Source organism: Saccostrea cucullata, unplaced genomic scaffold (genome assembly GCF_032062105.1).
Source record: "Saccostrea cucullata isolate Sc308-1 unplaced genomic scaffold, CSIRO_AGI_Scuc_v1 ctg2022, whole genome shotgun sequence".
Lineage (NCBI taxonomy): Eukaryota > Metazoa > Mollusca > Bivalvia > Ostreida > Ostreidae > Saccostrea > Saccostrea cuccullata.
In genome coordinates, this window is record NW_026937125.1 from 610 (window position 1) to 72698 (window position 72089).

General features: G+C 31.6%; 3 protein-coding genes across 4 annotated transcripts in view; all 3 read left to right on the forward strand.

Moving 5' to 3' along the window:
- The first annotated feature begins 1831 nt into the window (after positions 1–1831).
- LOC134247400 (uncharacterized) lies at positions 1832–31093 on the forward strand. The gene is made up of 7 exons (XM_062729774.1): positions 1832–2114; positions 3682–3963; positions 4622–4796; positions 6784–6917; positions 11428–11598; positions 14140–14280; positions 27459–31093. The coding sequence occupies exons 1-7, from the start codon at positions 2048–2050 to the stop codon at positions 27959–27961; spliced, it is 1473 nt and encodes a 490-aa protein (XP_062585758.1). The 5' UTR covers positions 1832–2047; the 3' UTR covers positions 27962–31093.
- A 15914-nt stretch (positions 31094–47007) lies between these two features.
- Positions 47008–51860, forward strand: LOC134247401 (uncharacterized). 2 transcript variants are annotated; one of them, XM_062729776.1, is made up of 7 exons: positions 47008–47199; positions 48745–49022; positions 49395–49569; positions 49803–49936; positions 50209–50367; positions 50527–50634; positions 50959–51860. In XM_062729776.1, the coding sequence occupies exons 1-7, from the start codon at positions 47153–47155 to the stop codon at positions 50961–50963; spliced, it is 906 nt and encodes a 301-aa protein (XP_062585760.1). In that variant the 5' UTR covers positions 47008–47152; the 3' UTR covers positions 50964–51860. The 2 variants fall into 2 exon arrangements, with proteins under 2 accessions (XP_062585760.1, XP_062585759.1); XM_062729775.1 differs by having other exon boundaries at positions 47053–47195; positions 48738–49022.
- Positions 51861–68168: 16308 nt separating this feature from the next.
- The window catches only part of LOC134247403 (asparagine-rich protein-like), a 7832-nt gene continuing 3911 nt past the window's right edge, over positions 68169–72089 (forward strand). The window contains exons 1-2 of the mRNA XM_062729777.1: positions 68169–68315; positions 71318–71602. Of these exons, the coding sequence (XP_062585761.1) occupies positions 68255–68315; positions 71318–71602 (346 nt within the window). The 5' untranslated portion in view covers positions 68169–68254. The remainder of the gene's footprint in view (positions 68316–71317; positions 71603–72089) is intronic.

Below are 72089 nucleotides of genomic sequence, written 5' to 3' on the forward strand. Positions count from 1 at the left end.
TTTCAACAGTGAAATACCATGCGGAGATCTAGAGGGGGGTTGGGTTGAAGAGGGGGGGGGGGGGGTCTGTACCCCCTGGAATTTGCGGAGTTACTAAATTTTTATACTAAACCAAGTAAAAAGTGACCTTGGACCCCCCTAGAAAACACAGACCCCTCCTTCTTAGATATGGTTTAAGTTGATATGAAAAGTCATTGGTATGAATAGGTAAGAAGAAGATTTGGAAGTCAACTTTAATTTACTTATTAATTAAGACTTAGTCCACCTATAAATAACTTTGGGTAGGGATCTCAAGATTTTCTTTTTTTATTATAACTGCAGAGGGTAGCAGGCAAGAATAATGTAAGGCCCCAAAAAATAATCTTGATTCCTGCTACCAGCCTGAAAAATAGGGTAGCAAGTTAGGTAGGAAAATTATTTTATTTTATTATTTAATTTTATTTTTTCCAACGGTACTTTTTTGGATATGAACTTATATAAAACCAAATAAAACATGTCTTAGGTTAAATTTATCTATAAAATTAAATTTCATGTCTTTTGATGCATGACTCAAGTGGTATTTTATTAAAATATACTATTTCATGAAATACAGCTTAAATTTGTATATAATTTTTTTTTTCATTTCTGGAACATGAAATTCCTCAAATTCCCAATTTTTTTCCCCCAAAACTAAAAAAAAACCTTTAGGATCGGGTGCAAAGAAATACGGTAGGTCGGGAAGCAGGAAACAAGACTAATATTATTTTGGCCTAAAGATATCAGTTACCGGTAATTAATTTAATTTTTAATTTAAATTTTCTATCGCATGACCATATCGTAAGTTATTGGCCTAGCAGTTATCAATATTTTAGAATTTGTGACTAGTTACTTTAAATGAGACATCGGGAATTAAGTTTTGGAAGATCCTCCTCCTTGCAATCACAAAAATCAGAAGATATGCTCTGGAGTTGGACCATTTGAAAACGATGGATTTGAAAACTATATTTTCATTGGTTAATATATATATATAATATTTACCCATTATATCGTGTGTAACCACAAGCCTGACTTTATAAGTAGCGACTTGTGTCAAGGGTTTGTGCTAGGAGTTTCTAAATCATAAAACTTTGACATTGTGAGGATGAGTCATACAAATCATTGAATACCCTCTTATGTATCAATCCATCAAATTAAACTACACATTGTCTGTATCAATCTGTATGTTTAGTTATATTGTTAATCATCAAATTCAAATTAAACTAGCAAAATTGATACTCAGTGAAAACAACATTGAAATAAAAATCATGCATATATATTTGACTTACTTGCTTAAATTTCATTGATATATAATATAAAAAGAACAAGCACGTGTTGTTGAATCGTATTATTGTAACCCTATTATAACATGGATGTATTACATAACAACTGGAACTAGTTAGTAACTATTAACTAGTACATAAAATGCGAATTGTTAATCATCAAATTATAAATTAATTGTTTGAAATTTACTTTAATTTACTTTAATTGTAGAAATATACCTGTGATGTACATGTATGAACTTCATGTCGTACTAATTAATACTTTAAGAGATTTAAATCTTACAACTTACAATACGCAAAATTAATTTTTATTGTGTCCAGGAAATAATAATTATAATTTTCTGATTATTTGTTTTAAGTTCAATGCTTATAGATCTTTAAATATTGTAAATAATTATTTTACTTTATAAAATTCATTTATATGATCAAAATATTCGATCAATTTTGAGAACTCAGACATATGATATAATATCTACATGTATATTTAAATCTCTTGCTCAACTTAGTGATATTAATTTGCTTTAACTTACAAGAGTTACATTTTTATTTATATCTTTGACCTAGCTTTACCAGTCTGTTTCCTGCATGCTGTGATGGTGTAAAGCTGCACTGTGTAATGTGTACATATGACTCAAGAAACAGGAAGTTCAAAATTGAGTAGATCAGTGATAGAAATATACTACTGAGAAGAAAATAAATAAATATTTTGAAGATGATTTTAATGACTAGCTGTTGGAATTGAACCACTTATGAGAACGTCTGCACTAAAGTTATGGATAATTCTCTTCTGTGTAATAAAACCTACAGAATTATCAGGTATTTATTTATCATGTGTTTACTGTTACAGAAAATGATTGCAACGACTATCGGTACAAGGAATTAATTATAAAATGTACTTCCCAGTCCTTTTCCATGAAAATATAGAAATAAACAAATGTCTAATTTAATAATTTAGTCACTTAAATCCTGATATTCTCTTTTTCATTTCAATCTTTTTTCTCACTTGGCCAGAAAAATGTCCCTTTATGAGTTATGCCCCTTGGAAAGATTTTGAATTTAGGGATCTCGATGTAAGTTCTAATGTTTTAAACTTTTATTTACAGGTAAAATTCTGGGTTTCCATTTTTTTTTTAAAAAGTGTCTTAATACCCCGTTAAGTCACTGAAAATTTCCTGATTACACATAAAGTAACATTTAAAGAACTACAAACTCTAACTCTTGATTCCCGCCTACATTTTGCACCCATTAAATTCAATTTTAATGGCAATTTAGCCATTAAATCTTTGTTTAATACAAAGATCAGGTCTATGGTAATTGATTAATCATTTTTTTCTAGCGCTAGATAGTAAATTATCATTAATTCCAGCTCTTGAAAAAAAGGGGGGTAGGTGATATTTTATGGTGAAATCGAACTTTCAAGCATCACCATATTTTGAAATAGTTTTAAATATCATAAAATGTATCTCATATCTTTTCTTATATTTTACGTAAATAAATAAAACATATATAAATAAATAAAATACAATTATTTAGTTGTTAATAGCTTTAAAAATTGTGAAAAATCAGCATTTTTTGCGTTTTTTGTCTACAAACATATGTTCCCCCGTGAAACACAAAAAGCTTTGGCATAAATTTGTTAAATGACAGTCCATATTACCTGTGAAAAGGAATTTTTGTTTAAGGGGGGGGGGAGATGTTTTAAAAATATTTTCCGTTTTCCGTTGATTTCTATAGTGAAAAACACAAGTTTAACCAAAATTATAGAGTTATCTCTCTTTGGTATCCCAAATAAGAAACGTTTTATGAAAATTCATATAAATATCTATAAAAATTTCGAAAATCATTCAAATATGTTAACTTTTGAAAATTGACTAAGAGGTAGGCGGGAGAACAATACTATCGCTCGTGGTTCTTACATGTACAGTAAAACTTGTTTATTATGAACACGAATATTGTGAATTAATTTACAGATAAGTTATCTTGGATCCCCAAGCTATGGCTATATATAGCTATGTAAATTTAAAGAATTCCTTATACACTTGAGATATAACAAATTACAGATATAGTGAAGTAATTTCATCTTTAGCTGTCAGAAATATTTTTTGTTTTCAACATTTATCTAAAAATTCCCGGGGAGGGTGGGGGTTGCTCCTGGACTCCCATGAAATAACTCTCCAACACACTCAATGTCAAAAATTCTCATTTTGACCCAGGCGTATTACATGAAAAGGGAATTAAGTCAAATGAAATAGCTTAAGGTGAATCCCTTAAATTTTTATAATAAGTTTTATTGTAGACTGAAATATTCACAAGCTAAAATGATTTTGATCATGACTGCTTGAAATGGAATAATACTGCATATTCTTATAAATTTTTTTTTCAGACGTTGATACCAAAATTACTTATGCTGAATTCGGTACGGGATTGAATCTGAGCTGCAACTGTCTTTCTATTAATGCCAGGAATCAAAAGAAGAGATGGTATGATGACAATGGGTTAATTGAAGATGCGGATGATGACTGGGGTCCAAAATTATTTAATGGACGTGAAATACTTAAAGTGCAAAGTGTCAGAAACCTGAATAAGAATATAACATACGAGTGCAGAGCTGTTGGACAAAACGGATCCAAAGAAGTCTGTCAAAAATATATTGTACAAGCTTTTAGTAAGTATGAGAGTTGCTTAAGATTGTTCAAGGGTAGGCAACCTTCTACTCAATTTTCTGTAATTTAAGATGAGTTGAAGATGAACTGAAATGAAATCCAAGCAAAATTAATATTCAATAACTCTCAGACTGATTGAAATCAAACCTTCTTTACTCTCTTTTATTTTGATTATCGCTTCACTGCATGAATATTGGACGAAAATCTAAGATGAATAATTTTTTGCTCACCTGAGATGAAAGCTCAAGTGAGCTTTTCTGATCACCCATTGTCCATCATCCACCTGTCCCTCTATCACAATTTCAACTTCTTCTCAACTTCTCCCCTTTCAAGGGGATATAATTAAGAAAAGAGGAAAATAGGGTAGGGTCATTAAAAAATCTTGGGAAGGGGTAGGATTGGTTCTTGATAGGGGAAAATCTGGTAAAGAACGGCATGGCCAAAGTTAGGTGAGTGATTTGGCCCATGGGCCTTTTATCTAGGTTTTTAATATTGATACATGTATTCCAGCAATAGAAGTTTACTTAAGACTTCCTGAATGCTTTACCAAAATCAAGCATTACCTTTATCATGTTTATGAACAGTGTAATATCTTAATTCACTTTGTATACCGGTAACATATTTACATGTATCTATAATAGCTCTTTTTTATAATCAAAGAATGCAGACCAAACAAAGAATCAATTGAACCTGAAAACAGGACAAACCTGGAGATTGGCAACTCAGCTTGGTTCACCTGTAAACAGTACTTTGCTTGTGACAGAGTGAATGAGTTTAAATCAGTCTCCATGAGAACTGAAGCAAAGAACAGCAAAGTAATACCATGTTCTGTCAGGTATGCAACAAAACAGGTTTGCTAATTGCTATGTTCCTCATGAACATAATACATTTATTGCATGATAGTGAGGGAGACATGAAGATTTCTTTGTCCATGAAAAAATCATATTTTTTTTTATATTTCCGCATTTCAACATTCAAATAACAGTATATGTATATACATGTATATAAACATTGCATAACTTTTTATTTAGACTTTCATATTTGGTATTCATACTCCACTAATAGACTCCATTCCAATGACATCAAGGTATGACCTTATATATGTGAATATACAAAAAAATGCTTTTTCCACTGTTTACATAACTATTTGAACCATGTATAATAGGTATTCATATTTGTTTACTGCACTATATCCAAAAAAAAATATATAAGTAAAAGGTACAATGATCTTGTGACCTTGACTGTGATATATAAAAATAGCTTTTTACACTTTTTGCCATAACTTTTGAACCATAGGAGATAGGGACTTCATATTTGGTATGCGTACTCCACTGATTAAGTTCTTTCAATGACACTATGGTCAATGACCTTGTGATTTTGACTGTGACCTATATGTAACACATACAGGTTGCATGGTTATAACGCTTCAAAAAAAAAAAAAATGTATAATGATTTACAGCCAGAATCATCCTGAAAGGATATTCCAATATGTTCTACATTTAAAGCTGATGTTGCTACACCTCGACGAAGTGTTTAATGCCCCGGCGTCGGCGTTGCCATTTTTATCACCTCGACGCACTGTTTGTCATAACTTTTGAACCATAGGAGATAGGGACTTCATATTTGGTGTACTTACTCCACCAGTCCTTTCAGACGACAACAAGGTCAATGATCTTGTGACCTTTACTGTGACCTATATGCTAAAAATATATCTTTACACTTTTTGCCATAACTTTTGAACCGTAGGAGATAGGGACTTCATATTTAGTATGCATACTCCACCAATTAAGTTCTTTCAAATGACACCATGGTCAATGACCTTGTGACCTTGACTGTGATCAATATGCTAAAAATAGATTTTTTGAACTTTGTTGCTGCCGGGCGCATAGTGTTTCACAAACACATCTTGTTTTTTTATATTTCCGCATTTCAACATTCAAATAACAGTATATGTATATACATGTATATAAACATTGCAGATTTTTATTTAGCTTTCATTTACTGATTCTTTCACCTCACTCATTCCAATTCAGTATCACCTATATATGTAATAGCTTCAAAATGGAAAGTCTAAGCCCTTCATAATTACATGTAGTAACTAGTACAAAAAAATGTTTATTCCATAATATACAATTATAATATGCATGTATAATTGTATACATATTACAATGTTTACTGTCACTATATTAAAAAAAAATATATAAGTAAAAATTACAATGTTTCTTTATGAATGATATATACAGCTGATTATTTTTCAAAAAGATTGTCTAAAAATAGCCATCTTCTTTGATCTGCGGGTCTTCCATATTTAATGCAAACAAGTATTTTTCAAAACTATAGTATTTACATATAATAATTTTAACTTCATTGAATCTCAAAGGTTTACAATTTATAGATTTTTGGTATACATATACTGTTTTACAAGCAAGATAATGACATTTAAAGCTGTGTTTCTTTGCCAGATATACCTCATAAACAGAAATTGGTCTAAGTTAATATTTTTTCTAGTTTTTTGTAAAATCCATTCTTCTAAACAATCCCATATTCCCTTAACAGGAAAACCGTAAAAAAAAGGCTTCAAAGTTTCCTGCTCAGGATAACAGACAGAGCACAGTGGATTATCTTTAATTTTAGATAAGAACAATAATTTAATAGTTCCAGGAATTCTATGTATGATCTTATAATTGACCCATTTGAGATTTGAATCTTTAGTTAACGGCCTCAGGCAGACAGTTTGGTTCTTGGGTCCGACAAAATGCATGTTGCCCTCGAACTCGGTCAATAAATGTATAATATTAAATGTATCTAGTTTTTCTTTGTAGTGACCATGGATTGACCCATGAATGCAAATTGCAGGTTCTGAATATAACAGAAGAAGATTTTGATAAAGCTGTTCAGTGTGTGGTGAATGACAGTGGAATCATCTCTGTATATGAAGCATATCTATTTAAAAAGGGTGAGAAAATATTGTATATAACAGAATTATATTTTATAATTGATGAGGTACTTTTTCATATTAAAATTGAATGAATTTTATGGATGAAGGAATTTTCAGTACAAATAACTCCATCAAAAATTAAAAAAAAAATTGTTGTAAAAGACATATTGCAGTAGCTTATGGGATTGACTAAAATTTATTTGATAAAAGATGAATTTTGATATTTTTGAAATTTTTTTTTCCATTCTTTTTTTTGCATTCAGACTGTAGATAATTTTTCTTTATGAGCTTCAATAGATTTATAAAGTTAAAGGAGACTTACCTGGAAGGTGAAGTTTGACTGTAATTTTTCCTCCATTGAGAGACGTAGGGATCAAATGGGAAAATTTGGTATTTTATTGATTCTTAAATAAGTGTCAGTCTTAATAATTACATTATTTTTTAATGTAATGTGGCCCATAACTTTTGAATTCCAAAATTTTTTCATCACATACATGTATACTGTTCAAGTGGAAATTTTAGTGAGACACAAATTTAGCCATTTGTCCTTAAAATTGATTTTCTAAAACATCGGAATATATATACAGTACATGACATTCCATTTCAAAATCAAAATGGAATTGGAAACAAATTCCCATTGGCCCAAACTTAACAAGTCTGTCTCCCTAATTATGTAAATGACAGAATCTTACTAGGTACATGTATGATAGTACATTTTATTATACCTCTACTGTAATTACTTTATATAGAATTAATACCATAAAACTGTCTATTTCCCCGAGAAGAGACTATTTCGCTCATCTGAAAACTACTCCCTGGAAAATCAGAGCTACTCCCTGGGACTACTCCCTCATGAATATTTATTAGTAATTCTAACCAATCAAAGTGTTCAGTGGACGGAGCGGAGCGTTCAAGGAATCTCGAGTCTTTGACGTCATGTTATTAGCAGTGTAACTATGACGTCAAAACATTTCGACATGCGATATCAAAATCATACTAGCAAAATGAAGACAACGATAATTCTTCAAAAAATATTATTGAAAATACTTTTTGAAAATAATTTAATTAGGGCCCCGCAAGGATTTGCGGGTGCCCTATAGTAATCACTCTGTCCGTCCGTCTGTCCGTCTGTCTGTCTGTCTGTCTGTCTGTCTGTCTGTCCGTCTGTCACTCTTCCATCCACAAATTTTCTGTTTTTTTCTAATAACTTTTTTTATGGTTGCCCAATCAAGTTCAAATTTGGTATGGTAGTTCAGTAGGCAGAAATAAATATTTTGATGCTAAGTTTGGTTCTCTATGTCCCCTGGTTTGGAGCTGGGGTGGTGGGGTAGATTCCTTAACTTTATATAAGAAAGCATTGGCAAAGAGAGATAACTGCTGAAGATGTTCCCATTGTAAACTGAATGCTGCTATGAGTCCCTTGGGATTAATTAGCTTTCCTCCTGAAGAAAATCAGACCATTATCTTTATCTGTCAAATTGAGATGAATTACCACCTCTGTCTGCAGATGAAGTTTGTTTTGAAGTTAAGTCAATTTGGAATGCTATGAAAACTCGGAAATGTGGATTTAAATATAAATTTTTATAATTTTTTTTGTTTAATAGTTATGATTTCATTGAATTCTAATAACAAGAAATAGATTAAAGAAGATTTTTTGATTTACTTTTTTCACTTTATGTTAATTCAAGAATATTATTAATTTTTAGGATAGTTGTATAAAAACCCCATTCTATCATTATACTGAAAAAGTTCTTAGTGTAACTTTTGAAGAAAATGATGAGAGAGGTACAATTAATCCCTTGGGATTAATTATCTAGCCTGCTGCAGAAAATTTAGTAGACTTTTCTTTATCTGTCACTTTTAAGATTAATGAAAACCTTTGTCTGCAACTGCTGTTTGTTTGAAGTTAAGGTCAAGCCTTCATGATATTTGCATTCATTGAAGGCTGGCATTTTATATAACACAAGCTTCATTATTGTTTAAATATACATTCAATGTTAAGTTGTTCTTTACTGCCTACCGAAATACAAGGATATTATTTTCAGGTTTTTGAATATTCAGGAATTATCTTGAAATTTTAAGAATACAGTTGCTGTTGCTTATTCTTCGTACATTTTTTAATCATTCCGTAAGCTGCACCCTATTAATTCTACCCCATGGTGGGGCCCTTGCTGACTGGTCAGTTTTCTAGTTGGTTTTACAACACGATGCATTACTTATCATAGAATGTGTTAAACCGCATGCATTTGTGATGCCTCTACAGTGTTTTTTTTTTTTTAAATGTCGGAATATCTGGTAAAAAAAATTAAATCGCCTATGATTGGTCGGTATAATAAAACAATTATGGAATGGGAACTCGGGAAATAGCAAATTTATGGTTCCCCTTGGCAGGAAACTATTTCCCTCGGTGGCTTCGCCGCCTCCGGAATTAGTTTCCTCCCTTGGGGAACCATAAATTTGCTATTTCCCTTGTACCCATTCCATAACTGTATATACATACCGGGTAGTACTGAATTTGAATGAAACATCAAGTGGATAAATATATTTTAACCCTATTGTGAATTCAATTTTAGTGTCACAAGATATACAATCAGTTTGATAATAATTTTCTATTCAATCAAAGAACACTCATTAAGGTCTTCTGTCTTCACGGAAGACCTTATAGTTATTCTATTGTTTCTTATTATTATTCTTTTTTTTTAGACAAAATTTTGTGCAGGCGATTTCTCGTAAACTATTCAGTGGATTTCAATGAAAGTTTCAGGAATTATAGGTCATTATATGAATTTTATATAAAATTCCGTTTGTTGGAAAATTCGCTACCAGTGCCAAGTTATGGGCAATTTCCTGATTTTAAAATGCAATTTTGTCTTCGAATGTTCTCGACAACGGCTCAAGATATTAACTGGAGACTTGTTAGAGATGATAGACCATGAGTTATAGATGTGCAATTTTACTTCGTTTGCTAAAGTACTTCCGGTCGCAACAGGAAATGAATTCAAAATGTGCACTTTTTCAACTTTTTTTGTTTTTCAATATTTTTCTTTGATATAATTAATGGTAATTAGGATCCTACTGGAAAGGCCAAATATATAATTTATTTAAGAATTGATCAATCCACACACTAGATATTCGCATTTAAAAATCTGAAGCGTGTCCAAGATGGCGGCGGTCTCCGTAAACTCCGCCATTAAGCAAGTCGGGTTCTAGAAGGTCAAAGCGTTTAGATGAACGAAACTTCTACCAAAAAGATTTATGAAATGTAAAAGATTCTTTAGATTGCTACATCGCAATTACGTTGCATTGAGTATAGTTTTTATATGAGGTTTCCTCAAACTTCTATTGAAATTGCTTTTGTCTGCATCTCATAGTAGAATACAACATGACTACAAGTGGAAATACGATGAATACAGTCTTTTGTTTTGCACCAGGGAAAACTTATCCTAAACCATGGTTATATATAGCTTTTCAAGAAACTTGCCTGACTTAATATTCACTATGTTTCTGAAGTATTACTTGACTTCTGTTTATTTTACCTCGCAGTCTTATGACATATTAAATGAATAGAAAAGACAAAAATAAGAAAAACATTTTTTTTAAAAGATTGTCTATTAAAGGTAATATAAATATTCTTGTAATAAATGCAAGTTATTGAACATGAAGAATATCAGATTCCTTGACCGTCGGAGGGCGAGTGAATTTTTTTTTCAGTGAAACATTCCAGTCTTTTCATGAACATGTAACTCATCTCCACTTTGGGGGTAAACAGGATACAAAATTCGTGGAAAATCTCACCGAATTCACAGCTTTAGTGTTACTTGGCCGTATACGATATTATATTTGTACCATGTGATAAATATACTTTCAAAACGCTCGAAATTCCGGTATATAAGAACATACATTTCTAATTTTCATTGAAGCTATCAGATCCATTAAAAAGATCAAACATTTCAAAGGAATAGCGTGAAGAACTACTTGTGACGTTTGGCACGAAATAATGTATCATGGCCGACTTCAGTTGTAGACAAATGTGCAGAAATATATAACATTGCCATGCCTGTATATGGTTTTGCATGGAATAAAAAGTTGAATACATATCGAATAAAGGAAAGAAAACAGTATCATCTGTTCATCACTAATAGATTATCTATCCTAAAAATTACTGTTAAAACTCAAGTAACAAGTTCCGATGTGATCATCTTGAGCAAGTTTGGCGCGAAGATTTACTCGTGGCGTTTAACGCAAAATTATGAATAGTGACCGCCTTTCATTATTCTAAGACAGATGAATTGTTTCAGAAGTAATATACAAGTAGATTTAGAGATGGTCCCAATAGCGTAACAGTAAGCGCTTTATATTTCCATGCTGGCGACCCGGGTTCAATCTCCTTTGTTTCCATAAAAATTTTTATCACTTTTTCAGCTCGATTTTGCGAGGGGGGGGGGGCAGAATCGGAGTTTGAAGATTTTCGTTGCTCGCAACGAGTTTCTTTTCTAGTTATTAATATATTCATTACTTTTTTTTGCAGAGAAGATTTGTATCAATTCTTGGGAGCAACCTAAGATAATCATACCAGCCTCATTAGGTGTACTCTTGTGTGTATTAATACCGGTAGCCCTCCTCTGGAAGTGTTTTTTCCTCAATCAAAAATACAAAAGCAAATACAAATTCTTATCTCCTCTGGATTGCTTTAATTCAGGTAAATATTTACATACCGGTACTTTAAATGATGACTAACAAATTTTTTTTCTTCAAAATCTAGAGTGAAAATGACCTTCATTATGTACACTTTTTAAAACATATTTTAAACACTGGAATTTTTATGTTGCATTCTGTAGATAATGCTTTATATTTCATATTTATAGAGAAATGGGATTTTGAAAAAATGAAATTCATTTAAATCACCAAAATTTTGTGACATCTTATTTTTGTGAGATAGTTATATTAGAATGATAAGCGATACAGAAGTTAACATTTTTAAAATTACAATTATATCTAAGAACTTTATTTTTTTGAGTACACTACTTTGCATAACTGATAATTGTATCAAACTCTCATTATGAATAAAATTTAATTTACACATTATTAACTGGTATATATAAGGCTTGTTCAAAAAGTTTGTGGTCAATGGCAATCCTTGTTATATTACTTTAAATTTGAAATAAGTACAATATTATGTGTAAAAATATTTGTTTTGTTCATGTGTGACGTTTCATTCCATTCGATTTAAAAGAGATCAATATACTTTATTTTAATTCAATATGTTTTATAACTATGGAGCATACTCAACAGCAATGTAATGTCAAAAACAGCATCAAGAATTTTTCAAAAAAATTATCTCTATATATACATTTCACCACAGTATTTCTAACGTATTCATTTTTGGCATTTTCAATGAGTTCTACTTGTCTTCTCAAATTGATTTCTTTTCAGCGAAGCTAGATATCAAGCCATAATTTGGAATATGAATCAATGTAACAGTTCTTTATATAAATGTTTAAAAAAAATTTTTCGTTTTGATCCATTTTGTAGAGAATTTGATTACAGACTTTATTTAGTTTGTAAATTACTAAATTTCCCTGAGAAGAGACTATTTCGCTCATCTGAAAACTACTCTCTGGAAAATCAGAGCTACTCCCTGGGACTACTCCCTCATGAATATTTATTAGAAATTCTAACTATTCTAACTCTAATTTCTAAGAGATCAATATACTTTATTTTAAATCAATATGTTTTATAACTATGGAGCATACTCAACAGCAATGTAATGTCAAAAACACACATCAAGAATTTTTCAAAAAAATTATCTCTATATATACATTTCACCACAGTATTTTCTAACGTATTCATTTTTGGCATTTTCAATGAGTTCTGCTTGTCTTCTCAAATTGATTTCTTTTCAGCGAAGCTAGATATCAAGCCATAATTTGGAATATAAATCAATGTAACAGTTCTTTATATAAATGTTTAAAAATTTTTTTTTGTTTTGATCCATTTTGTAGAGAATTTGATTACAGACTTAATTTAGTTTGTAAATTACTAAATTTTGACCTGCTCCATGATCGCATTTTTCCATTTTTTTAATTGTGGATAAGTTTAAAATAAATCATGATTTTTTGAAATTTGTTTAATTCATTCATTTGAATTTTTTGTTAAAATATTTTTACCAAAGAACGAGGGCGCTTTTGATTGGCATTCGACAGGAATCTGGGCATAATTGAAAAGTGGACATTTTATTGACATGTCACATGAAATTTTAACAATTCTTTTTATTTATCAGGCTCCTGTGCAACAGGAAATGAAAATATTTTCCCGAAATTGAGCTTTGATTTGCTAAAAAATAGCTTGAAAATTGGCGAAATCAGACTTTAGGTACAAAATAGTACATTTTTAAACACATTTTTCTATAAATTTTCTATCTCTGGGTCTTCTCTCCATGATTTTTAAACGTTATTTGTGTGTATTTTAATTCGAAGAAACTAATACACATTTTTAAAAAATGGAGAGAAGACCCAGAGACCACGAAAAAAGAACATTTCCCAAAAAATCCAAATGTGTGAATGTGGTGCTTTGTCCTTTTAAAATCACCTGTATAATATGTGTAGCCCTGATAGCTCAGTAAGTTGGGCTACCTGTTCAGTGCACTAAGTAACAATAGTTTTTGGTTCGAGCCTTGCATGGGGCGTTAATTTTTTTTTCATGCAAACAACCATTTATTTTGTCAGTTTCGTTTTATGTACTGATGTATTAAAATTTCGAATTAGATATATTTTGGTTCAGTTTGGTTCTCGAGCGAAATCAATTCCAATCTTCTATTCTATAATGTACTTATACACCTATCGTGCATCTATGCAATAAATATTTTGGGTGTTTATTTTTTGTTAAACATTACTATGTTATAGTACCCCCTATGAAAAACGGACATAAATGTTACAATCTCACAAAGTCTTTCAAACTAAATGAATAAAAAAACCTATAAACGTGTTTGTAAAATCTGACCAGCTATGTTCAGCCAACCAAATCATGGACATTTAAACCATAAATGTTTCGTACAAATGATTCCTGCAGATCACACGCCAAATGCGCCCATCTTCTCTGATTAACATATCAAATTAAAAAAATATGAGATAAGTCCACAAACTTTTTGAACAACCCTCGTATATACATGTAACATTATGATATATCATAATGAACTTTGCTAGAGTTTGAGTTTTAATTTTCATTCTGCTTTTCATTCAAGACTATAAGAAAACCCCCCAAATCCTGGTGTACAGTGTTCTAGAAGAGGAGAATCTACTGTCAACAAGGCTGTCTTCTCTGAATGATCTACTGCAGGATTTTGAATATAAAACATTTGATAAAGATATCAAAGAGGGAGAAAGTGAGTACCGTAAATCTCGGTAATAACGAGGTCGGGGGGACCTGTGAAATTATTTCGCTATACCCTTAATTCGTTATATCTGTAAAAAGAATCCGTTTATAAAAATTTATATAGCTGGGGATCCAAGATAACTTCGCTATATCCGTGAATTCATAATACCGTGTTCATACTAAATGAGTTTTACTGTAGAATTTTTCTTCAAAATGTTGACAAAACCCAAACTTCTTTATAGGTCAAGTTAGTCTTTTTGAAAATCTTATGAACATCATGAACATCTTCATTTCTTTTTTTGCATGTTGTAAGTAATATTCTATTGTAATTGCATTGTTTCTAGCTCTACTGGTCAGAGACCAGAAGAGCATATGCGATGGATGGTAAGGTGTCTGTCTAGCTGTCCGTCTGTCTGTAAACAATTTTTCAAAATGCTACTCCTCCTACAGTTTGGTCTGATTTCAATATAACTTGGCACACAAGTAGACTACAATAAGAAACATAAACTAGAAACTCTTGTTGCTACAGCAACAAAAAAGGTCTTCCATTCTTCTCTATTAATCTGTATGAATGATTTTTTTCTATGTTTAAAACAGACATTTATTTACAAATAATATTAACTGAAAAAGAAATGAATTAAAGACAGAATTCACATTCTGAGAAGAGGAAAACAACCTGCCGGAGGTGTATTTTACCATAATTCTTGATGTTACTAATGTCATTTATAGTCTTGATGATAACATGTAAAATCACTTCAAAAACCTCAACGGTAAGCAAATTTATGGGAAAGTTAAATGCTCAAAATATGTAGTTTTCCTCTCACAACAGGAAGTTGAGATTTTTGCTTCCGGGATGGGATCATTATATGTCGAAACTACAAATAAGTTGCAAATTAAATAATGTAACAAAATATCCAAAAAAAGGGAAGTTGACTTTCCAATTTCTATTATCACTTCCTGTAAGGACATAAGGTGATGGCTGACACATTTAACCCAATATGTGATGTTTAAGGTTTACTATTCCTATAAGTATAGTGTCTTATTACCGTTTCCGAGATCTTGCTCTGATAACTTCACATTTTGAGTACAGGAAAACACGCGACCGGAAGTAAATTTTATAAAAATATGTAATGTTACTCTAGGCATTTGTAGTTTGAGTAACATATCTAAAATCATTTAAAAGACTTCATCTATGAAAGATATTCATTGGAAAGAAAAATAGTCATATTATATAGTTTTACCTTTAATAACCCGAAGTTGTCTTTTTTTTTTTATTTCCAGTGGGTCTGACATATTTCAAAAATCCATAAAAGGATTCAAAATAAAAATGTTTTTCGATTTCTTTGTTCACATCCTGTGATGAACGGAAGTGACGACAGAAGCATTTTATCCTATATCTATTACCCACTCTTCAAAGTTTATTATTCATATATGTTTACTTTTTGATCTGTTATTATTTCCAAGATCTGCCTAAGTTGACTTCTCATTTTGAGGACAGGAAATCACATGACCAGAAGTAAATTTTGAAAAGATGTTTGAAGTTACTATATACATTTGCAGTTTGACTTACATGTCATAAAATCATTTCAAATACACTTTCTATAAAAGATGGGATAGTATGACTCTCAATTTATGCAGTTTTTCTCTCACAACCGGAAGTTGTCGTTTTTTGTTTCCAGTGGGACTGACATGTTTCGAAACAACAATAAGATGCTATAAAGTGATGCCAAGAAGGATTCCAAAAAGAAAAGTTGAATTTTTTTATTTATTTGATCACTTCCTGTGACAACCGGAAGTGAAGACGGACGACCTTAACCCAAGCAGATTTTTCTACTCATCAAGATCTACCAGTCCTATAAGTTTGGTGTCTTAATCTCTTACCGTTTATGAGATCTCTCTATGATAACTTCTCATTTTGAGGACAGGAAATCACGCGACTGGAAGTGAATTTACAAAGATATTTTAGGTTACTGTAGACATTTGCAGTCTGAATAACATATCGAAAAATCATTTTAAACACTTTATCTATATAAAATCCGTTTCCAGATAAAGGCTCAGAGACCACAAAAGCTGGAGCAGAATTTTTACTAATTTTAGGTAACAGAAGAATTGAAGTTGTATCGGTTTTTGTTTTTCGATTACTGTATTCCCAGTGGCGCTATATAGGGGTCAAAAATTAGAACGCCTAAAAGAGCGAAAATTTACACATATTTTCCTTTTTATCTTGAAAACTAAAAATATTTTGTTAAGACATAACAAAAGTTGTGCATAATTGCAAGGGCTTTCATATAATATTCAAAAGGGGCTAGCCCCTATAATTAGGGATCAAGGGACCTTGAAAGTTTTTGCTTTATAACTCAAAAACGGTAAATATTTCGAAATGACTATTGATTATAAAGTTGTGCTTTAACATCTTACTGATCTCATGAAATTGTTATTGTGTTGGAGTCTTGTTTAAAATGAGCTAGTGCATGACCTATATATACACAAGTAATTCTTCTCACTCAGCACGTAAACAAGAGCTTCTCATGCATGTAACCAAAGCAAGCTTACTATAAGTAATAAACATGGCTACATTGGATGCTAATATTCTTCAGAATAAAGTTCTCGAAGTGTTTGTGCTTTTTTTCTTACAAATTATCATGTTTATTCACTGTCAACTTTCCCTTTTATTTCATTTTTTTAAAAATCGTATAAACCAAGTCTACTAAAAAGGGAAGAAAATATAATCTTTTCTTCTTATCACATAAAAGCAAACAATATAGTGAGAAAATAAAACATAACTAAAAAGCACATATACTATTCACAGCCATTAAGTGCACGGCTTTAACATTCACCTTGTTTGTTTACAATTATATAACGCGCCTCCCTCGATAGCGGCGGGGCAAAGTCGGTCGTGTGATCCAGCGACCTACAGTCCTACACAAAAAAAACACACCACAGAATGGTTAAATTAATTCTTGATAAAATTGTTCCTTAAATTCTTATACTATCTCTGTCCCATGAAAATATTATTTTGTTCCAGTCTTACGTATGGTAGGAAAGAAAGCTAGATCCGTATTCACCGTGAACAAAGCTCCATTCTCATTTTGATATTGAAGAACTCTTTATGCGTATAATTGAAATAAACTTGCCGTAAGTAATAAATATTTTACCACGCTGTATCATATCTCTTTTTTAAATTAGGTTTTAAACGTGTTCTTTGTTTCCCGTTCAGAGTATTTGATGGTATCATTTTCCTTTTATTAATAAAGATCTTTCCAAGAGAAAGAGTTATAGAAAAAAAGCACGAATATCTTTAATTTTATTCGTTTAAATATGAACACAAACAATTTGAACGGAAACAATATACGCCCGGATCTCATAAAAAAAACTTTTAAGAGTCAAATAATACACAATTATTTACTGTGCGATTCTCATATTCACCTGGAACCCAGATTCTAAGTGTGTTTACCATTACGTAATCTATCTTTCGATTACACGCGGCTGAGAAATTCTAAAGCGACACACCCGGTGAACCATTGACCCCGCAGTCATAGGCAAATAATTGGTATATACAAACCATTCTACAACAGTAGGAAAATATTATTTTCTCTAAGTAAATTAAATTTTTCAAAAATATCTTAAAATGTTTTAGGTTTGACCTTAGTACAAAACGCTGGGGCATTTATTTTACATGTACATTAATCAGTCTTCAATTCTTAAATATTCGTTAGATCCATGTGTAATTTGACGATTCATAGCGCAAGAACTGGCGATCTGCAGTTACTTTACTTCGACCAATATTTATTAAAATGCACAAGCTTTGCTCTTTTGTTTTATTATTTATTCAAAACCCATATAAATGATTAGTATAGTGTGCTAACATTGTAATTTTGTTCCGTGATTAAATAACAGTAGCAGGTTATGCAATGTACATTCAAGTAGTACATATTATGTAATTATGTAATAAACCGCATATGCCCAGAATCGAAAATTTAAGAACTTATATAATGGGGTAACAATCTTATCTGAATATTATCATGTAATTAAACGCTTTTACAACCTTAATTAAACTGTTAAAATCATAACCGGCACCAAAGTCAAACCATTTATATCGTTTACCGTATATAACTGAGTATTTTCTTTAAAATGATGAACTTATATCTAGCGCAAATTACTTTCCTTGGTTTAAAAAATACGCGTACGAGAGAAAGTGAGTGAGAGGCATTTTATTCAAGTACATTCAAGTTTTTACCAGCGAGTCCCTGTATCAAGTATTGACTAATTTTTATTCTATTAAACATAATCTCCTTTTCCTATTTATATTTATTTGATGATTTAATTCAACTTCAAGCACAATATCATTATGTAGTACTAAAATGAAGTCCATGCATGGATGCTATTGTACATCGGGAATTTTCTTTAATCCTTTATCCATGCATTCCTCCTTCAAGGAAAATAATTATGAATGAATTGATTAAATAACGTGTATAAAACCGTGTGGTTTCGGTTTGTCAACGCGTTTTAGATCATGATCAGCAAATCAAAACTCCTCGGGTCTTCCTGTCTAACAGAATAATAACCTCGAATGTATTACGTAGACATCATGACATCCCCATGCTCCTCGCCCCCTTTACCCAAACTTTGAAATAAATGAGGAAAGATATTTCATTTGTGGACTTTTGAGTTTAATTTTATTGAAAGTAAAGCTGTTACCTAAAATACGTATTATGGAAAGGACTTTCAACCCCATCTATCTTTCATAAATAGAAACTCCATGTTGTTTGAATATTAATATCCGGTGATGTTTTAAAATACCTCAATGTTGTTTTTCTGACCTGTGACAAAATGGCGCGAGACAATGCAAATTTCAAACATCTTCATCGGCCAATGACAGAAAAGTTGTAAAATTCCTGTCAGGGTTATGAACTTCTAATCACTAACAGGTGTTTGTCTTGACACAGAGCCAAGGTTATTCTGTTAAGATCAAGGTCACTGACAGAATAAATATTTTCTTTACTACGCTATGAAGTAGTAAATGAAAATCATTGGAGGCTTTTACTTGAAACATAGATTACTTGTGATTGGAGGTTTTGTCATGACCCTGATCAAATGTCTTTCTGGCAAATCAAGGTCACTGACAAAGAAAAAAATGTTTAAGCATAACTTAATAATTAAAATTTACTGGAGGCTCATGCTGGGAAGAAAGGTTGTTGACATAAGAAAGTGCAGTGACCTTGACCCAAGGTCTGTACTTCCTGTCCACAGCTCCAACGGAAGACCTACTTGTTGCTTTGCAACGAGCTCGGCTCTAGTTATGATCACTTCCTGTGAAGACCGGAAGTGACGGCCGACAATCTTTACCCAAATGGATTTGCCTACTTATCAAGATCTATCATCCCTGTAAGTTTGGTGCCTTAATCTCTTACCGTTTCTGAGATCTCACTCGGATTAAATATTTTTGAAAAAAGTGGAAATCGGAAGTGAATTTTGAAAAAATTGAAAAAAACATCTCGGGGTATTTTCACTCTCTATAATCCCTGAAAATTTCAGGAAAATCCGTCCAGCCATCTCTGAGAAATCCTGCCAACAAGATTTGGGAAAAAAAATAAGAAGAAGAATAATAACTAGAAACTCTTGTTGCTACAGCAACAAAAACGGTCTTCCGTTCTCCTCTATTTATCTGTATGAATCAGCTTTTATCTATGTTAAAAAGGCATATTATATTCAAAATGATTACAGGAAAACAAACGACCAGAGGTGTAACTTACCAAGATTCTCGATGTTACGAGTTTGAATTTATAAATTTACAAACATGGGAAAATCTTGAAAAACAAAAAAGTTTGCCCCCTCTATGCCCCTAATTTGAGACAATTAAAATCTGTGACGACCGGAAGTGATGGCAGACACATTTTATCCTATATCTGTTGCCCAGTCTTCATGCTTTAGTTTAGTGTCTTGATCTGTTACAGTGTAAGAGATCTCGTAATGTTAACTTCTCATTTTGAAGAGAAGAAATCACATGACCGGAAGTAAATTTTTAAAATAAAGATATTTGAGGTTACTCTAGACATTTCGGTCTGAATAATATGTCCTAAAATCTTTTCAAATACTCTTTTTATAAAAGATATTCATGGGATAGTATGATACTAAATTTATGCAGTTTTTCTCTCATAACCAGAAGTTGTCATTTGACGTTGCGCACGGTGTTGGTACTATAATATCTATCTCTTTATGTCGCAATGAAATTGGCGGTTTCGCGATGTCATATTTACTTTAAATTAAAAATAAAATCATTTATGTTATATAAAGTAATGAATAATTCTCAAAATTTTCTTTTAAATAATTTGAAATTATTTTTAACTATGATGAGGAGTTACTCAGTATTGGTCATTTACGGCGAACTTCCCGTGTCTGACGTTACATCAATTATTGTTAGCGCAACTTAAAGGTATGAAAAAATGCACTTACAATTCTCTGAATTAAATGAAATTCAGGGGGTACAATAAAATATATGCATTCTTTAAGACATTGTTGAGTTTTTAACATCATTGTATCAATTTCATGAATTTAGACTGGATCTACAGTGCATAATTAAAATGTCTAACAGTAAGAAATCGTTTCCTTACACTGACATTAGCCGAAATGGAGATGTGTACCAGACATAAATCCCAGACAAATATTAATTTTGGTGAATAATCTTTTAGTACATATATTTCTTAGATTAATTTAATTGATACATTTTATATTACTTTTCCAACGTAAATATTAGGAAGGCTTTCTTAAGTGTAGCCATTTTGTTATGCACGCACAAGTCACTGTATTGTTACTGTATTGTTACTAAATATGTCTCTGTCAGTAACATATCAAAAATAAATAAAAAAATGTAAGATATAAAGCAATCATGTATGGAGTTTGAAAGAACATTTAATGTTGCATTTAAAAATTACACAATCTTTACAGTAATGGTCTACACGAATTAAATGCAAGCACCAAAAAAAGTGTAGCCATTTTGTCACAGGTACGAAAAACGTCATTTTACGCAATGCGTACATATGACGTCGGGAGCGTATTATCGCCGTGGCTTTTTTCATGCAGGTCCGTAGTACCAGCTCACATGTATTTGTGTACATGCAGGAACCCCCCACCCCACCCCTGATATTCAACCCCGGAGCTTGTTGGAGATTTTTTCACAAATTATATTTATTACACTTCATCATCATGTGTACACGTACCAAAGGAAAAAAATTATGAAAACCCCAAAATGAAATCGTTCCACAAAAAATGCCCTACTAAACAAAGTATGCATTATAAGTATCTCACAAGTTATTAATGTTACTTGCGTTATTGTCAGGACAAAGGGGTCAAACGTTGCATTTAATAGATATAAGAAAGCCCCACCCCCCTTCTTTCAAAAATAGTAAAAAGATTTTAGAATTTTTGTGATCAACCAGATTTTCAATAATGGTGAAATGTCTCCATCTCTCCTTTTTTTCATCCCCTCAATATATTAATTTGATACTTATTTTTTTTAACTCAAAATGACACCAGTTCCATTGAAAAAAGAATATTGAAGGAGGTTGAAAGGGAATACTACTTATACATTTTCTCCTTATAAGACACACAAGTGAAAAAAATAGAAAGAAGAATATTCACTGAGTGCCTTTGGCATTTCAGTAATTAAATTTTATTATTAAGATTTATTAATAAACATCGAAATATTTCAAAAAAGAAGGTTCAAACATTGAACATTATGTGCCCTTTTATTATTTTTTTTTTTTATAATTTTGAGAAATAAAAAGAAGATTCAAAACATTAACAATGTTATGACTTTTTAATGTTAATTTATGCCCTTTTATTATTTTTTTTTTATAAGGTTTTGAAAAATAAAATTCATTTTTAACATTTAAGAATCTCAAATATGCATCATGTGCAAAGTTATTACACAAACAAACATTGCGATTGAAAAAGTCAAAACGCACATTATAACGTTAAATGTTAAATTGAAATATAACATTTTACATTTTGGTGTTTGTAGAATATTGAAAATGCATGTAGTTCCTACTGTGTATTCTAACGCGCGGTGACAAGGTTTCGCGTGCGCAACGTCGTGGATTTTTGGATTTGATAAGGAAAATTATACTGAATGTAAATATTTTGACGTAACGTCAATGTGTACCAACACCATGCGCAACGTCATTTTTGTTTGACATTTCAAAACTACTAACAGAGAGTTTAATTCGAATTAAACATAAAGTTACTGTGAATTAGCTTCGCTTAGCGTTCACATGGAGAATTTAATGCGAATTAGTTTAATTCGAATTAGTTTACTGCGCATTAAATTACTTCGCATTAGCTCCGTGTGAACACTAAGCGAAGCTAATTCGAATTAAATTTTGAGGCATGCATAATGGCAACATGAGGTCAAATTCCACATGTCCGTGGTCAGCTTGAAGTATTTGTGCTATTTTTGAGTGAAAAACTAAGGAAAATTGTGTTAATCACTAAAGTGTTTGTACAGACACTGTAACATTATGTCAAATGCATCTGCTCCTGCATAAGGTGACGTGATTTGCAAATGACGTCATAATAGCCTTACTGACGCCTGGCCGTAGAAGTAGAATTTTAATTCGCATTTGTTTACTTCGCATTAGCTGTGTGAACGCAATTTAATTCGCATTATTTTAATTCGCATTAGTTTACTGTGCATTTACTTCGCACTAATTTACTGCGAATTAAACTCGTCGTGTGAACAGGGCATAAAATGCTATATGATAAAATGTATTACAAAACAGAAGAATTTATTTTTCATTTTATTGGCAAAAAGTTAAAATTTTTTTTATTTTAATTTTAAAGATAATTTTTTTAATCACAGATATACTTTCCATTTCTTCCTGCTTTATCCATTGAACAACCGTGTAAAAGTAGGTAATGTCCTCGAATGTATTTTTCAAACGAAGTAGCCAACATCTTCTTTGTAAATGGCTACCGGAAGTGATATTTGAATACTAAACTACAAAACAAATGAGGTATTTTTTTTCCGCAATACCAACTTTTTATTTTATCCAAATGGATTTGCCAAGATTTCAATTTTATATGGCCTAAGAAATATTCCATAAAGAAAAGTTAAAATTTTTGATTTATTTGATCACTTCCTGTGACAACCGGAAGTAAATTTAACCCAAATGGATTTGCCTCTCATCAAGATACCACTCCTTAACCGTTACTGTTTACGAGATCTCTCTATGATAACTTCTCATTTTGAGGTCAGGAAATCACGCGACCTGAAATAAATTTTACAAAGATATTTGACGTTTCTGTAGACATTTGCAGTCTAAATAACATATCCAAAAATTATTACAAGTACATTATCCATTAAAAGTATTTATGGGAAAGAAAAAATACTCAAATTATGTAGTTTTTCTCTCATAACCAGAAGTTGTCGTTTTTGTTTACAGTTGGACTGATATATTTCGAAACTACGAATAAGATGCTATAATGTGATGCAAAAAACATTCATAAAAGAAAAATTAAAATTTTCAATTTCTTAGATCACTTCCTGTGACTACCGGACATACTTGCCAACCTCCAGGATGTAAAAATCTGGTCATGACCAGATTTGGGAAGTAAAAAATCTGGTCATAATGCGTAACGGCATTCACGACATATTTACCATGATCAAATTTTATACATATATACAAAGTATTTGTGTATTGAGAATTCTTTTATTGAAAAAGGATTTAATTTACTATGACAAAAAATTCATACATAATTTGCTTTAATTTACATGTTAAAAATGAAAATTGAAGGTTTCATATTTCAGTATTGACCTATAGTAAATGTGCATATTTTTATAAAAGCCTTTTCAGTTTCTGCTAAATTTGAAAGTATACCAATTTCAGTTTTGAAGTTGTTTTTCCTCTCTCTTAATTAATTTACTACTGCATGCAACATGTTTTAAATTTGAAGTTAGGCCTACACTGTCTTTGATCACTTTATTTTATCTAGAATGAAAGTTTTTTTCCCTTGATATGTACATAAATATCGTTTCTCTTTTTCTTGGTTCAATCAGAGACGTGTTTGGTTCAATTTGTTCCTGTTAGCCCTGATAACGATCTATTTCTATCGGAAGCCATTTTAATTGACTTCAAACATTGATTTGTCAAAACAACACCCAGTTAATTGTTTACACCTGCACAGATAATTAATCCATCGGCATTGTTTACGTAGATCTAAGCTTGGGTTGTAACTGGAAGTTAAAAGTGCAACCTAATTTAAGAACCAAATCCGGAAATCGGGAGATTTTCAGGTTGTTCGGCAAAAATCGGGTGATAAGCATGACCCACCGGGTCATAAAAAATAATCGGGTTACGAGTTGAAAAATCGGGTGTGACCCAACGAAATCGGGTGAGTTGGCAACTATTCTACCGGAAGTGACGGCGTACAATGTTAACCCAAATGGTTTTGCCTACTCATCAAGATCTACCACTCCTATAAGTTTGGTGTCTTCATTTCTTACCGCTTACGAGATCTCTCTATGATAACTTCTCATTTTGAGGACAGGAAATCACACAACCGGAAGTGAATTTTACAAAGATTTTTGACGTTTCTGTAGACATTTGCAGTCTGAATAACATATCCAAAAAATCATTACAAATACTTCATATATAAAAAATATTTATGGGAAAGAAAAATACTGAAAATATGCATTATTTCTCTTACAACCGGAAGTTGTTGTTTTTGTTTCCACTGGGACTGACATATTTCAACACTGCAAGTAAGATGCTATAATGTGATGCGAAAAAAGTTTCAAAAAACAAAAGTTGAAATTTTCGATATTTATGAACACTTCCTGTGACGACCGGAAGTGACGGCGGACGACCTTAACCCAAATGGATTTGCCTACTTATCAAGATCTATCATCCCTGTAAGTTTGGTGCCTTATTCTCTTACCGTTTCTGAGATCTCACTCGGATTAGATATTTTTTTAAAAAGCGGAAATCGAACAAATCTGACGACCGGAAGTGAATTTTGAAAAAATGAAAAAAACGTTATGGGGTATTTCCATTCTCTATCATCCCTGAAAATTTTAGGAAAATCCATCCAGCCATCTCTGAGAAATCCTGCCGACAAGATTTGGGGAAAAAAATTATAATAATAAGAAAAAAAAGTAGAATCACTATAAGGTCTTCCGTCTGAAACGGAAGACCTTAATAATAAGATGAAAAAACAGTAGAATCACTATAAGGTCTTCCGTCTAAAACGGAAGACCTTAACTAGTGCACCGGTTTTTGATTTCGATGAACGGTGTTGCCATGGTTAGTAAAAATAGAAATTTTTGAGAAATTCCTTTAAAACGCTAATCCTCCTACAGTTTTTGTCTGATTTCGATATAACTTGGCACACAAGTAGACTACACTAAGATACATAAACTAGTGCATCGGTTTTTGATTTAAATGAATGTTGTTGTCATGGTTACTCACTAAAAATTTTTTGAGAAATTCTTTTAAAACGCTGCTCCTCCTACAGTTTTGGTCTGATTTCAGTATAACTTTGCACACAAGTAGACTACACTAAGATACATAAACTAGTGCATCGGATTTTGATTTCAATGATCGGTGTTGCCATGGTTACTAAAAATAGAAATTTTTTAGAAATTCCTTTAAAGCATAACCCCTCCTACCATTTTGGTCCGATTTCAATAAAATTTGGCACACATGTAGACTACACTAAGATGCATTATTCTATTTATTGCTGCCTTTTGCAAAGTTTCAAATCCAAGTGCTATTTTTCCTTTGTTACACAATGATCGGTGTTCATCAGAGACTAAAAATAGTAAAATTTTTTAGAAAAAATTTTCCAAATTTAGTTTTAAGCAGTTACCCTAGTGAGTACCATTTTGGTAAGATTTCAATAAAATTTGGCACACATGTACATCTTACACTAAGATCATTATATCTATTTATTGCTGCCTTTTGCAAAGTTTCAAATCCAAGTGCTACTTTTCCTTTGTTACACATACAGACTAGTAGAGCTATACAGTCTCATCAGAGACTTCTGGCTCTGAATACCCTTGCTATAGGAAAAGTGTACAACACCATGAATCTATAAATTTAGGAAAAACATTTTCATCAAATGTTAGTTTTATTACTTAGTTACTCTAGTGAGTGATTCTAGATGACTCTAGTAAGCTTTTCTGATCAAAGTCTGTTGTTGTCATAATCATATCACATCTTCATCTTATTCTCAAGAATCACTAGACTAATATAATTTCAACCAAACTTGGCTCAGAATATCCTTAGGTTAAGTTCAAATGAATGGCTGTGATCAAAGTTTTGCATAGAAATATATAGGGAAATTTTAAAAATCTTCTTCTCAAGAACAACATTGTCATATTTGGTTATATTTAGTAGTATTGATTCAGAAGCATCCTCATGTAAGGTAATTTATTCAAATAATGCTCCCCGATTGTGGATGGGACTACAATAGAAGATCACGCATAAAAAAAAGGTCTTCTTAAGACTGGAGTAGTGAAAGAAAGTTGAAAGGATTTCCTCAGTTTTGGTGATTTCAATATAATTGGCACACAAGCACAATAAATCAACCTCCCTCCGGTTTTTAATTTTGATGTTCGGGTTGATAGGGTTTATATGTGAAATCATTTATTTATATATTCAATATAACTTGGCACACAAGTAGACTTTTTAGTGCATCGGTTTTTAATTTTGATGCGGTGTTGCCATGGTTACTAAAAATGTGGAAATTCCAATGCTATTCCCTACAGTTTTGGTTGATTTCAATATATCTTGCACACAAGTAGACTACATAAGTATCCAATACATTTTATATGAGCGGTGTTAAATGTGTAAAAATATTTCCTGTGAAATTCCTTTAAAACAGAAAGTTTTGGAATAATTTAAATTTCACAAATGATAACCAAGTGTATGGTTTCAATTTTTTAAATAGTATATTACTAAAAAACAAATTGAAACCTATAAAACATACTCCATAAATTCTCTGATTTCAATATTCTTGGCACACAAGTAGACTACACAAGATTGAAAACTTTTTTTCATGGTTACTAAAAATAGAATTTTCACAATATTTTATTTTTTAAAAATATCCATATTTACAGTATATAGATTGTTGTTGAGATTTTCCATGGAAAATTATCAGTCTATTATAATGCGTTTTTTTTTCTTTTAGATATAATAAGGGCATTTAGTGATTTGGCCAATGAGAGCTTGGCGTTAATCATTGTGGTTGAAGTGTGTCTCTTGAAAAATGATGAAGAATATAAAAACAAATTTTCCAATCTTCTGAAGTCTGATGCAGCGAGAGGAAAATGCAGAATACGGCCTTATTACATCTCAGTTTTATATAACCATGAAAACTGTTGTGAAATTCAGAGCAGCATTAAGGAATGTTATAAAAAGACAGGCTTAGAAAAAAAATTTGTTGGTTTTAACCTTAAGGGCAACCAAACTGATGTGGAGAAAGTGATTACGGAAAAACTGAAAAAACGTCTACCTCTCAATCCAGCCTCTGAATCAAGGCACACATATAATTCAAAATTAACAACGAATGGAAATTATAAAAGTTGTGCTTCGACAGACTGTTCTGTGAATATGGTGTCAAATTCTTATCCAGATTATTCAAGAATGGAAAGCTATATGAGCAGTAACAGTGAAACACCCCTTTTCATTTGAAAACAACCTGATCGAATATCATTTGAAGATTGTTCAACCATACGAATGCTCTTTAGCCTTTTATATTGTGTGTAATATATTTTTTTATTTTTGGACTAAGAGAATAGATCCTGGGAAAAGAATGGAGGCATACAAGGTGAGAAAAATCCCCCGCTCTGAGAAAAGACATTTCTCAATTCTACAAGTTAGATTTTTCAATATTATATTGTTTATATCATCTTTTACACATTTAATTTTGTATTTCATTGTTTTAATATTTTATTAATAATTTATTTTTCACTCATGTTTTTAAAATATGTGAAAACAAAAAAGAAAAAGCTTCATGTATGATTCGAACTCTCTCCAAAGCGCAGGGTTTAGTCCAAGACCGACCGCTTTAACCACTACGCTACGAAGTATATACATTATCGACATCTGTCAGTGTGATTTAAATGAACGGATTTGTTGAAACGTAAATTTTTTCAGAAATTTTCAATTTTCATATAGAATGGGTTCAGATTCCATTTTTTGGACAAATGAAATAGATTTAACATTTACATTTCCATCATTTAACCATTAACGAAGAATGGAGACTTGACCCATTCATGTTCAAAATTCATTTTTTCTAGCTATAGTTAAGCCATTTTCCACTAATTATGCTTAACTGTCAAGTTTGAAATAAAGATTTTCAAATAATAAGTCTTCAGTAAAATAAAATGATAAAATGTTTTGAAGATGACATTACTTGGAACATGATCTTAGAAAAATTTAACTTTTCTGTGAATATTGAAAATTGAGAAACATTTTGTCCCAGAGCGGGGGATTGTTCACGCCTTATACGCCCTCTTTCCTTATGTCTAAATTAGATCAAGGTTACAACTCTTGCAAAATACCAGTAATACTGTATACAGGGTTATTTTTGCCCCGTGTTATTTTCGCCCTTTCACATCTGAAAACAAGTTTGCCCCGTTTTAAATTCGCCCAAAAAGATTTTTGTTTAAGATATTATGCAGTTTACTTTGAATTCGCCCCGTTTTAAATTCGCCCACGCCAGAGTAGGGCGAAAGGGGTGAAAATTAAACTGGGGCAAAAATTTCCCTGTATACAGTACAGTGGACCCTCAGATATCCGGACGCCAGATATCTGGATGCTTCATTATCCTGACGATTTTTCATGGGAACAGAATTTTCCTATGCTATTGTATCTTGTTTAAATGGTAATTCAGATATCCAGATGCTTCACATATCCAGACAAATTGACTAGGAACCAAAGCGTACGGATAAATGAGGCTCCACTGTATATGTATATGACCTAAATCATGCATATACAGTTCTAAATATTAGAGGCATATACCTGCATTTGCTACTGATGTTGAATTGAATGTTATTTTTATGGTTGTGCAATTATGAATTTTGTAATTTATTTAAAATCTGTCATCTCTTAAAATGATTTACAAGTTTTTAAGGAACTACAAAAGAGTAAAAAAAATTATAAATTTTAAAAAGAATCCTCTTAAAGAAACATATATAGCTATACATGTATTTTAATTTTTTTTTAGGAATTTGTAATAAAACCCATTAATTTCACAGAAGCCTTTGTGGGAGTGTGCAATAAACAATAACTCTGGATAGAGGAGGTTAATATGCAAATCAGATTTCAGTTTTTAACATGTTTAAGGGTTTTACTGTAAACCAGCTATTATTTGCATAATTGTTAATTCATTTACATGTAGCCTTTGTCATACAATGTGATCTTCAAACTTTACACACAGGTCATTAGAGATGACTTTTGCCGTAATTTCTGACTTTCAAGCATATGCAAACTTATCTGTATTTTAAACTATGACCATTTCAGTTGACTTTAGCCTTGACATTGTCTCATTATAGATTTAAATTTATGAGGTTGCTCTCCAATTTCAAGTCAGAAAGGATGATATGTTTTCAAGTATTTTGAGAGGCTGATGATCCTTTGACAGGGAAATTGGGAAATCATAATGTTGAAAATCTTTGTTTTTAATAATTTTTTGTATATAATCATTCTGCAATTTCTCTTTGACAGATTAGGAGACAGTATATTGAAAATTAAGGACCTCAGGTAAACAGGGTACATGGAGTTTTAAATTCTTGGGTATTCAGAGTTATCTGCCCAAAGACATATTAAATAAATTGAATCTAAAGTGTATGTGTTACTCAATTTGTCTTTCCTAACATTTTATTAGACCAAGAAATTTTTTTGAATATTTTTTGTAAATGTCATCTAAATTTAAGCAGCAGTGATTTCTGTTCAAGAATTCATTTTGGCACTGAACATTTCCTGAGGTATATAAATATATGGTACTTAGATTATGAAGTAGATAATATTGTGAAATACATTGCCTTAGTATTCAAACTTATCCTTGATATTACCCACTTTCTCAATGTCCAAAAAAGAACTCCCCCAATATTAGTGTAAGGACATATGCAAGGTACCTTACCTACTGATAATTTTTCAAGATATTCTAAATTTAAACTTGTAATGCCATTACATGTTCCTAGACAAAAAGTCAGCATGCGTTACCAGGGGTTTTGAAAAAATATAAATTGTGAAAAATTTTGCATTATTCAAAGAAAAATGTACAAAAATTTCAAAACATAAATTACAGATTTTTTTTTTCATCAAAAATTGTTTTAGAAGAGGTGTACAAATACATATATAGACATTAAAAGTATTGCCACAGGTCCTTCATTTAGTGAAATTCTTCAACTCCAGGGAAGAATCCAATAAAGTTCAAACTACGTTACTTATGACCTTAATGATAACTTTCACTTTAACATTTGATCAGGTCCATGCTTTCCCCCAACTTTTTATTATGAATAGGTTATAACATGGTTATTAATGAAATTTTAAGCAGTGTGATCTTGTCTATTTTAAAGGGTGATTTGTCAAATAAAAATTCAATTTACATGTGGTTCATATATTATTTGGATAAAGTACAGTGTCTTCTCATTTTTTATTCAATCTGAATAATTTAATTTGATTAAAAGTGTACAGTAAGACATACATGTAGAATTCATGTATCTTGCTTGAATGTATTGCAGTACGTAGTCTGTTTGTAACTAGCTTGTTAAGCAATATGTATTGTATTGGTCAGTTTATTAAATAAGTCCACAACATTGTTTGAGTTCCATTCTATTTCGGATCCAAAGATCCAGCACATATGATTAAATGACAGCAAACTTCTACAGACTGCTTTTTTGGAACAGGAATAATTCCTTTTGTTATACCTTTAAAAATGTGTTCCTGTACAATTCTATACGAAAAAAGTCTAACATTTTGAATGTTTTGCTGAGTGGGGATAAAAAAATCGATGGAGCGCTGAGTGAGATGTTGGACCGCTTACGTCACATAATGGGTGGAGCATAATCTCATTTTCATTCGTTGGTGTTAAACAGTGACAGATCTGATGTAACATCACAGAATACAGTATAAATGCATGCATGTAAAAATAATATAGATTAAATATAGATTAAAATTAAAAGGTATAACAAAACTTTTATTGACAAAGTGCTCGGGCAAAATGCGTTTTGTCGGACCCTCGAAGCAAACTGTCTGCTTCAGGCAGACAGTTTGGTTCTTGAGTCCGACAAAACGTATGTTGCCCTCGAACGTCAATAAATGCATATTGTTATACCTTTAAAAATTTGTTCCTATACAAATCTATACGTAAAGAAGTCTAACATTTCTGATGTTTTGCTGAGCGGGCATAAAAAACCCATGTTTGGACCGCTGAGTGAGATGTTGGACAGGTCGACGAGATGTTGGACCGCTTACGTCACAGAATGGGCGGAGCTTAATCTCATTTTCATTTATTGATGTTCAACAGTGACGGACCTGATGTTACACCACGGAAAACAGTACAAAAGACATGTATGTCAAAAAAACAAAAAAATAAAATGAAAGGTAAACAAAACATTTATTAACTGAGTTAATTCTCAGGCAAACGCGTTTTGTCGACCCTCGAACCTAACTGTCTGCCTTCGGCCTAATGATCTTAGGCAGTTTGGTTCTTGGGTCCGACAAAATTTTTATTAAGGTCAGACGAGACGTTCCTCAAAATCTGTTTTGTATATCTTTGTAATGTATGAAAAATATTCAAAATTTTCATAACATTCTGATTTCTAAAGCAGTTTCTAGACGTTTCTAAAAAATCCAAACACTTAAACATTTGAAATTCGAAAATTATTTTTCTTCCCAAAAGGATTATATAAGAAAAACTACCCGTGGTATCTTGCAGAAATGCCTGGTAAGGTACCTCAATTTTTTGTGAGTGAACATGTTTAAGTAGCAACACTTCAATGACAAAGTTTTTTAACTCTCAGAAAAAATTATCTATTATTAAGGAACGTCTCATCTGTCCTTAAAGATATGTGTGCCGTGTTAAGCAGTATTTTTGCACAGCTGAAACCGAACAAAAATTTCTGAATTATGATAAGCTATCAAAAATGAAGCATTCTTGCAAATTCGACGAAATATTATTCGGTATTAACAAAGTACTGGTCGGGAAAAGAACACGATATTCTCATGCATATTTATAAAGGACTGACGTTTATCCTGGATCTGCGCATGTGCGCGGGAAAAGCATCGCGAGAATCATCAGGTCGAGGAAAATATTTTTGTGACGTCTGTTCAGTGAGGAACCAATATGACTGACAAATATACCAATCAGCTCAATGAGTTGCATTTAATGCATTTATGGGTTACTACATAAAATACTACATGTGTTTTTCGAAAAGGCTAGTTTTTTAGCTCTACTGGTCAGAGACCAGAAGAGCTTATGCGATAGTAATGTGTCCGGCGTCCGTCCATCTGTCTGTCTGTCCGTCTGTCTGTAAACAATTTTTCAAAACGCTACTCCTCCTACAATTTTAGTCTGATTTCAATATAACTTGGCACACAAGTAGACTACACTTAGATACATAGAATAGTGCATCGGTTTTTAATTTCGATGAACGGTGTTGCCATGGTTACTAAAAATAGAATTTTCTGTGAAATTCCTTAAAAACGCTACTCCTTCTACAGTTTTGGTCTGATTTCAATATCACTTGGCACACGAGTAGACTACATTAAGATACATAGAATAGTGCATCGGTTTTTGATTTCGATGAACGGTGTTGCCATGGTTACTAAAAATAGAATTTTCTGTGAAATTCCTTTAAAACGCTACTTCTTCTACAGTTTTGGTCTGATTTCAATATAACTTGGCACACAAGTAGACTACACTAAGATGCATAGAATAGTGCATCGGTTTTTAATTTCGATGAACGGTGTTACCATGGTTACTAAAAATAGAATTCTCTGTGAAATTCCTTTAAAACACTTCTCCTTCTACAGATTTGGTCTGATTTCAGTATAATTTGGCACACAAGTAGACTACACTAAGATACATAGAATAGTGCATCGGTTTTTGATTTCGATGAACGGTGTTTACCATGGTTACTAAAAATAGAATTTTCTGTGAAATTCCTTTAAAACGCTACTCCTTCCACAGTTTTAGTCTGATTTCAAAATAAGTTGGCACACAAGTAGACTACACAAAGATACATAAAATAGTGCAATGGTTTTTGATAAATACAAACCAGTAGAGCTACAGTCTCGACAGAGACTTCTGGTTTAAATCGCTCTCGGAAAGATTTGATGCATTTTCCCAAGCATTTACACGCTTAATGCATTATGCACATTTATTATCTACTAATTCCATGCTCATATTTGCCTACAAAATGATTAACAATGATAAAGATTAAAGTTTTCCCCACTCCATTGTACAGGTCCGTTTATTTAGAGTTTCACCGTGCTGTACTGCTAGTGAAAAGACAATTGCACGTGATTATTGCTCGGTACAAAAAGCAACCAACTCTGAGGTGTGCTCACGTATTGGCAATCCCTAACTCACGTGTTTGTAGTAAAAACGTAGTAGACCATTATGCTTTTCGGTTCATTCACGAGATTGGACCATTGTTAGCTGTGAGCATGCGAAACCACGTGATCATGAATATTTCAATAAGAGGCGGTTTATTATCCGTCTCGGAGAGAAAATAATTTTTACCTAATAATATTTCATAACTTTTAAAAGTGATGGAGTGGAATAGTCTTATTTGCAGAAAGTATATATCTTAGACAACTTGATGAGACACCACCTATATTTATTTCTTTTGAAATAAAACACTAATACGGCATATATCTCTTTAACGCATGTTGCCCTCGAACTCGGTAAATAAATGTATAATATTGACCTGCAATAATTCGTTTCGTTATACCTTTAAGCAGTTGTCCCTATACAAATCTATGCGAAGAAAGTCAAACATTTCTAATGTTTTGGTGAGAGGGCATAAAAAACCCATGTTTAGACCGCTGAGTGAGATGTTGGACAGGTCGACGAGATGTTGGACCGCTTACGTCACAGAATGGGCGGAGCTTAATCTCATTTTCATTCATTGGTGTTCAACAGTGACGGAACTGATGTTACACCACGGAAAACAGTACAAAAGACATGTATGTCAAAAAAGAATAAAATGAAAGGTAAACAAAACATTTATTAACTGAGTTAATTCTCAGGCAAACGCGTTTTGTCGATCCTCGAACCTAACTGTCTGCCTTCGGCCCAATGTTCTTAGGCAGTTTGGTTCTTGGGTCCGACAAAATTTTTATTAACGCATGTTGCCCTCGAACTCCGTAAATGAATGTATAATATTGACCCGCAATAATTCATTTTTGTTATACATTGTACCCTTAAGCAGTTGTCCCTATACAAATCTATGCGAAGAAAGTCAAACATTTATAATGTTTTGGTGAGAGGGCATAAAAAAAATCGATGTTTTACCGCTGAGTGAGATGTTGGACCAGTGGGTGGAGCTTAATCTTATTTGCATTCGTTGGTGTTCAATAGTGACGGAATTGGTGTTACATCATGTAAGACGGTACAAAAGACATGTATGTCATTTTTTTTTTAAAAAGGTATAACTAATAACAAAACATTATTTTGTTATACCTTTAGAATTTGTTCCTATACAAATCTGTACGAAAAGAAGTCCAACATTTCTAATGTTTTGCTGAGCGGGCATAAAAAAATCGATGTTTGACTGTTGGGTGAGATGTCGATGAGATGTTGGACCGCTTACGTCACAGAATGGGTGGAGCTTAATCTCATTTGCATAAGTTTATGTTTAATAGTGATGGACCTGATATATTCATTTTGAAAGAAAGTACAAAATACATGTGTGTCCAAAAAAATTAAAAAGTATAACAAAACATTTATTTACTTTGTTCTCGGGCAAAATGCGTTTTGTCGACCCTCGAACCAAACTGTCTGCCTTCGGCCTAACGGCCTCAGGCATAAAGTTTGGTTCTTTGGTCCGACAATACGCATGTTGCCCTCGAACGAGTCAATAAATGTATAATATTGACCTGTAAGGTCACGTGCAGGTCAATATAACGTAGAATTTTTTTTATCATTATTAGATCTTCACCAATCAGAGAGAGCCGGGGAAATTAATCATATAATAATCGTTCATATTTGCAACATGCAGTTGATTTACAGTATATATATTTTATGCATTTAAGTAATTTTATCGGTATCAACCACGCCACTTAATTAAAAAAGCAATTATTGTGTTCACATGAAACAAAATTTGTTCAATACCTGCTACATGAGAAAAAAAATAGTTGCTGTTACCTCGACATTAAGATGAAATAGGAAGAGAAAAGAAACGGGTGATCGATCTAAAAAAAACTATAAACAAAACAAACCTGCAAGAATTTAAGGTAATAAAACACTGACCCCCGGAAACTCCTGACACAAGATCAGGTGCCTAGGAGGGGAATGCAATCCTTATAGACTGATCACACCCATGCTGAGACTCAAGTGGACGGAACATTTCGTAGTCAAATTCAATATAAAAACAAAAACAAAAAAGGCCTCACAACTGGTATGGAAAAACGGCAGTCAAAATAAGCCAAATGATAGAATATACCGGCATATTTGCTAACAAGGTCATTATATTGACCATAGACCATATCGAATTAAAAGGAGGCTATTGAAATCCCTGTAGCATTTTTTCTAGCTATAGACTAACTCTGTTTGAAAATTGTACTTGTAGTGAAATACGAGGGCTGTTCAATAAATAATGTCCTGAACTGTGTGACATAAAATACAAATATTATATGATATTAAGCTTGACACACTTTCTACCCAAGATGCATCAGATGACAAAGTTTGATAACCCTAGGCCTAATAGTTATAAGCCATAATTTAGATCTTTAATGAATAAACACTGCATTAAGTATTATAGGATAGTTGCTGTTCTCTGATGAAATAACGGGTAAGATCTAAAAAAAACTATAAACAAAACAAACCTGCAGAATTTTATGTGACCACTTTTCATCATATAGTTTCATAACTAAGAAGCTGGAAAACAAGGGCTATTCGAGACACTGTATTATAAATGAATGGTAAAGAATAAGTAACATAGAGTGAAAATAACTAGCTTCATTAAAGCTGCTGTAAAACTTGTTAAAAATCCCAAAGAAATATTCACTGAACTATGTAACATTTACAGTTAATGGGCATCAAAAATGGGTACTGTCCTTGCCAACAAATAATTATCACAACTTATGTACTGTTTGCCAAATTTCAACAAATATTTGATGATACATGATTGACTTTAAGACACATAGCAAATTTGATAGACATCATTTCGGGAGTAGTTTACACTGTTTTTAAGAAACGTTTGACGGTAAAAAAGCTTAGTACTCAAAGGTCACCCTATATTTTGAAAAATGAGTGAAAACGACAGCGTGTACGAATGTCTCAACAATTATTTTAAAATATAAGTTATTGTAGTTATCCACGTTTGTTTGATATTCAAACAGATAATGGAACTTGAATCTATTGCTTAAAACCCTCAAAACAAAATTTACCATAAGATGTACTTGATAAAAACAGCGAAGGTCTGACAAGAGCAAAGAATTGCAAGAGCACAAAGACAGATTTATATATATGCATTTTTCTTATAATATTAGCGATATTGTTGTTCAAATTCGTATTCGGGGAGACAGTTTAATTTCTTGAGGAGGCTAGAAAGCAATTTTTCTGCAAAAAAATCGAAAGGTTTATTAGAGGAAGGACCCTGCAGAATCAGGAATCCACTACATTAAATTTCTTCATGACAGCGTCCAAACCCGCACGCCTTGAAGAGTAAAGGGGTTTCGGGATAAACAGAAAGTGAATGTTTTTCACATTGTAACAATATTCGCCGGATCTTTGACCCTTTGACTTGTTTCTAATTCCAAACTTGAAAAAAAACATCTTTCAGGAGGAAGAAACAAGTCCAGGAAATCATTGGATCTGCCATTTTCTAGTATACTAAGGATCATTCTCAAAAATGAGTTCTAAAAACAATCAGAAATTGGATCAAAAATGTAACGGATATGTGTTTTAAATTAATTGAAAGAGATTAATAAGTTAAATCATGCAGACTAGCGTCTTTTGCTTCTTTCCGAGCACCCAGGACATTATTTATTGAACAGGCCTCGTATGTGGAGATGACGAATTCGAACAGTATATTTAGCTCAAAAGTCCATCAAACATTTAAAAAAAAAAGAGGAACAGAGCAAACACGGACCTCCAAAACATCAGATGTGGGATCAGGTGCCATGGAGAGGTGAGCATCCCCTGCCGACCGGTCACACCCGCCATGTGCTCCTTGTCGTAATCGGGAAATAATGGGAAAAAAAATCATGGATAACAGTGTGTAAATAATGACCACCCCTGCTGACCGGTCGTACCCGCCATGTACGTGCTCCTTGCCATGATCGGGAAATAATGGAAAACATTCATGGACAACCCAGTGTGTAAATGATGGCCTTACAATCAGTATGAAAAAAGTTAATCAGCATATGACATAATGTTAAATTGTATTTGCTGACAAGGTCATTGTATCGACCACAGAACTTTCTAGTAAAGGATTCAAATATGATACAGATGTGCCAGATTCTGTGGTATCTTTTATGACAAGCTTACTGGGATATATCGTGTCGACATAAGAATGGAATAAAACGTATGGAGATAATGAACAGTATTCAAGATCAAAAGTCCTTAAAACAATACAAAACAGGAGCAAAACAAACACGGACCTCCAAAACATCAAAGGTGAGACCAGGTGCCATGGAGGAGTAAGCATCCCCTGCCGACCGGTCACACCCACCGTGTGCTCCTTGTCATAATCAGGAAATAACGGAAAAATCCGTCGTCAATTCAGTGTATAAATAATGGACTAACAATTGGTATGAAAAACGTCAGTCAGCATTTAACTCGATGATAAATTGTATTTGCTGACAATGTCATTGTATCGACCATAGAACTTATGAAATGATGACTTTAAACCATACTGCTGATATTCTTGTTTCATCATCTTGTTTGTCAATAATTTAACTCGTTTTAGAAATTGTTCATACGTAGATCATGCTCTTGCGTATCGAATCAACTGAGATATATAAACTCCGTATGCAGGTGATGAAGGAATATTGCTGCATAAGTAAGGGAGGTTGACAATAGAAAAGTTAAATTCATCACGTTTATCACAGAGCTGGGTCGTAAGATTACCATTAATGTCCTTTTCAAGTAAAATATCCAAGTATGCTAATAACGGGATATGCTCGTGAGTATCAATAAGTTGGGATATATAAACGCCATGTACAGGTGATAGCGGGATATACATGTACATTGATGTAGTACAACACCAATTAAATCTGAGGATGGAAACCTTGAAGCCATCTCTTTTGTCATACAATTAAGCTGTAAATTGGCTCTTTTCATCTTTAATAAGAACATCCAAATATGAAACTGGTATGAGAGAATTTGGTGTCTTCAAATCACTGGTAGTCAACATATGATTGAAAGCAACCAAGGTTAACAGATAATACATGTACATCATCGAAAAACTAGTATCCAAATGCCGAATTGAAGGCTAAGCAAATATTTCGTTTTCTCATTTAGAAGTACTTTGAATCAATTCTGCTTCAAAAGAATATAAAAACAGATCAGCTAATACAATATTAGCTCAATTAGAGCCCATATAAATTCCAATAGATTGTTGGAAGATCTGATCACCGAAAACTACATAATATTGTCCATGAGAAACTTAGCATTCTTTCAATATCAACTTCAACGTACATTTTTAACTGCATGTAGAATCAGAATGGTTTTTAACAAAGGAAAAGTTGTGATGAACAATCACAAGATAGGGAAATTTCCATCTTTATTGAAGAAGCAGTTTTCTATGATAGCAAAGGGTCTATTTTTTATTATCTGGAGGAATGGCGGTATAAAGTGTAGAAAAGTCGTACGTTATGATGTGACTGGCCATTTCAAATGTTGTTAAAGTTTCCAAGAGTTTTAATCCACACCATTTTAAGAATATGGAATATGTTATTACAGTATCACAGTACGTCAGTACGTGTGACGTTCATCTTTAATGGCGGTTAGAATTTTTTTTGACGGAGTAAGGACATATGTCTTCCTGCAAATATTTGCAGCCAGTCTGCAGCAAATACTAGTAGTCCTGTAGACATTGCTGCAACCTTGCTGCAATGTAGCTAAAGCACGACAGTCTATACAAAGGTTTGGTGTTTGTAGCAAGTTTTCGGTTAATATGCAACAAGCTTGCAGCAAACAATTTAACATCCAAATGAGGTTTGCTGCAAGTCTGTAGCAAACATTGGATTTTCCATGAAAACCCTGCTTCAAGCTTTCGGAAACCATTACTGCAAACTTGCTTTAAATATTGCTGCAATATTGTGGCAAACATTGCTGCTGACTTGCAGCAAACAATGTCCTTATGGTTTTTGGCACATTCCTGTATATATGCAGCAAGTTCGCAGAAAGCCTTTGTCCTGACCTAAATCTGTTAATTATTGAGACATTATGAATGATAATTTTTAAAATATTTGTTGCCAATCTATTTGAAAATATTTAATCATAACCATAACAATTGATTTGGGACCTTAAATACATTTTGGAAGCATACAAATGTTATATTAAAATGAGGACTGAAATTCATAGATTTAGATTTGACCTAGCAATTACATCAATTACTGAAACATGCTTAAAAGAAATAATTTTTTTTATATCAAAGAAATTAAAATCAGATCTAACAAATTAGATTGTACACCTTCATCCAGAGTTTTGTATTTACATTCAAAACGGAATGTACGGTCTATTACTAACAAAATACTGAAACATGTACAACTTCAATTCAAACTTTCCAAAATGTCGAATTCTGTGTTGACCCCAGTACAATCTGCATTTCTTTGGCTGATTTGACTTGTTTACTGTCAGGGGCGGATGCAGGATTTGAAGTTAGGGGGGGGGGGGCGCTAAAAGTAGGCAAGGGGTCTTTGAGGCCCCCAGTTGTTGGGGGGCCCAGGGGGCGAACCCCCCGGAAGCTCCTGGATTGTATAGATTTTGTAGGGCAACATGTAACATTTTGTAGACGAAACTGTGATTTATGTTAACTTTGACAATTTTAGGGGGGGGCGCGCGCCGGGTGCGCCCCCCCTTAAATCCGCCACTGACTGTTCTTGTAAATTTAGCAAATGTATTAGATTGGCTTGTATTTTCCTTGCAATGTCCCTGCGATTTGTCTCTTATCTTCTATAATCAATTTAAAACTTATAAGACAGACTCTGTGTTGCCTTTAATTTTCAAGTTTAATGAGGTATTTGGTCATTTGAATGGTAGTACCTATCGTTAATATTGAAAAAAAAAACATCGACGATAATCTGAATATGGAGTTGAAGGTCGCAGCAATAAAGCATTTCGTCTTCATTTAAACGTTAATTGGGCTTAAATCGTCTCATCGCGTTGTCAACAACAATTTAAAATTACTGATGTTAATTTCTTAACCGAAAAGAATCTATTAGTCATATGAGAGACATGAATTACGTAGTGTCGAGACAGTCATGCCCTACTGAAAGTTCAAGGTTAACTGAGAGTCGTACTGTTGAACGTCGTCATATTTTATCCTAGAGGATAAGGAAAAATATAATAAACTTCCAGACGATTAAAGTTTGTGCACGCCGACCATGAATGGAAAACTATATAATGATATAAAATTGTACAAAGTTCAATATATCGAGACTTACTAGTATACTTGAAAAGATCAATAGGCATCATTGTATTAATTGTTACCATTGAAATTATGGTCTTTAAGTTTACAACCACAATAGATGATTCCATGGCATTTCTATTAACAAGCATTTTTTAAAAAAGAGAGAACCTTTTGTTCAACACTGTAACTCTGATAGTCATAATTTTAAGAAAATATTCAAGTTATCTCCCTTCTACCGACTTATAAACCAAAAACTTGAAGTGTGTACGAGGGTTGATCCAAAAGTTCGTGGAATTTCTTTCTAAAATTTTATTGTGATTTTATAAAAGCAAACAATAGGTATTTATAAAATAGAGTCATAATGCAACAATACTGGAAAATTTCACCATTTTCCAATGACTAATAAGGTCAAACATACTTTCTGAAAATTGGTAGTTGTGAAACCCGGGGGAGACTTTGATGTAGCGTCAAGTTAGATATGTCACGTCACATTATAGAAGCATCTCACCCAAATGTCCAATTCGAACACGTAATTCTACAACTGCTGTCCTTTTTCTCCTTTTTTTTTCATCAACTTATCTTCATTTTTCACTCATTTTTTAAATATCCATATCATGTTCCGATTTCGGTAGCAATGCCAAGAACAGTACGTCAGTCGACAACTTCTATTAACGCTTTTAATTTGTCTAGGGGAGTAAACACATAAAACAGAGACTCAAAAAGACGGCCACACCTTTAATCAACGTCCATGGAAGTTTTATTTTTCTTCAATTTATTAGGCCACTTGAAAACCAGTCACTAAATGCATTTTCCCCCAGACTGTTTCAATAATATACGCATTTAAGATCGAGTGATCCCGGATTTTTCACAAAACTTACAACTTGACCGAAATTTGACGTCGTCTAAGAACCTAAAGATTAACAAATAATTATCAACTAATAAACAAAATATCCAGTAAAATCAGAAAAACTCACACAAAAAGGTAAACTTTTGGATCAATTATGACTCAAGATACACAGTAGCGGATCGTGAACTTCTAAAACATGGGAGGTTCAAAGATGACAAACATTTGGGAGGGGATTGCTCGCCCTACGCGCCGTTCTTAATCCGCCATTAGAGTAAATGTATGTTTTGCTATAATTTTCATCTGGGAAAATAAGATTTAGAGGGTACAGAATTTATGAAAATCTTATCATAAAAAAATTTTTTCACTGCTTTAAAAAGAATAATGTAATTTTATTGAATTAAAACAAGAAATAAGAGGAAATTATTGTATCAATCAAGATTATTTACATTTAAGAAAATCAACAAAATGTTTTTAACTTTATAGTACAATTAAGTTGAATAAAAATTATATTAAAAATTATATTAAGAATTAACAATTTTTCTATTTTATATGCTTTATGCTAAATTGCTACAAATATCCATTCAAAGTTTTAATACTATACGCAGTGAATAATTATTAAAATGAAAAATGGTGAAACAGTTAACAAATGAAAAGGCCTTTAATTGTACCAAATGTGTTCTTGTAAGTAAAAGAAGCATATAAAAAAGTACGTGTACAACAACTTGAGGGGCTATCAAGTTTAAGTTTTTCTTTCATTCCAGGGCAAAAATATGAACCTTCCGGTATATCATTTAAAATTTTGTAGGGTAAAAATATTTCCAAACATTTTAAACATTTTCGAACAAAACTATGTTTTATGCTAACTTTGACAATTTTACTGATGCTTCCGCCAAATAAATGCAGCAAAGTAAAACTGTAGATGGACATGTACAGTTTTCAGATTTAATAATGCTTAACTCTTGAATTAATCAAAAACAAAAAACTTATATTTGTTGTACATTTTCAAATAATGATGTATTTTATTAAACATATAAAAATTAGCTTTTTTTTTTAAAATGCCTATTCGAATATGCATAGCATTTTATCACAAAATTAAATTTGTTTCTGTTCATAGTATATTGTATTAATGGGGGGGGGGGCTCACACACGCCTTATTATGTCTATACAGATTAATACAAATATAAATTACAAGTGCTTAATTTTTAAAAAAAAACGAATCAGTTAAGATTTTGCCCTTCACAAACACAATAACATTTTTTATGACAGAGGCATGCCCTATGAACATGTTTACATCAAGAACTGTGGAAGTGACTTTAAATTTAAAGCGCATGCGTATTAAACACAGTAAAAGAGTTCCCTTGGGGAAATAAACCTTTTGAAAATGACATGAATAAACAAAATGGCATAAAATAGAAAAACTCACACAAAAAGGTAATCTTTTGGATCAATTATTCGAGATACACAGTTATATTTAAAACTGGGAGGATAAGGACAAACATTGATTATCGAGAGGGTTTTTCAAACATTCGCCCTTTTTGTTTAAAGTAATATATATTCACGATTTGTAGAAACAAAATGATTTTATTTGAAACACATAAAAGAAAAAATAATATTTCCACAAAATTTAACTATAAAACTCGTTATAATTAGAACAATGGCATTGTCAAGTGATTTGGAAGTGCGTAAACAAATCTAAACATGAAATGTACGGGAAATTAAAGATATAATGATTTTTCAACGATTATTAATAAAAGGTTAATATGCGTCATAACAGAGTATAGATGGTTGATACTGATTACATTTAAAGATAAGTTATATTAATAGTAACACGCCATCCATGTCAAAAGGTGTGATCTTTCTTTTGTTAAAAGTGTTTGTTTATTCTAAAAGTAGCATAACCCACACTTTTTAAAAATAGACATTATTCTCCTTGCAGGATAATAAATAATTATAAAATAACTTTATGCACGAATTTTATTCAAATGTAATTTACAATCTTCATAACTTTTATTGGTAAACAAAATATATAAAGGAGAGTATTTTAAAAGGATTAAAGCGTATATTTCAATTGTATACAGCATTTTGTAATAAATAACTGTTAAAAACGGCCATTAATACTTTACATACTTATATTTAAAAGTGAAGAAAAAACTTCAGAAAACGCTTGATTTTTTAAAGATTTTTTTAAATAGTGTAATGACTAGAGTGACGTTAGGTAAGTAGTTCTAATATATCTGTTCTTTTGATAACCAACAAAGGTAAAATTTGGTACACATACTTGAACGTAAAAGCAAGTGTACATTAAAATGCCTTTTTTAAATAAAATTTTCGATCTGTATTGATCAGTTAAAACGAATATACAATAACAAAATCATGTTAATTTTTATTAAAATGTTTAAATATACATAACCCCTAGCTATACAAACATTTCAATCAACTTTATGAAATTTACACTGTTTATTTCTTACAAAAGTTTGTATCAGGTTTACAAAAATTTATGTTACAACCAAACATGCATTTGAATAAATTTTAAATTACGTAGTGATGATAATTTTTTTGACGTGATTTTTGAAATTTCCTTTGATGTTTTCAATAAATCATATCAAATTTGCTATAATTATCATCTGGGAAAATAAGATTTATTTTTTGAAAATCTTACATAAAAAAATTTTTTCACTGCTTTAAAAAGAATAATGTAATTTTATTGAATTCAGGGGGAAACACGATGTCGAAAAAGAGGTTTCGTAATCAAGATTATTTACATTTAAGAAAATCAACAATATGTTTTTAACTTTATAGCAATTAAGTTGAATAAAAATTATATTAAAAATTATATTAAGAATTAACAATTTTTCTATATGCTTTAGCTAATTGCTACAAATATAGGGATTTCACCGATAATAAATTAAAATGGATGGTGTAGACTAAGGCAGATTATACCAGGACGGAAGAGAAGCATATAAAAAAGTACGTGTACAACAACTTGACTATCAACCTTAAGTTTTTCTTTCATTAAGAAAAATATGACCTTCCGGTATATCATTTAACACTTACTAGTTATTTCCAAAAGAAATATGTTCGAAGATAATAAAGCATTGATGACAAAAGTTACTGATGCTTAAATAAATAGAAAAGAAACATTCACTTACAGTTTTCAATTTAATAATGTTAACTCTTGAATTAATCAAAAATTGAATAATCATGTGTAGTTTTCATTATAATGTAAGTATTTTATTAAACATATAAGTATAAGAGCATGCCACTCTAACTGCATAAAGTTACCACAAAATTAAAGCTTTTCAGTGTTCATAGTATATTGTATTAATGAGTGTTCGGGAAACGGATGTATTGTCTTCGATAGATATAAATTACAAGTGCTTATATTGAAAACGTTTCGTTTGCCCTTGCCGTAATCAGTTTTTATGTGTAATGCCCTAAGAGCTGGGATCAAGTACCGTGGAGGAGTAAACATCTCCTGTCGCCCGGTGTCTTACACCCGCAGAGTGTTGGACAAACGTAAAAATCCGTCTACAGACATGTACATGTACAAAATGGCATAACAATAACTGAAATGATTTTTATTTTAGGATTATATTTTATGTTTGTTCGAGAGGGTTTTTCAAACATTCGCCCTTTTTGTCTTTCGTCACTATTTCACTTCTCGAGAAATCATTAATTGCTCTTTATTTGTAAAAGAAATAGAACTCCTTTACCCGAGGTAATTAGATGGCATTGTCAAGTGATTTGGGTGAAAAAATCTAAACAGTGAAAAGTACAAAGATATAATGACTATTCAGCAAATACAATCCATCGTCGAATGTTACTGGTTTTGTTGTACCATAGTTAGGTGTGAAAAAAAAGTGTGGGTTTTCTGTACATAACCCACACTTTTCTATAACTCCGCCCATCAAGTCGGGATAAAAGAAATGAACTTATTGTTTGTCCGATCATGAACAAATGAACATATGATCACAAAAAATCTCAATCCTTCAAATTAATTAAGTTTAAACCTAGGTACTCTTATATTTCTAGCTCAGGAAAAAGGTATACAATATACATTATATGTCCTTTCTAGGCCCTGTAAGAAGAACGATTATTGATAAGAGATAAAATACTAAAAATAGACATAAACTTGACATGCGAATTTTGTCCGTGTTTATCATACTTAACTAAAAGGAATGACAAAAGCACTGCATACTTCCTTAAATTTTTCTTCCTCACAGTCCAAACCTAAATAAAATCGTTAAACTAACTCAAAATAACTAAAAATTAACAAACAGGGTTATTTTCCGCAAATATTACTGCATGTTTTTTTTTGAAAATTAAAACGACGAAACAGGTTTGTTTTCATCCTTACAACGTCAAGGGTGCTTAGCCTATTCGTGGATGTTGTGAGAATGTTTTGTTTATGTTCTAGTTAGTTGTAATCCAATCAAATCAAGCCATCACCATTCTTATTTCCAAATGTTATTTCATCCAATTTATGAAATGAAACACTTTTTTTTTTGGCTGATGACAGTTGCCTTCACGAATAAAATTTTGCAAGTATGCAGAATTTGAAACAGGAATACCTTATGATACATGTATTATTACACAATTTTTTTTTTTTTAAAGTCTATAATGCATTATGCATGAACTTTCTTATAAGAGAAGAAAACGTGTAAAAATTAAAGTATCAGATTAGAAAATCCCATCTATTAGATTACATTTTTGAATTTCCTGATCTCCGGTTTTAATTAGCCCAGGCTACTAGTAAGGATTTTGACAAGAAGTACGTCACTATAAAGATAACAAACCTCAGTTGATTTTATCATGAATGAAAATTTTTGTAAATTTTATCTTAAACAACCAGGAATTTTTGTTATTATTATGTTATTTTTTTTTTGTTATTTATGCAATATTTAACTGATTGTGTTTTGTCTGACAACTAATAATGTCTGAATACTTCAATGTCATTGATGAAACAGCGAATTTAAAACTACTGTTTCATCTGCACCACGCTTCGGCCTATTAATTATATCATTTACTTCCTTTAAAGGCAATGATGAAGTCATTCTATTTATATTCGCGTTCATCTTAGAAACCCCCCTTGTTGAGAAGTTAAATTTACACCATTGAATGACGTATTATAAATTAAAATTAAAAAGCGGGAATCCATGACTGTTAAGCATATATAAAACAGTCTTGAATGTGATTTTTCTAAGAAAATCCAAGCAAAAGAAAATGATTGTTTTCTTCTTTGCAATATTTACACCAGCTGCAACAGGTTCGTGATACTCTCTCTCTCTCTCTCTCTCTCTCTCTCTCTGTATTCAAACATTCTTACTCTATCATAAAAGAGAAATATATATGCATCAAATAACAAATGACAAATGAAAAAATTCCTTGTAAAATAAAAACATGCAGGACTGCAGACCGGTTCTGAGAGCATGTAAACAGGAGTCAGCTGGTAGCTGTACGTACTGGCACTAAAAAAATCCGTTCATGACGAGTCAAGGTCTATAAGTTGGCAGCCCTACACCGACAAGTGGTAGCTTCTCAATATTAGTGAATTTTTTTGAAGGAATATAAAGCAAAAAAAAAAAGTTATTTCTTCCATTGAACTAAATAACAATTCTTCCTAAAATAAAGAACGCCATTAAAAATGCACGACATGCATATATTGCGATAAAGAAAATATTTTGAAACTTCATCAAAGTTTTAAAATCTGTGATTGATAAATTACTTTGTACTACTAAATGGCTCACATTCTGTATTAAAGACAATTCTAAATGCAATCAGAAGTGTTATGATAATTATAATTTTTACAGAACGTTTTTAATTGATTAAATCCCTGCTGACTTTAAGTTATATTTTTTTGGTCATGTTTGGTCGTTAATTCATATTCCACCCTGAATTCATTTGCATGTTTCCGTGGAATTTGTGAAGTGCTGAATCTAATAAGCGAAAATGTTGATTTTCTTTTATATCATAAACTTTATTTTCAGTAGATAGTTTTTTTTTTATTTTTCGAACGTAGAACATGTTCTTTTCTACTTGAATTGAATACATGTATATCGAATAAATGTTAGACTAAGAATGAAAACATTCAATTGAAAAAATCGTCCTTGATCTCAAATTTATGGCAACACCAAAAACTTTTCTTTTCATATGGAAGATTTTAATTGTATAATTCTGCTTCATATCTTAAAACTGGTCTGCAAATTAAAAATGGCACAAAATAAGTACCCAAATCGCATGAGAATCGAATAGTTTTTGGAAAACATGTTCAACTACAGCAACGGTTATTGTCAATAAGAATCCCGAGTATTTTTTTTCATATCAACTTCGGAGTACTTGTGTGCAAAATTAGAATGGTTTAGTCAACGTAATATGTTTGCGAATGACCAGTGAAAATGTATACAAATTTTAAAACAATCTCCATTTATTGAAGAAGAGGATGACAAAAAGCCGTTTCTTTATTTCGTCTTGAGGATGGTGATGTAAGTTTAAAAATTCTTAGGTTGAAATATTTATAGATAACGATCTGTATTTAAGCACAAAGGTCCATTAGACAATACAGAATAGAAGCAGAGCAAACACACAGACCTTTAAAACATCAGAGGTGTGATCAGGTGCCATGGAGGAGTAAGCATCCCCCTGCCGACCGGTTACACTCGTCTTATGCTCCCTGTCATGATCGAGAAATAAGGGACAAATCTGTAGACAATTCACTATGTAAATAATGGCCTAACAATTGATATGGAAAACGCGAGTCAGCATGCTGTTCTTTATTTTCAAATTTTTTATAGATTTTTTTTAATTTCAGGCCTCAGTGGGGATATCAGATATGTTGAATATACAACACAAGTCAAGCTGAATTGTGACTGCCTTTCGAAAGACAGTTTAAGTAAATCCAAACGATGGTATAAAAATGGATCCTTAATTGAAATTATATCTAAAGACGAGTGGGGTCCGCTTCTGGTAGATAATGGTGATACATTGCTGGTGCAAAGTGTCCAAAACCTTAAAGAAAACATCACGTATGAGTGCAGAGTTGTTCTAGGAGACGAGTCAGAACATGTTTGTAAAAGTTACATCGTTAAAGCCTTTCGTAAGTGAAGTAGTTACTTAAGAAAATGCAATCCTACTCCATATTGACAATTCTTTTCTTTAAAAATGTTTATTGAATTTGCGTTTCAGTTTGTAAATGTGAAGAAATAAGAAGTACTTTCAGATTCTGATTTAACTGATTACATACATAAATAGGTTTATAATCTTGTATTATGATCACTTAGAATTTATTTTTTTTTAGTCTAGTGCAATTATATCAATTTACAGTATTGCCAAAAAACCAATTCATCTTGAAAATAAATGCACAGGATTTCATATTTTACCATATACATGTTGTAAGCACACCGCTTAGTTTTATATGGGTGAATGGTCTGGTTTATTATTCATAATTGAAGTCTTTTTCTGTTCTAAGAATGTAGACACCATTCGGAATCAATTGAGCCCCAGAATTTGACCAACCTGGCTGTAGGTGACTCGCCAGTGTTCACTTGTAAACATTACTTCTCTTGTGACAAAGTTAATGAAAATCATTCCGTCTCCATGAAAACCTATGCTAAACACAGGGAGAACTTGCCTTGTACCATCAGGTTAGTTGGAATAAACTTTTTATGAAAGAAAAATTGCTTCTTGATAGATATTGAAAATACATTTTAATAACTTTGAAAGATACAATTTCTTTATACATTCAAGAAGGATGATGAAAATCAAAGTTCAACGTTAGGATGAATGTTTAGATATTTTTGCTTCTGTCTACAAATCTAGTTGTGAAAATCATTGAGAAACATTTATTAATGTGTGCATTTCTTTATTATCTTGTTAGTGACCATGGATTAACACATGAATGCAAGCTGAAAATTAAAAATATAGCAGAAGACGATTTTGGTAAAACAATTCAGTGCGTTGTGAATGACAGTGGAATTATTTCTGTACATGAAGCGTTCCTAATTAAAAGAGGTAAAAGACTTAATTCAAGACAGTGGGATAAAAATAATGTAGATCATATTATATTAAAGCAAGCTATCATTTAATCTTGACAATATTATCTTTTTTGTGTTTGAACAACTATAACTGAATGAAGTTTTAGTTATCAACTAATCGACTAATTGGATGGACAGACTGATCCCTATAGGACACCCGTCACAAAGTGGGACCCTTAATGATCTTTGATTTTGCAGCTTTAATAGTTCTGAATTACATAACAAACTCAATCTTTTTATCTCTTCTAGAATCGAGCACGATTACATTCCAACATAATGTGCCAGCATTACCAGTAATTCTACTTGTTTTCATCACCTTGGTCGTTGTATCTGCATGTATAGTAATAATTCTCAATTGTTACATCAAAAAACAAAAACCTCCACCCTGTTCAACTTTCCCTAACAAAGGTAATTTAACTTGAATATAGATAAGGTAATAACACAAATAAAGATTCACAGTTTCTGTCATGATAAACATGTTTAAATGTCTTTAGAATGCCTCTTTTGCATATAGAAATACTAAACAGAAAGTTGGATATAGAAACAGGTGTATTTTGTTCCTTTTAGATCAGAAGGATTACCAGTGTGCATATCATATTAATCCATCCCCAGTGTGGTCCTCTTTAACAAGTCATAAAAAGACAACTTCTAGTGAATACCTGATAGAGGAATACAGTAAGTTTTTAAAATATTTCATGGGGGTGGGGTAGGGATGAGGGTGGAATAAGGTGGTATGTGGTGTTTTAACTAAATGGATTTACAATAAGAATTGGTTTTTGGTAACTAGTATAATATTTTTTATGAGAAAGGGCAGAGATATGAACAATCAGAGAAATTATTTTTCAATATAAATGTTCTTGAATGTGATAAAACATGAAATATATATGGACATCTAAAGGGCTAATTCTTAACCTCATATTTCCACCTAGTCAGAGGTGTGTTTATGATATATTCCTAAAAGAATTATATGGGTCCTGATATTTCTCATACCTTTTTCAGTTTGACTCGCGTGTTTCAACCAGTTGTGACTCCTGTATCCTCAATGCTACACAGAGAATGAAAAGCAGACACTATATCACATTGACTGTTTCATACTTGGACATTTTACTTGAAAAAATCGTTAATTGTCATTTGAAAATTAACCTCTATGATAAAGGTGATGACTTTAACTTTTCTATCGTCAACTTCCCTTACTTATGCAGCAATATTCCTTCATCACCTGCATACGGAGTGTATATATCTCAGTTGATTCGATACGCAAGAGCATGCTCTACGTATGAACAATTTCTAAAACGAGGTATATTATTGACAAGCAAGTTGATGAAACAAGAATATCAACAGTCTCATTTAAAGTCATCATTTCGTAAGGTCTTTGGTCGATATAATGACCTTGTCAGCAAATACAATTTATCATTGAGTCAAATACTGACTGACGTTTTTCATGCTAATTGTTAGTCCATTATTTATGCACTGAATTAACGACGGATTTTCCCGTTATTTCCCGATCGTGACAAGGAGCAAACGGCCTGTGTGACCGGTCAGCAGGGGACGCTCTCTCCTCCAGGCATCTGATCCCACCTCTGACGTTTCAGAAGTACGTGTTTGCTCTGCTCCTATTTTGTATTGTTTTATGGACTTTGATATTGAATACTGATCGTTATCTCCATATCCTTCATATATGGCATTCATCAAATCTTGTAAAGAACATGGTTTTTAGGCTCTAACGTCAATCTCAGCAAAAGTAATATGCATGTCCCATTTTATTTTACAAGTTGTGTAAATATGTTATGGTTGTGAAAATGTTGTTCATTTCGTATTTTATCTGACTCTGATGCAAAAGTGAAGAAAACCATGGCATTCTTAATTTTAAATATATTTCCCAACATGTAATTCTTTTAAATATGGAAGTTCCTTATAATTACTTGTATTATTGAAAGATTTAAGGTAAGTCACTCCTCATATTTGTTATATCAAGGAATTTTTGGGAAGTATATTTTGGATAAGTACTCATATAGTATTACTCAAAATCGCAGAGAAAATAGGGGGTCAGTGTGCATCTTACTGATCTATGGTTCAATTAAGTTGACCTTTTTGCACTTAAATTTTAAGTCTTTGATTTATTACTTTATCCTAATTTTAATTTATCAGATGTAACTACGTTAATAAATTAAATCTTATTTTACATAAAATAGTTTGAATGATATTTATCATTGAACAAATCTTGCAAATTAATTCGCGTTTATTATTGTGTGACCTTTTTGCACTAAAAAATAACATATTTGGAGTATTAAAAAACTAAATAGGCAATCAAATATTTTCTTATATCAAGCTTTTTAGGAGTTAAGTGCTGATCAGTCACAAGTATCAAGTAGTTTAAAATAATGAAAGAAAAAGTTGGGGTCAGTGATGTTAATTTTGAAATATTGGTCAAAATATGTGATTTTCAGGCAAAAAATGGCGTAAATGTTATCTTGACTTCTTTAATATATCTTCATTTCTTGGCAAAGTTTGTTGAAAGGTGTAAAACTTGTTCTAAAAATATAAATTAAGACCTATATTAAATATTCCTGCAAAATCACAACGGAAAATATTCTCCGAGTAAAAGTATGTGAGGCTAAAGTTTCAAGACATTTAATTTAATAAATGTGCAGATTTGCAGAAATTTCTGCTGAATATCCTTCCACCACAAGAAATAGTCCCTCATAAATCTTGCTTCTTTGTAGATTTTTAAGCAGTTTTTTCGATGAATGTTAAAAAATTTACATTGTTGAATATAAATATTTTATAAAAATTGAATTTTAATAAATATTTTTTGAGTAAGAGGTTCTGCGTGAACTTTTCTAAAAAGCTGACGAGTGACTTACCTTAAACAATATTTTTGTTATCTTTAAAGCAATATGAGCTGTATCTTTGAAAATTTTATTTTGCTTGTAAAATGTGCTATTATGATTAATTTGTATGTAATTTAAACCCTTATGACCAATAAGCCCAAAATAAAGTTTAAAAATTTTTCAGAAGAAATATTTCTGTACAAGCAAATATACAGTTTTATATAAGAAACCATTATTGTACAGGACGACAATAATTCAATTTTGCTTCAATCAGTGCTAATAAAAAAATTTCCATCGCAAATATGAACAACAGAAGTTTATAAGTGATTTATTTTTCTGTCATTAATCAATCACAAATTTGCAATAAAATTTTCCGATGTCAAACATGCAGCTGATATTGCTTTAAAAAATAAACAGATATGAAATCTCCCTTCAAATTAATCAATGTTCACTGTGTTAATGGTATGTATTTGATATTAATCATGCTTCTTTTAAATGTTAGTTAGATATTTGAGGGTATGACTGAAAGAACTTATAAATTCACAGGATTCCCCCAGTGTTATCATATTTAAACTGGTCTTCACTAGAAACTACTGAATCTTTATGAATTAATTTTCACTTTTCATTGCTATATTTGTCAACATGGCAAGTCGCTATTTAAAGGGACATGTTTGCAAAGTTGATGAACTTTTGATAAAATATATTGCACTGACGCTTTGAACATTATCTGCATTCAAGTTTAAGAATTTAAACTTCTTGGTCTAAAATTTATTGAAAAAATGTTATGAAAAAAAGTGAAAGCAGTAGTTGTCACTCTTTTATAACTTAGGTTTTTCTGCTAATATCAATAGCAAACGGAATGACATGCATCCATTTACTACATAAAAATTGAAACAACAAACTCTTTATTTTTTTCTGTTATGTTAGCATTCTGATTTCTAGTCCATACAATCTGAGGGAGAAAAGTTTGAAATGTTAAACAGCAGACATGATGTATGCCAACACAAAAAGAACTTGTTTTATAAAGTGAAAAAGATGATAACGAATAGAGTTCGCTCTAAAAAAAAATCTATAAATTTTACAAATTTGTGAATTGGACATAAAACAAATTATATAAATTAAGAGTAAGTTTTCTAAAAGACCGTCACTTTACATCTTATTAATTGTTGATATATGTTTTGGTATTGTAGGGCAAAAAATATAACTGCCAGAAACGCTTCGTCCATATTCTGCTTCTAATTACCTAAAAAACTTAATGAGACATTAAGCTGTTTAATGAATCATTTTATCATTCGCTATTTTGACAAGTCGTACTTGTTACTGTATCAAAACAGTAGTTAAAACTATTCTTGTAACAAGTAAATGTCTGCTTGTATCATAAATATCATATATGCTTATTCTATTTTCTTTACCTAACATTGTTAGAAAAAACATTAATTGCAATTATAACTCTATTATTAGAAAATAACTTTTATAAAAGTGTATACATGAACGCTTTATTAAAATAATATGGAATTATTTGAATTGATAAACAAACTGCTGTCCGTACGATTTTGTTCTGATGCACGTTTTCTAGTGAAAAATTTTATAATGTATTCAATTAACGTGAAAAAGATGAAGATAATGAACAAATGGTTCTACCGCAATCGTGCAGGAGATAAATGAGTGAGTAACTACACATGTATAAAATGTAAATTAAGATGTTAAATATAAAACTCACTTATATTTTAAGGTCCAACTATGTCAAGAGACAAATGACAGGTTCAACCGGTCGAATGGGATGTTTACTTATTTTTGGTATCTGATCCCGTCTCTAATGTTTTAGATGTTTGTGTTTGCTCTGCTCCCAATTCGTTTTGTTTCCATAGAGCTTGATCACTAATCGTTATCTTCCTTTTACATCCTCATGTGCTGGAACCTTTGTGTGGCAAAATTATTCATTTTAAAATATAAATAATAATCGTCAATTTTGAATTACTTTGAATAACTTTATTTGAACAATTTCTTAAACGAGGTAAATTATTGACAAGCAAGTTGATGAAACAAGAATATCAACAGTCTCGTTTAAAGTCATCATTTCGAAAGTTCTATGGTCGATACAATGACCTTGTCAGCAAATACAATTTATCATTGAGTCAAATGCTGACTGACTTTTTTCATACCAATTGTTAGTCCATTATTTATACACTGAATTGACGACGGATTTTTTCCGTTATTTCCTGATCATGACAACGAGCACACGGCGGGTGTGACCGGTCAGCAGGGGATGCTCACTCCTCCATGGCACCTGATCCTACCTCTGATGTTTCGGAGGTCCGTGTTTGCTCTGCTCTTATTTTGTATATTGTTTAATGGACTTTGAGATTGAATACTGTTCGTTATCTCCATATCCTTCCTTGAAGAAATTGAAATAAAGGGAAAAAATGCCTAAATACTATGGATTGTTATTTAAACAAACAAATACTACTAGTTTTACTTCGAAACCTTTCTTATAAGATACTTTCATTCAGGAAAATTCTAATGAATTTGAATTTTGCATCAAGAAGAAAGACACGCATAATCACTTTCAGTCTTCCTGTCCACTGACAAAAATAAACCATTAAAGAATGCTCACACTTTTCTTCAATATGTAGTTCTTCAAGAGTAGCATTTATTCTTATATTTATATAACACAGGGCCGAAACTCTATATATCATGTACTTTTTAAACAAAAGAGACAGTGAGAAAAAACAAAAATATTTGTCAAATTCATGAAGCCTACATAAAAAAAAACTTATAAATCTACCAAGCTTTCGGTCTTTTTTCCAAACGACACAACATAAATCAAATGACGTTGTAACAAAACTTGATTATATTATCTTAAAGATCGACACATAACTAGACCATTATAAGTGAATTAATTAATTAAAATTAATGATTATCGTGCTTTTGAGGTCCAAGTACAACATAGTGTGGTAAGACAACATTGTAGTTTGAATACACATCATAATTAAAATATAGGCATAAATTTAAATCTGTCAGAAAAAATGATGACACTTTTCTTTTTAAAAATGACACTCAAGGAATGTGCGTCTTTTGTTTGCATATGTCTATGGAAGAAGAGAAAATTTGATCAAACTCAGGTTATATAAAGAAAAATAATTTTCATAAAATAGGTTTGTGAAAAACTGATGCTCCCTTACATGTATGACAGTTCATGGCAAGAATTAAAGTTCCTCTAGTGTAAGTGAAATTCTGAAGTCAAGGTCAAAATATCGTTTGCAGGAAGGTTCTTTCACAAAAAATACATTTGTGAAATATGAAAGCCCTAGTACGAACAGTTAAAAAGTTATTACCAAGGTTAAAGTTTTTTTTTTAAAAAAAGGGGTCAAACTGGAAGGTCAAGTGGTCAAATATTTTTATATACATTGAAAGGTCTTGTCACAGTGAATACACATATGAAGTATGGAAGCCCTAGCATCAACTATTCCAAAAGTTATGACCAAGGTTAATTTCGGAAATGTTTGTTAAAAGTGGGTCAAAAAAAGTTCATGGTCACAAGGTAAAATTTAGTGGTACTCGAAAAAAAGGTCTTATCACGAGAAATAAACCTGTGAAATATGATAGCCATGCTTCACCCACTCAAAAGTTATAGTTAAAGATTTTGCGGACAAACACACAGCTAAACAGACGGACAGACAGGTCAAAAACTATATCCCACGAATATCTGATTAAGGGGGCATAAATATCTTAAAATATATTCTTCTCAAGAACAGCTAATCAATATAAATATAGAAACATCCTCAGGTAGTGAAGATTAAGTTCAAATCATCATCCCTGAGGATAAGGTGAGACCTCAAAAGGGGATCAAAACTGCATGTTTACGTAGGGATATTTGAAAATATCTTTTAAACGCTTCCGAAGAAAAATAAAAGAGCAATGGTCATTCATATTAATTTTGTAAAGATTCATCTTTAGGTACTGAACAGTCTAAGTTTATTAAACCACGAATTAAGTTTTCTTCTTACAATAGTGAATTCTTCATGTTTACTTCTTTAAAACATTTAGATTACGGTTACTTCCCTCATATTGTGGCTTGTTTCGGATTTCTATCCGTATTAGGAAATTAAAAAAAATCTTTAAAAAATGCATTAATTGCTATTCATAAGTATGACTACGCTCATGGATTGACCTATTACACAAATGGAAAAAAAAATGACGCTAGATCTTCAAGTGAGTAATAGAAATACTATATTTTTACTAATGTAATGATGATGGTGCTCTTAGCTCTCAAGGACAGTACTCCCTCACTTCCGACACAAATACACGCTATGTGTAAACACTTGAATATGATTAAGTTTTATAAAACAGTGGAATCATGCTCCCACGTGTTATTTTATATGCATGTTTTAGTAATGCTACTATCTATAAGAAAGAGGTTTTTATACAACATCTTATGGTTTGTGGTCTGTAGAGGAAAAAACAAGAAAAAAAACCCAGTTATGTTGAATGGAATACAAATAGTTTATTGTAGCATTAGCGTAATCTCAGTGAGTAAATAAATAGTAACTGAATATTAAAAAGCATAATTTACGTTAAACACTCAAAGAATATAATTGTTGACGTCACAACAACTTCACTGGCTTGAAATTATAATAAAGTGTTCTCTCAAGCAGTCAAATTGTATGCTATTTTGACGAATAAGCATGCAAAGTTGCCACATTTAAACGTCCTTTAATACATTTGCATGTCTGATACAGACAATTAAGGAAAATGTATATACATACAAACATCGTATTTGTTATTCAAAAAGTTGATAAAACAAAACAATTCGCTTGCACGGTGATATAATGAACCAAAATATTGTGAAATTGCATTTAATGTCAACAAAACACTCTAATCTGCCAATCCGCTGGAACATATTCATCTGGAAAGACTTCAATAAAGTTTAGCTACAAAATGAAATATATAAACAAAATAAATCATGAGCAGAGAAAAACGAACCTCCAAAAAAAAGGTGGGACCAGGTGCCATAGAGGAGTGAGCATTCCCTGCCAACCGCCGTATGCTCCTTTTCATTATCCAAAAGGGAAATTCTGTAGAAAATTTAGTTTGTACACCGTAAATAATGGCCTTAAAATTTGTATGTAAAACTTCATCAACTTAATGATGGATTGTGCTTTCTGATAATGTCATTGTATCGACCATAAAACGTGCAAGATGATAATTTCAAACAAAACTGTTGGAATCTTTATTTTATCAACTTGTTTGTCAAAAGCTTGCCTTGTTATAAAAATCATTTGTACATAAAGTATGCTTTTGTGTTTTAACTCAACTGAAAAACATTAAACCCATATACAGGTTATTGGGGGTATTTTACCATATGTACATACATGTAGATATGGGAAGTTGATTGAAAAGTTGAAGTTATCACGTTTATTAGAAAGATTTGTTATAAAGTAACCATTAACACTTTTTTCCTACTAAAATGGCTTTTATTCAAGCTTACTTAGATATATGAATTCGACATATGAATGGAAGTACCTATTGTTAATTGATAATACGCCATTGGTACATCTAAATGTTGAGTTGAAGGCTACAGCAAGTGGTTTCTTCCTCCCTTGCAGTAGTTTTTTTTTTAAATTAAATGTTCCCGAATGAGTCAACCATATGTAAAGGTTTACGATAACACAAGGATAAAGGATTACATAAAGTTAAAGACAAAAGGTATTACTAAAAGGTGTCATGTGCTTAGTCCATCATATTTATGACACATGTTTAGATTATTTTTAAATTTATATAGCTTAAAAAATAATCTCTAAAAAACTGTACAAGTGATGCAATCGGTCGGCCCCTGATGAGTCGACGGGGTGATGCCGACTCCTCCCACGCAACTGAACTCACCTTTGTAATTTTAGGGGGTCCGTGGTTAATTTTACAAGTATTTTTTTACCCTTAAAATCGATCACCTTTTTATTTTTACCTCTTTTTCATGACATTGTACTGGGACAAAGGTTTATATTGCAATGGTTGTAAGTTTAACAAAATTTGAATCAAAGACAAAGGTTATACGGAAAATTATATGAAAATATCTGACTTTCGCTTATACCTACATTTTATAAGCCAAAGTTACGTTCAGTATATAAAAATGATGAAGAAAACGTAAATTATGGATTTTCATGATACATAAATTCTTTTTTTTCCGAACTTGTTGTGTGGTTATGTTTTGAGATTGTTGTAGAAACACACACAAAAAAATAATTAAATAAATAAATAAAAAATATAATGAAAAAAATACAATAAAATAATTAAGAATAGTAAAAATCATCCTGGTAGTTTTACGGATATTCTCTGAAAGATGATTAATAAATTGGAAAACCACTATAAGAAATTAATCCGTAAAAGTCTCCTCCGCGTTTAACCTTGTGGTTAGCTTATTTTATGTGTCATACTAATGACAAAAAGGTACACTAGTTTAAACATTGTTTGAAATTCTCTAAGCTTTAATAAGATCTACTATTTTTCTAACATTTATGTCAGTTTCCCATTGAAGCTTCCTTTAACATTGTTTCATTGTGTTTTGTTGGTACTAGGCGTTTCGAGCTCTTCGTCGTTCAAAAAATTTACGTCAGAAAATAATCCCCCAATTAAATTACTTGTACTTTCTATATATGTGACTTTAATCATGCAATGTATTAAAGTTTCGATGTTATAATTAGATTCTAGGAATGATTAAAAAGTCATAATTTTCAAATAACTATTGACTATATTTAAAATCATTTTCAATTGCAATTTACTACCTTTATAACTTCTCTGTCTTTCTTTTTCTTCTACTCCTACCTTTTTCTGTTTATCTTTCTTTCTTAGATCGTTATTGAGCAGTGGCTCAATATTTAATAATTGAAGAATGATCTGATTCTGTAAGCCCCCCCCCCTTCTCTTTCTCTCTGTAATCAATCATTTTTATTTGAATCTCATCACCATTTTACAATAGCGTACAGAGACTACAAAAAACATATAGGTGATTTTATATACAACAATAGGTCTAGAAAGGCATGCGTGAGTAAGAAACCTAACAAAAACAAAAAAATTGTAGGTTACTATAAATGTGAAGTATGGGAATTTAGGCCGGGGAGCATATTTTATTTATTTTCTTTACAAAGGAGCACAATTTTCTTAGAAAGCAGTGTTTATTGTTGTTCATAATGTTTTTAAAACTAATTATATTCTGGAATTTTATGTGTTTTTCTGTTAAGCAAAGTTTTCTTTCTGTTTGTAGCGAGTTGCACTTTAAAATGTAATGAAACTCATCTCCGAGTTCTTTTAGATTACAATGGGGACAAATTCTATCTTGTCTTGGTATATTAAGCCAGCGTCCACTTTCAATTGGTAAATGATGATTACACGTTCGAAATCTACAAAATGTTATTAAGTCCTTTTTTGATAAAATATTAAAATAGTTTTCAAATTTTAGTTCGTCTTTGTATATTCTATAATTTAAAGCTTTGGGTGAGGTTTGAAGGATTGATTGCCAACTTTGTTTGAATTGATCCAATAATGTGAGTTTAACTTTCGCCTTTAACCATTTAATATTAATTGGGTTTTGTTCAGGCCATACATTTGAGAGTCCACAGTTATTTAAGATATTTCTAATATTTTCAAGCCAAACAATTTTCCCTCCTATTTCTTGATTTATAATGAAGCCTAATTTATAACATAAATTTGCAATTTTAATTTCCTTTCCAGTGATTAATTTTGACCAATAAGATATCATGCGCGTTTTTATTTGGATTTCCATGGGGTGTCGGCCAAGTTCGCCATATATCATAAAATCTGGGGTTGAATCTTTTAAATGGAGTAGGAGTTTACAAAATTTTAGGTGAACCCTTTCTATTATTGCATTATTTGAAAATCCCCAAACTTCACATCCATATAACAAAATAGGTTGCACAATTTTATCAAATAGATCTAGCTGACACTGTATTGATAGGTTATGTAATCTTCCTTTTTTTAATACTTGAACTTCGTATAGTGCTTTTGTTGCCTTTTCAGCTATTTTCTTTTTTGCCGTTTTAAATGAGCCAGATTTACATAATATAACTCCCAAATAGTTAAATTCTGTTACTACATCTATTTTCTTATCATCATACTGCATCTGTATATTTTCTTCACGTCTACTTTTACTGAATATTAATATTTTTGATTTGTCGATATTTATCTTTAAATTCCATTTTTTACAATATTTACAGAAGCTATCTAGTTGTTTTCGTAGCTCTTCAGAAGATTCTGCAACCAATACAGTGTCATCTGCGTATAAGATTGCAAATAATTTAAAAAATATATTTAGTTTGTTTTCAAACATCTCTGATATAGTTGATAAACCTTCAATATTGGATGCATTCAGGAAATCGTGTAAATCGTTAAGATACATAGAAAATAAAAACGATGACATATTTTCACCCTGTCTAACACCATTTGCACATTGAAAAAAATCTGACTGTTCTTGATTATAGACAATTCTGGATTTTATCTGACTGTACATATTCAAAATAATGTCATACATTTTACCGTTAATATTGTGAGATAAAAGTTTAAACCACAATGCTTTCCTCCATACGTTATCAAAAGCTTTCTCAAAATCTACAAACAAACAAAATAGTTTTTTCTTTTTTGTTTTAAGAAGCTCAAATAAAATATGTATTGAGAATAAATTAAATTGTTGAATAACCTTTTCTAAAACCTGTTTGATTTTCATGTATTACTTTAAACTCATCAGAAAATATATTTAATCGTTCATTAAGAATCGATGTGAAAAGTTTTCCAACGTTTTCTGTACGATGAACACTCGTGTTCATAACCTTTGAAATTAATCATAATTACCTAATGAAATAGGCTAATTAATAATTGCGATATGTACTTTTGTATAAACTATTCTCATCAATTCCGAAGTTTGCAATAATTAATTACCACAAACTAAATTTTCGTACTTATCATCAATATAGCTCTGAAACATAGTAATTGGTTTCCTTGATGAACTTCAAAAAGTACATAACTTTAAGATATTGCTTAGCCCTTCACTTCGTGAATGTTTAGTTTTGCTGGTCGAGCGATCCCTCGAGTATACAGCTGTTATTTACTTATGTAACTGAAAAAAAACTTTTCAATCATCAAAATCAATCCAATAATTTCAAAATTGTAAAACCTGAAATGCTGAGAATATATGATTTTTTTTAATTTTGTCATTATTGCAAAAAAATACGTTCCTGTTTAAAAAGAATGGTTTTATACTCAGAAAAAAATAGAACATGGGTATAATAATATTATGTGATTGGTAATCAACAAAATTACCCTGGTACTCTGATTGTACTCTGAAATTGATTTAAGGAATAACTGTCTCATCTTTTTATTTCATTGATGTGATCAATCGAGTGGCTTGCGTGATAATTTACATAAACGCCGAAGGCGTTTATGTATAAAATTATAACGTAAGCCAATCGATTGATCAGCATCTTGAAATAAAAAAACCTGGCAGTTATTCATTATATTTGCCTGCTCTTGATTCCGCCAATCCTCGTGCTACAAGCCCCGCTTCTGTCTCTCTATTTGCCCCGCCCCGCACTTGATTTTTTTTTAACCGCGCCTATCGAGTAACAAGTACATTTATGAAGAAATCAAGTACATTAACTAAAAGATGTGCTACAGTTCCTGATTGACAACATTTATAAACAAAAATGAGGAAAACAAGGAAAAATATACTAGTATTCATTAAACATGCTAGCGAAACAGTCCAAAGGTATTTGCACTTTGCAAATAATATGAAGATTACCTAGATTTTTCAGATGAACAATTTAATGAAAAAAAATTAATAGACTTTACTTACACAGCAAAACAGTCACATAAAAAATAGAATTGCCATTTGAAAAAAAAAACGGTATATGAATGCAAGAAAAGTCTGACAGTCTAGGATGATGGTCGATTAGCCTGTTTTGACTGTTATTAGAGCATTGATGAGCGAGAATGGCTGTTAATTATCGACAGCATCAAAACACGTGACCATGGTGGTCATGTTTATTGGCTGTTAACGTACAAAAGGGCCAGTTTCGACTATGGGAAAATTTAGATTTACGCATCAAGCTGTCGAAACTTAAGAAATGAGGAACTTGCATTTCATGACACCTGACACCTGCAAAAATAAGGAGAATTTCAGCGATATTAAATGAAGAAAAATGAAAAACAATGAGCTGTAAAACAATTCAAATAGTATTTAGTCTTACTCAATTTCAAAAGTAGAAAAAAATGCAGTATATAAAACATAAGTGAAATTATTTAGATGTCGTTTTTGTTGTTTTATGATTTCTCATATTGCACTGCAGCTCTGTTTTGCTGCATAAAATCAACACACATATAGAGATGAAATCGTATAAATGTCATTTATCAAAATGGGGAAAATACGAAAAATATATATGAAACATGATAGGGGATCAGAGAAAAAAGTATTTGAACGATTAATATTAGTTTGCTGATACCCTAAACTTTAAAACAACAATTTATGCCAAAAATGACATGAGTAATTTTCATTCATACATGTATGTCAACTGGATATATCTCAGTGAACTCGAAATAAAAGACAACTCAGGGTCTTTTATAATTCTTTCATATTTAGATGTTCTGAATAGAAAAAAAGGCAAACTAACAACTATATTATACGATAATCGTGATAACCTAAGATTTTTCATCGTCAATTTTCAATATCCATATAATGTACATGTATTTAATTAACAAGTAGAAGAGTATTCTGTATTAAATTGGTATGAACCAAGTAATCTAAAATACGTCCCAATAATAACTTTTATTTGCAAACAAGGTTATTACAGTGCCAATAGATTTTACGAAATGTTGATTGTTTAAATCCCTGTAAAGTTAACTTATCTCTCAGTAATCAGCCTTTACTCTGCTTTTAATTTGATTGTACTCGGAATAGCCCTTGTGGTTCGAATAAGTTTGGACGTTATGGGGCTATACGTACATAACTTAGGAAAGTTGATGATGGAAAAGTTGAAGTCATTTATTTTTTTTATACTATTTAGTTGTTTGTTGGCCCATATCGTCAATAATTAGTAAAACATACAGATGAGAAAAATATGAAACAGATATTTTAGAGATTTTGAAATACACTTCTGAAACACACCACTTCTAAAATATGTTGAAGCTCTTGTATTTTTGATAGGCACAAAATCTACTATTTTCTTGGCTGCTTTTTATTTTCCTGAATGGAATTCATTCAAAAACTTCCAAATGAGAAGCAAAAAACCACTTGCATTGGTCCTCAACTCGATATTTAGATATATTGACGATGTATTAACAGTTAACCGTTACTTTCATTCATAAAACATATGGAAGTGATAAGGGTATGTACATATATTCTTATATCAATTCGATATATTCCAGTGAACTTCAAAATACATCTTGCGTTACCAATGTTCAGTTCATTCCCACCTTTCTCTATTTTCACATTAACTTCACGATAACCATAATGACTTCAACATTTATATTGACTCTTCCCTTCTCAATGTAGCAATACATGTATAGACCCTTATCACCTGAATATGAAATTTAGTCTTACTGTTGATTCGATACGCATATAGATAATATATATTCTACATACGAACAATTTCTACAACTAGACAGGCTTTTGAAAAATAAGCTGATGATACATTATCAGAATACCAACAACTTAAAATCAAGTCAACATTAAATAATTGTACTGTATATAATGACCTTATTTGCAAATACATGACGTTAAATCAAATGTTTTAAGGGTTTTTCATGCAAAATGGATAGCTAAATCATTATTTTCATACTGATTTGTCCACGAATATATCGTTTACACGATGATGACAAGGACCACACGCTGGTGTGACTGATCAACAGGGGTTGCTTTCCCGCTATAACACCTGACCCCATTGCTTTTTTTTTTTTTTTTTTTGAGGGAAGGAGTTATCTCTGCTCATAATTTGTATTGTTTACATATGGACTTTTGAGGATGATTACTGTTCGTTAATTCCACAAAATTAATATAAGATAGTTACGTCAATACCTAGACTTCAGAAAGATAATATTTTCCCAAGAAATTAACTTAATAATAAACTGCAGTGAATGAGATTCTTTTCATTATTTTCTAAGGAAGAAGCTTATAAAAAGAACAATTAATTCACAAACAAAAGGTATGTCTCAGGGAGTTAGATCCGATCGGCCAATCAAGTCAATTTTATTTTGAAATTTTTAGATCGATCAGTTTTATTCTCATCAATCAATTATTTGCAGTTTGCGAACTTCACTTTTTACATGATTTATTTAAATATTCTATTAGTTTTCAAAATTAGACATTTCAATTTTAAATCTGATGTATACATTATAAAAAATGCAAAGAACAAATTGAAATATTGAATGAATTAATTTGTTTAAATTTGATGGATGTAAAGATTGATTGTATTGTTTAAATGAATGGTTCCCTTGTATCAATATTCAAGTCTGAAAAAGTTTCCGTCTTCTAAGAAATTAACATCACATCTCAGAATTCATTTTTTAAAAATCTTTCACTCATTCCAGATTGGTAATCGTTTGAAAATTGAGCATGAAATATGTGGAGATAACGAACAGCATAGAAGCTCAAAAGTCCAATAAACATTACAAAATAGGAGCTGAGCAAACAAGGACCTCCAAAACATCAGAGGTAAAATCAGGTTCCATGGAGATATGAGCAGGCGCGTAGCTGCCTATACGCAAGTACGCAAGTGCGTACACATCATTTTCCAAAAAAAAAGGAAAGAAAGAAAGAGGGATAAAAGAAAAGAAGGAAAAAAGAAAGAGAGAAATTTATTCGGGGAAAAAGAGGCACTACCCGTGTTTCAAATTATTTTGCGTCTTATTGTTTCGATTCAAATTTTTTTCAGCATGTCTGCACATTCAAATTTAGTCCTTTATAAAATAATATTCCAAAAACATCTTTCAACATTCTTGAGGAAAAAATATTGTTGAACGAAAATGTTCAACTTAAAATTAATCCGCGTAATACTGATTATCCGGACAAATATTTGATGAAGGTAAGCTATCTAAGGGACTTTGATCGAAAGAAAAAGTTTCAAAGGTCTTGGACGACTATACAAGATTTTTAATTTCGTAGAGGTAATGAATAAATGTCGTTAAACAATTTAAATTATGGTGAACAAAATAAATAATGATATAGCTTCTATTACTGATGTTACCAATTTAAAGAATTTTATTATAAATAATTGAAGCATTCTCGAATCGCTTCAGCTACATGTATAAAATATGAAGGTAATCAAAAGACAACAACACCACCGTTTATATTTTGAAATATTTAAACTCCAATGATAACGATATTGAAATTTCTGCTCTGTTTTATCTTGATATACCTGGAAACTTTTTTCCAATACCAATATATGCGTAAATTAATTTTATAAATTATCGTTCTGTTCCTGAAGTATCAATGGAAGCAGTATAACTTAGCTAAGTGTTTGCTCGAGAAAAGTGATATTATCGTGACTTCTTTTGAGAGAAAATGACTGAAAAATTTCGTAAAATCCAGGAGCTTCCGGGGGCTTCGCCCCCTGGGCCCCTCAGGGCGGCCCCCAGACCCCCGACCGTTTTCTGCGTACACTTCATTTGCATGCTGGCTACGCGCCTGATGAGCACCCCCTGCCGACCGGTCACACCCGCCTGTGATCCTTATCATGATCGGGGAATAACGGGAAAATCCTTGGTCAACTCTTTGTGTTAAAAATGGTCTAACAATCAGTATGAAAAACTTCATTTAGCATTTGACTTAATGATAAATGTATTTGTTGACAAGGTCATTGTATCAACCATAGAATTTGCGAAATGATGACTTTAAACGAAACTTCCGTTGATCTTGCTTCATCAACTTGTTTGCCATAATTTTCTTGATTGAGAAACGACCATACGTAGAACACGGTCTTCCGATGATTGAAAAGTCAAAGTCATCACATTTATCATAAAGCTTAGTTGTAAGATATCCATTAACGTCTTTAAAAGATCCAAATATGGAAAAAATATGCCAGACTCTGTAGTATCTTTTATTTCAAGCTCAGCGGGATATGGTATATCTAGTCGACATAAGAATGGAAATAACTATTGTTAATTGATACAATGTCTCGTCGATATATCTAAATGTCGAGCTGACGGACACAACAAGTGTTTTCTTTTCACTTAAAGTCTTTGGAACAAATTCTGCTATATATAATAATTATATGAATACAAATAATAATAATAATAACGAAGCACAATTGGTACCCATGGGATTTTCAAGATTGTTGAAAGATCTCTTCTCCAAAAAAAACCCCCACATTTTTATAGATCAGAAACTCGAGCATCTTTTTAAAAATGATTTTTGGTTTTATTTTATTTCTTTTTAAAAGACTCCTTTTATGATGAAAAATGTTTTGGCCATTGAAGAAAATCATAAGGAGTATCTGATAAGTTGTTCTAGTTCATCTGTAACACGTGTGCCCATTTTGCCCAGGAAAATCTTTGAAAAGTTTAAATCCATTAAGAGGTTATCCTAGTGAGGGTTACTATAAGAACTAACCATGATAACCTCCACCTAGGATACAATACTTTAAAACCGGCTAATTGTTTTGGATTACGTTTATAATTTCATTATATCTAACATTTTAAAGATCATTAGTTATCTGTTTTCTGGAACTTTGAACTTTTTTTCTACAATTTACAAAAGATTGTGCGTAGAAAAAAAACCACGGTCAAGTTTACTACATTAAAAGTGATTTTAATTGGTGTCTTTTCAATTAAATTTTTGTGTTTCATATATAAACTTATCAATTTTGAATTTTATACTCTCCTGGTGGTCTATTCAATCATTATGAATTTCACTTTAAACATTTACAACTTTGACATGAAAACAATAACATTAAACATACACCTTTACATTTTTATGAGCGATACAATTACGATCCAGCAATTACGACTTCTGCAATTGCGTGGTATCGTGGGTGAAATAAAAAATTGTGTTTGTTTACTGTAAATTAATGCAAATTAAGATAAAACACGTCAAAATGTATTTTCAAATCAATTGACAGAATGTTCTTTAGCCATGGAACATCTCGTATAAGGCGCCTAAAATTCAAAAAATCGTGATCGTTCACTTCTGAAAGAAAAACACCTATGAACACCACGTATTCAGTGCAATTAGTATCCATTTTTATCATCTCCATTAACGAGGCAATGAATTACCATTGTTATTGTATTCAAATGTAAAACCGACGACACACCCTATGGTTGAATTTTAAATGATTCTGTCATAGCAGACTTGACATGATCTGAATTACTTATATTTTTCGACGTTCGTTGCGGCCATTCACAACGCCTGGGACTGTCAGTGTCTCTACAAGTCTGTTGTCAGGATTGGAAAGAAGCATTCAACCAAAATGAACAGATTAACAGTTTTTATTTTATTTTATGGATTTTTATCTATTTGTGAAGGCCAAGGTGAGCAGGCTTCTTGAATTAAAGCACATGATATTTGTAATTGATAATTTATTTTCTTAAATGTTCAGGTTTCTTTTGGCGGTTTTGTTAAAAAAGATATTTCAAATATTTTTGACTATATGATTATTATTACCTTTCTTTTTTATACATCTTATAACGCCGGACATATAATAATTTATCTAATAAGGAATGGATCAATTATCTTAATAATGGTATCAAAGGTAAAAATATACCTTGTATATATACTAATTAAAACTTATGTCTAACTTTTTAACAAACCTTACGGCAATTTTAACCACTGTATATACTCATCTAAAGTGATACTCAATTCTAATTGTGTCATTTTGTTAACATTATAACAGCGAAACAAATTGCTCGCCATAAAACAATTAGTTTATGATATGCATGTTCTTTCTTAACAATTAACATGTAAACAACTATTTAATTTTGAAGATGTGAAAAGCCATGGTTTTCATGTCTTTTTATAAAACATTTATTTTCCTTCTAGATATATCACATATTGGCTAAGGATCAGTTTTATATAAAGGATTTAGATTTAGTCTCTATTTTTCAGATCATGATCACATATTTCAGATAGACTAATTCAATCATTTTATGTTATTATTTGATAGGCAACACAGGTCGGGGCATGCTAACATTAAAATGAAATTTTAATTCGTTTAGAGAGAGAGAGAGAGAGAGAGAGAGAGAGAGAGAGAGAAAGTTGAATTTCTGAAGATGAATTTTATATTAATAAAAAAATCCATTACTAATCTTCCAATGGTGATAACTACAGGCGAAAACGTAAAACTGCTTAATATGCAGGCCATTTATATCTCTTTTTCACCGGGAAAAGGTTGTTACCAAAATTAATTTTAAAAGTTCATAGCATTTAACAAAATATTATCTACAATGGAATAAAACATATTAATTGCCTTGGTCTTGTGAAAACAGTTCTTCCTGCTAAATTTTTCATACTCATATTTGAATACACTATACACCATTAAATGTCTTAACAAATACGATAAAGAATTTTATCACAGCATTCGCAAAAATTTCTTAACTACCCATCCATTTGAAAATGCAACATGAAAGCCTTACGTGTCAAAATTGGTTGCTTTCGACACGATTTTACCTGTACTTAATAAATTAGTTTTATAAACTTATTGTTTACGCTTGTTAAAAGGAATTCATATTGACAGAAGAAACATTTAACAGCCGTTGATTAATTGTTGAGTAAGCAAAAACAGTTAAAGTTTTTATAATTCAGATTTGTGACATAATTTTGATCGATATCGAAGGTACTTGATATACGATACTGACTGAACGTTATCTATATATATAATCCCAGTCAAAGTCATGAAGGTAAATTAATATAAAGGGGAACTGTGATCAATCACAAAAATACAAATATGTGGTAAAAGGCAAATAAGACGGACCTTTAAAGAACTAGAGGTTGGATCAGGTGCAAAAGAGGAGAAAGCATTCCCAATTAAGGATACAATGCTTGGTCAAATGCAGTATTAAAAACACATTTAATAATACTAAGATAATATTAAGTATGAAACAAGTCATCCGAAAAACGAATAAATTGATAGGTTATATCTGTTTACAAGGTCAGTATAACTACCATAGAATTTACGATATGTTGACTTTATACGAGGTTGTGGCAATTCTATTAACATCCTATTTTCACAAATATATATTTGACAGAGCATAATTTTGAAAGATCTTTCCTTAAGATTAAATGTATCCAAAGATTCAGTGTTAAACAATAATGAAAAACAAAAGCAAAAGAGAACTCAGTGATTGTGGACGTAAGTGAAGAAATTAATGAAATAAATTTGCAAAACGACAGTCAGTGCAAACTTACTAACTATCTTGAAAACGCATAGGTGGAGCACATTATACATAAAAGATATATTCAAATTTTAGGCCACAATACCATTCTGTGGCTTGTAGAGTAATTAATCAAGAGATGCAAAATTATCGTTTCGCTAATTATCAGAGACGTACTCTGAACTTGAAAACGATTGATTTCTAAAATTTGAACATAATTATGTCATGGAATTTAGACATACTTTGACACATATGGATTTGATTGGCAAGTAGGCGCAAATAGACAGATATATTGCATTTTTAGGAGGAAACTTTCTTGTGATTTAATTTAAATTGGCTAATTATGGTAATAGATATAAATTGAATATTTAGGTTGCGATTAATCACTTAAATGCATGATACCAACACCTGTCACGATCTATAGTACAGCAAAAGTAGGAAAATTTATTGTTTAATAATCAATAAAACATCCTTTGTTATAAAATAAAAATGATGTCTATTTTGAGGAATTTAGCTCAATTGGTAATGTTAATGGTTAACAATATGTCATGACTATTTGTGATTTGTGTTGTAATTTACAAAATGATATTTTAATATGAAATACATTTTATGCCTTATCGGGAGATAAAGCATATCCCAAATGTTTTATACTATAAAACATACTTGTAATTTTTTTTATTTCATTAAGCTAACGTTAAGATTGAAACTAAGTTTAAGATAAACTGTACTTTTCCCTTATCAAATATGGCACCATTCTTCCAATTACAGACGAACAGTAATAAGACATATTTTGTTTTATGTTTTTTTAAAATATATTTTTCCTTAAAAGCTATAACTTATTCTTTTTGTACCACTATCTTTTTTACGTTTAATAAGCTAATTTATCAAGCGAAGACATTGCTTTCGGTTTATGTATACAATCTTTCTGAAAACAGCAAAATGTTTGACTTGCATAGTTTAGATTTCAAAAGATAGTCAAAGATTGTTACTTTTCATGACAAATATCAATCGTATTTCATGTACTTCAAATTAAAATGCTCTGATTCAAACTGAGCTGTTCTGAAATGTCCATGGACCTTTATCACACTTGTAAAGTCGGCAAATTCGGCAAACATTTTTGCCCACACATTCTCGTGTCCTCTCATTCGCCATCACTGTTTCAGGGTCAACACGTACTAGGCAATTTCCAGCAAACACAGCCGCCGACATCGTATGTGACATTAGGAATGTCGGTGATAGAGTCACGTGGTATAAGAATAACGATGTTATTACTGAAACCACCTTTCCTAATTTGATCTTATACGAAAACATTCTCGGATTTCCAAGTATCACTGAATCTGATAGTGGAACATATACATGTGTAATTAATGGGGAACTTTCGACTGCTCAAAACACAGTTGTTGAAGTTCTTCCGCCCCAGGGTCAATCGTCTTTTGACCTCAGTCAAGGTAACAGTGCACAAAGGTGACAGAGCTTGCTGTTCTGCAAAGACACGTTTGCTTGTTATTTTGTTTTTAGCATCGGATTTATATATCCCACTGGTATTTTAACGAAGGAACGTTAACACAGTGGTGGCCATAGAAAAGAACTTCTTAATGAAAATGTATCGTCCAGACCAATATGTGTAAATTCAATTAGGTATAAAAGTCATTGCTTTTTACTGTATTAATATTTTGGAGGTCGAAATAAGGAGTTTCCTACATTATGCTTCAGTGAATATCTACTATACCTTAAATGTTGCTTGTTATTTTATTTAGCATTGGATTTGTATACCCCACTGGTATTTTAACGAAGGAACGTTAACACAGTCGCGGCCATAGTAATAAAAACTTCTTAAAATTTATTTTTTCCAGACCAAAATGTGTAAATTCAATTAGGTGTAAAAGTTATAATTGCTTTCTAATGTTTTAATATCTTGGAGGTCGAAAGAATGTG

What these genes read in the sequence shown, in the direction of transcription:
- LOC134247400 (XM_062729774.1), top strand. Translation starts at nt 2,048, where the DNA reads ATGAGAACGTCTGCACTAAAGTTATGGATAATTCTCTTCTGTGTAATA. An exon ending in TCTGGATTGCTTTAATTCAG is followed by an intron (nt 11,599 to 14,139) that starts GTAAATATTTAC and finishes TTTTCATTCAAG; the next exon opens with ACTATAAGAAAACCCCCCAA. An exon ending in AGATATCAAAGAGGGAGAAA is followed by an intron (nt 14,281 to 27,458) that starts GTGAGTACCGTA and finishes TTTTTCTTTTAG; the next exon opens with ATATAATAAGGGCATTTAGT.
- LOC134247401 (XM_062729775.1), top strand. Translation starts at nt 47,153, where the DNA reads ATGATTGTTTTCTTCTTTGCAATATTTACACCAGCTGCAACAG. An exon ending in ATTTACACCAGCTGCAACAG is followed by an intron (nt 47,196 to 48,737) that starts GTTCGTGATACT and finishes TTTTAATTTCAG; the next exon opens with GCCTCAGTGGGGATATCAGA. An exon ending in AGCGTTCCTAATTAAAAGAG is followed by an intron (nt 49,937 to 50,208) that starts GTAAAAGACTTA and finishes TATCTCTTCTAG; the next exon opens with AATCGAGCACGATTACATTC.